Source organism: Lathyrus oleraceus, chromosome 7 (assembly GCF_024323335.1).
Source record: "Lathyrus oleraceus cultivar Zhongwan6 chromosome 7, CAAS_Psat_ZW6_1.0, whole genome shotgun sequence".
Classification (NCBI taxonomy): domain Eukaryota; kingdom Viridiplantae; phylum Streptophyta; class Magnoliopsida; order Fabales; family Fabaceae; genus Lathyrus; species Lathyrus oleraceus.
The window spans coordinates 145177190-145249278 of record NC_066585.1 but is presented as its reverse complement, the minus strand read 5'-3'; the positions used below and the strand labels follow the sequence as shown (position 1 = coordinate 145249278).

The 72089-nt window shown below is 39.4% G+C and overlaps 2 protein-coding genes across 2 annotated transcripts; one reads left to right on the top strand and one right to left on the bottom strand.

Moving 5' to 3' along the window:
- Nucleotides 1–21995: 21995 nt before the first annotated feature.
- Nucleotides 21996–50053, top strand: LOC127102499 (uncharacterized). Its single transcript, XM_051039865.1, has 2 exons — nt 21996–22523; nt 49874–50053. Exons 1-2 carry the CDS (start codon nt 21996–21998, stop codon nt 50051–50053), a joined length of 708 nt encoding a protein of 235 aa, XP_050895822.1.
- Nucleotides 50054–50144: 91 nt separating this feature from the next.
- On the bottom strand, nt 50145–51176 carry LOC127102498 (uncharacterized). The gene has a single exon (XM_051039864.1). The coding sequence runs from the start codon at nt 51174–51176 to the stop codon at nt 50145–50147; it is 1032 nt and encodes a 343-aa protein (XP_050895821.1).
- Nucleotides 51177–72089: the final 20913 nt, after the last annotated feature.

Below are 72089 nucleotides of genomic sequence, written 5' to 3'. Positions count from 1 at the left end.
TTAAACATGTTTAGGCATTTGGCAAGTGGAATTAGTGAAAACAAGTGTTTATGCAAAGTTGATATTTCCACCTCTATGCATGGAGTGCATGCTACAGTACACGAAATTGGGCCTAAATCCAATCAAAACTCTGTTTGTGAGCCAATGGAAATATTGCCAAGTGTAAACAATGCCTTATTTTAAGATTTGAAAATTCCATCCAAAAAATCAAGTGAAAAAACAAATAATTATGTGATGAGATTTGATGAAATGTAATGAATGATTATGATAGAGCATGCTAAAAGGAGATTGTAGCAAAAAACCCCACTCAATTTGGCCAAATGGTGTGAAAGTTATCCCACTTTGAAGTTCAAAATATCTTGACAATGATTTGATCATAACTTCCCAACCACACATGAGAAATTCATGTTCTTGGACTTTTTGGAAATGGGAGAACAAGATCTTCAACTTTCATGTTGGACAAAATTTCATTTGAAGCTTGTATGATAATGTAAATTTGAGGAGAAGACCTTTCCATTTTTGGCAATTTCCAATTACAGGTCACTTACTATTTTTGGAAACTTTTCATTTGACCTCAAATTCTTCAATGTTGATCTTTGACATGTCAAATGAGACTTGTATGGACATGAATGAGGCCTCTCAAACCATCTCCCACCTTCAAATCCTTGATTTCAGGCACAGTTGACCACAGTTGACTTTCTAGGGTTTCAGATGAAATTCAGCTTGACTGTTGAGCTTTGATCATCCAATCCTTGGTCAAACCACTCCAAAATGATCACATAATCATATGAAATTTTTGAATTAACCCTAGGGCTTTGCTTCAATGGGAAATGCACTTGCTTGCTTGCTTGATTCTCCTGATCATCTTGACCTAATCTTGTCTGATGACTTGCACTTGGGCAAAGGACAATGCAATGTTATGCAGTGGGCAATGTGATGTTAATGACCTACTGATGAAAATGTATGTACAAAATGATAGGTGCAAATTTGAGGTGCTACAAAACACATACCTTTTTGCACATCACCCTTGAATTTCTTAGCACATTAGACTTTAAGTTGCAAAAGAAGTGGATCGATGAGACGAGATACTACTATGGTACTCTCAAGTTCCTCTTTAACCAAAACCATGAATTAAGTGTAGAGAATTGGGGCATATCCTCCAAATGCCCATATATCGGTCGGATATATCCTGAAATATTTTGATGCTAAATTTTTTTGGTATTCTATTTTTGGTGACTTCTTTTATACTGACGCGAGGGCTAAGGCCTCCACTATCCAAAACCCATGCTACCGGTATGCGCAAAAGGTGCTTACTTTCACCTTGTTTGAACGAGGTCATAACAATGGTGTGGCTACCCAAATGGAGCTTTTCTTCTTATATTTCATGACCACTAATGGTATTCTTAATGCCGTCGCCTTTGCGGCATTTTATTTGGGTAAGGTTGCTCAAGCACCATATACATTTCAGTGAGGGGTATGATTACTCAAATTGTCGAGTTCTTTGGTTTTGAGTTCAATTTGGCTGAGGACCATGTTGTTGAGGGGAAGAGTATAATTTATATGGATGCCCTTGTGCATCAAGGGATGCTATACATGGACAGAAGCACCTATATAGTGATGATTTGTAACAAGTTCATTCTAGACTTGCATAATCCTTGAAAGGTGAGAATTGATGTTCCTAGTAATTGGATTTACCAAGCGGGTGACCTCTCTCCGGATAACTCATCCGAGGAAGAGGGTGAGCTCGATGATTCTAACCATCCTACATATACTGCAATGGAGGAGGACGTTATTCTTCCATCCACACTTCGCAGCCAATACGAAGCGGGCTCTTCGAAAGCAAATCAAGATTGGTTGGTGTGGGTTTAATCGGAGATTCATGGGATGGAAGTTCAACAAACTAGCCAAGGAGTGGTCTTGGATGAAGTCCAAGTAATGATGCAACAACTCATGTTGCGGTTCCCACCTCTCGAGTGAGGTTCTTGTGAGTTCGCTCCCTCTCGCTTGCGCTAAAATATTGAGGAAAATGTCTGGTTCAAGTTTAGGGGGTACTTATTTTTTTCTTGCAATTTTACTTTCTTGCATTTTTATGTTCATGTTTCTTTCTTGTTTTTAGCTATTTCAATTTTATTTGTTTCAATAAGACCATTTTTTGTAGCTTTTGCCAAACTAGGACCGTACAATTTTTTTTTCATGATAAGCTTTGGTTATGGGAAAAACTAGAAAGCATATAAAGTTTGAGGAATGAAGGATAGGATTAGGGACATTGGGAAAGTTTGACAACTTAGGTATTACCCGAACACCCTAGGTCCCTAGAGTAGGATGCGAGTCCAACGTGTAGATTTGTGCCATAGTACTTGGATTCTGAAAAATACCCCTTGATTAGTTCTAAGTGATAGTCCATCATAATTTAGACTTGAGTTCACGTATGATTGGTTAGAAAATGAATGATTCTGGGCACCAAAATGATTGGAAGACAATAAAAATCCAACTACCTTCTAAGTTGGGTAACCCTAACTCGGTTATTTAGCCTAACGGTGGTTGAACCTCAAAGTCTCGTCCCAAAATGGACTAGTAAATGCACAGAAGTGCGTAAATTCATCAAAAAAAGAACATAATAAATAAAAGGGGCCTAAACAAAAATTCTCGACCGATCTTGAGTATGTGGCAACAAAAATAAATAGATTGCCTTAATATTGATTGTCCGAATGAAAGAGGAAGGGAAATCGAAAAAAGAGACTTAAGCCCAAAGAATAGTTAGAGAGGTGTCTGAAAGGGAGACTTAGGTCCGCGACTCTGTTGTGGTTAGTGTTCTTGCGAATACCTTTGTTGTCAAGTGATTACGAAGAGAACTAGGCCTAGCCGATCGAAATGAAAACTCATGTATGAGTACTGTTGACTTCATTTTTGTATGCTTTCTCATGATGTTAACTACTAGATCCAAAAACATGAAAACATAAGCTTTGTTGCTTGAGGATAATCAACGATCTAAGTTTGGGGGAGTTTAATAAGTGGTTTTTGCATCATATTTCTAGTCATTTTCTCTTAGCATTTTATCGCACTTTCTTCGGTTTACTTCCAATTACCATGTTTTATGATTTGGTTTGTATGTTCTTTCTATTCTTAGGGCTTAATGAACATCCAATACCGAGAGGGATCAAAAACAAGCAAAAGAAGGAGAAAAGACAAAAGACGATTTTCCCCATAGTAAAACTAGGGGGCTGTTAAGGCCACTCGTAGCAGTAGGAGGCCCTGGGCTTTCCCTACTTATATTCTAGTACAAAATACAGAGGTCTGCTACGGCCACCTGTAGCAGCTACTACGGGTCGTAGTAGGAGGGCAATGAAGGTTTCTTTTGTTTCCTTATTTGGATTAATTCTCCTTTATTGTGGGTCTTAAGCATTATTTGATTTGATGCAAATATGATGTAATAGTATTTTAACCAGGTATTTTATGAAATTTATACTTTTTTATATAAAACTCATAACATGTTATTAGTTTAAGGATCTAATTTTTATTCCAGAAAGTTTCTGCGTATTCTTATTTTTCCTTTTCTCTGTACACAAGTTTCCAAGAGACTAAGATTGGATTATAACTTAATCTAAAACCAAGTTTTCTTATTAATTCTTATTAAATTGTTCATCTATTATAATTTTTATATATGAATTTGATGTTGAATACCTATTTGATTTTGTTTGCCCTCACCATGAGTGAGTAGTTCATTAGGGACTAGGGATTATGGGGATTATATTATGACCTCTTGTATGATCTATCACTATCGATTACGTGAATTTTAGTTTAAACTTATTTTATAATATGAGTTCATGCATTCAAACCCCGTTACGAAAGTAAGGTGTTCTCAAGTATTGACCGTAGTCTAAAAGGATATGTGTCAATACCGAAGTGCAGATTTTTAAAGAACCGATTCCAAAACAGCAAAAGCGTTTGGACGAATTTGAGAAAACTATATATCTGATAAAAAGTAACGAATCTTCGACGAATAATCCAACCATGCGAAAACAGATGAATTATTCATCGTCCATAGGGAAATACACTGGCGGAAGTAGGTATTGCTCATATTGATCTATTTTCTATAATTTACGCGAAATTCCTGTGATAGAAGTGGCATGGATCATGTGATTGTTTTAGAGTAATAACTGTAAGCCTAGGTCCTGCTTGCGTCAATTGGGATTTAAGTGTTTTTATAAATAAGTTATTTGTATTTAAGTGATTTTTCATTTAAGTTGTTTTATAAAAAACCATATTTTTTATTTCTCTAGATATACACCGATAGGAAGAAATCAGGTACCTAAGCCATTGGTCTCTATGGTTCGATATCTTTTACTACTTCGCACAATCGTGCACTTATGGCTGCATCACTAATCACTCAATGGGGGAGTTTTAGGAGGAGTCTTTTCATGTGTAATACCATGATGCTTACAATAGGAATCAAATGGTCCACAATACTCTCCACCATTGTCTGAATAAACACATTTCAACTTCTCGTTTGTCTGCGTATCAACCAAAGAATGGAATTCTTTAAACTTTTTGCAACACCTGATCTTTCATCTTCAAGGCATAAACCTATAGTTTCCTAGAGAAGTCACTAATAAAGGTAACAAAATAAAGTACACAACTAAAGGATTTTACCTTTAATGTACCACAAACATCACAGTGTACCAATTGAATCAACTTTGAATTCCTTGAGGGAGGATGTCTCTTTAAAGATACTCTAGTCTGTTTACCAACCATGCAATGAGAACAATTCTCCAAATCTTCATTCTTTAATCCAGAAAGAACAACCTTTTTGACCAAAACATTCATCCATTTTTCACTAATATGACTAAGTCTTCGGTTCCACAAAGACGCTTCCATGTCGATAGCATTCACATTGTCACTAGCAACCAAAGCTTTTGACCAATATAGTTTAGAAATCTTTTCCCCTCTAACCACAATCAAGTTAACTTTGTTGATTTTCCATTTTCAATAACCAAAGTGACTGTCATAACCACAATCATCAAGCATATGCACAAAGGTCAAATTAAAGTGAACATCTAGAGCATGTTTGACACCTCTAAGCAACAATTCCATTCCCATGTTGGTTTGCAAACAAACATCACCAACACCGATTATCTTAGATTAACACCGCCCATAGCCTTGAATCAACACCCCCATAAAACAAATCACCACCCAAACGACTTTACTCATCCTTCAAGTTAAACAACGAACAACAACAACACTACACACAACGATCCTCCTCTGTCAAGCAGTTTCCGGTGAGTAACTCACACCAGTCACTGAAGCACTGCAAAATAACCTCCACCACCGTATTTTTATCCCCCAACCTCAAGCACCACAATGGTTTCCGGAAAAAAACACAACTAGCTTCATCACCATAATGTAGCCACTGTGAGCAACGATTATGTCTCTGCTCTGCACTATATAAACGCAACCTCCACTGCTTTAGATCCACCACCATTGTCACCATCAAAGGTTCTTTTTCTCCTCTTTCCATTTTTGATTTCCAATTCATGCTTTAACCTTGTTTTTTTAATTTGTTTTTTAAAGATAATAGAAAATGATTTACTAATGTTTGTGTTTGATATATGCGGACTCGAGTGAAAGAAATAAATGGAACTTCTCTTTGTGTTTCTGTTGAAATAATCTTGTGTTTCATTGTCTCCAGGAAGGTGAGTTTATGTTTGAAAAGTCCACACAAATTTAATGTGTAGCTCACCTTTGAACTTTAATGCAAAAATATTATGCAAGGTTAACTTTTACAATAACGATGTTTTTGAAATTATAACTAAATGTTATGATATATTGTGACTTTGATTTGTTTCATTTTTATAATAGTAACTACATGAGTTTAGCTTTTTGTCTTGTATATATAACAAAAGTTAATTTTTACTTTAGACTAAAATAACACCACTTACGTATCTTGGTATTGTTTTAATTCATTTTTATTATGCATTAAAGTTTATCTTGTTTTAAGGTATTAGAAATATAGTTAAATAAATAGGTTTCTAACATAAGTGCAGCTAACTCATTTCAATAGAATGTAACTTTCTTTATATTAGATTAGGATTGGTCCAACTAAATAAAACCAAGTTCAAACCAATTTCAAATCAAAATTAACTTCAGACACTTGATTCAACGTTAACTCTTCCCCCTATTTTTAAAAGCTTTTTCACAAAAAAATGGAAGAATCTGATTAGGTTTAGACTTTTTCTTTTTCAAATGTTAGGATACTGCTGTAGAGCTCCATGTTCGAACATTCATCTTCCATAATAAAATACAATAATTACCATAATTACGTCATTTCTCTTACTGAGGAAAAATATTGATTAGGTATCGACCTTCTCTTTCCCGATTATTTGGACACTGTAGTAGATCTCCCTATCTAAGCGTCTTCCGTTAATGAACTTTGACCTAATTCGCCATATATTTTTCATAAGTAAAACTTTTGGATGAAAAGAGAGTGATTGGGCTTAGGCCTCTTCCTTTTCGAGCATTTGAGCACTGTAGTAAAGCTTCCTGTTTGGATGCCTGTCTCCACTTAAAACCAACTCAAACTCATCAAACTTGTTTTTCGCCCTTGTGCGACCCCAAAAATATTTTCAAAAAAGAGTATGTTACATCCATTTCGACACGAAACAAACAAAGACTTCAGCCTCCAAGAGCGAGCAACAGGTAAAGGTTTAATCGCTCAAATGTGATCCAAGCATCACTCTCTTATAAGAAATCAACCTAATAGTTCTCTTTTAACGGAACTACGTAGCCTTGAGTTCTTCATAGCACCTGAAGATACGTAGGAGCATGATTGTGAAATCTTGTCAGACACATTCATATTAAACGGCACTAAGTCTTTTCTTTCTTTCTTTCTCTTTTCTCACTCGATAGGTAGAAGTTCACAAACTAATATAACGCTAACACTCTTGCATGAAACTAACTAAATGGGTCATGTAATATCCTAATTTTCACCCCTAAGATCCATTATCATTTGTATCATTTTAATAACATCAAGGTCATCAAATACTTTTGTGTATATCCTTATGCTTTGCTAACCCCACAAAAATACAAAGAATATATATGTCTTACTTTGCTTTGTTTGCAAGTTAGGGTTTTCACATCAAGAAGTTCAAGGGAAGGATCAATCAAGGCTTAGTGGGATAATAAACATCTCAAGGTGATCTAAAGTCTCCCTCCATCAACAATCAAAGTTTGTACTCACCTCAATTCAAGTTCATCAAGCCATAACTCATCTGGCACACCAAATTAGGGTTTCTTGGTCAAAGTCAACTTAATGTTGACTCTTTGACCAATGCATGATCCTATGGATTAGGGTGGGATCCAAGGTCCTCAAATATGTCCTCATGACCAACTCATACAATTAAAACGGCTCAAGAAGTTAGGTTCATGGACAAATGAAAGTTTTAAACACAATTGATGAAAAGTCAACAGATGCCTAAAGTCAAAGTTTGACTTTTAAGATTTTTGGTTAACTATGGACTTTTCAAGTCAAGGATCATGAAAAATATGATCAATGAAGTTATTTGATCAAGTTCAATCAAGAAAATCAAGGTTACTTGCATTATGGGCAAAGATGAAGAATTTGGAATTTTCACCAAGTCCATAAAAATCATGTCCAAGTACCCAACTTTCCAAGACCATAACTTATGATCCAAGCCACCATGTTTTTTGCTCCAATGATCAAATTAAAGGTTTTGATTCATACTTCAACTTTGTCCTAGGTAATTAAACCCTAACATTTCATGGATGAGGAGATATGGGGCCATGAAGTGGAGGATTTATTTGCTTTTCAAGTGATAAAACACTTGGTGAAATTTTCAGCATGCTGACCAAATCAAATGACTAACTTTATGCCAATATTTCACCAAGATCCCAACTGATTTAAGAAAAATTCTCAACATGAAAGTTGTAGATCAGGATTCCATCTTTCCAATATGTCTAAGAGCAAGAAATTCCAATGCTTGAGCTAAGATAATCGAATTTGGGAAGACAACATCATGAAATGGTTCATAGGTCAATTACAAGCCCAAGTTGCATTGCAAACTCAAGCAAATCTGCAAGATCTCTAAGTACATGTCCTTCTTGCTTCTAAGTATCACTCTAATAAGAAGATTACACAAACTTTTGAGCCATCATCCAAGCAACTAAGCCATTACACATTGAATAATTCCATTTTTGGCATAACGGTCACAGTTCCACTTATGTAAAATGACATTAATCCAACAATTAGTACCATTGAGCTCCCAACTTTCCCTGGTTAAGATACACACCAACTTGAAACCTCAAGTCAACCCCTATGCTTCAGAAAAAGCAATGCAAAACACTCCATGCACTTCACACTTTTGCCATGCTTCACACTAGGTGTTTTGTGCAAAACCCAACCAAGCAAGTAAGCCAGCAAAGGACACGATTATTTTATGATATGTGAGACTTCTCAGACCCTCAAGGATTACTATAAATAGAGGGAAAGGCCTCAGCTATCCACAAACCAAGCTTTCTAAGAAAAACTTCATTCTTGAGAGCTTTTCAACCTTAACCTTCATTCTCTCATTTTGCTCGTGCATTCTGCAAACCAAGGGTTCCAATCATCTTCTGGGAACTCATAAGCATTAGGATAAGCATCAAACTATAGCTGAAAGTAATGTTGAAGAGGCATTGAACCTTTCTCCAATAGGTATATTCTTTATTTCGAAACTCACTATGCATGCATCATTTTCATTTGATTTCTGAAGCAAACATGTAGTATTTATTGTGTTAAGAATGACCATTAGCTTACATGTCATTTATATCTTTGTTTATGTGAGTTTCTGCTTGCACGAAACCTAGGGTTTCAGGTCTAGTTTTTACCTTCGTGCATCCTTATCTTTGAGTATTAGCTGAAACTTATCGTACCATTGTGCTCCTTACATTTTTTTGAGCAACTTTGGTCTTTATTTCGTAAAAAATGATTGAGATAAAATTGATAGAAAATCTGGAAAAAAAATGAAAGAATGAAAGAGAAACGCGAGGTTGATGATGATGTTGAGGTGGCGTTGAAAAGTTAAATGAAACACGTTTTATAATATATTTCATATTTTGTGTTTTAATTCATGGATGTATCACCACCCTAGTGGTAGAAGCGTGCGTTATAGTCATTTGTAACCAAAAGGTCAGGGGTTTGAATCCCCCTTGCCCCAGCCTTTTTGTTTTTATTTTTTACCAAGCAGCGCATGGAACCCCAAGGGTGTGGGTTTGAGCCTCGCCAAGGCAATGTGCATGTTTTTTATCACTTGTTAAATTTTCATTTTTTCTTCACAACTGTAAAAACCCATAACTTTATGATCCCTTAACATTTTTGACCCCTTCCTTTTCCATGTGTTCATGAGAGTGTCTATTTTATGATGATACAAAAAAATGTCAAAAAAAATATTTATTTCACCATTTTTTATTTGATGGAAAACATGTACTTTTAAAGTGTTTTTTAAGGTTCCTAATTGATTCCTTTGGTTTATTTCTTGGTTGTTCTTGATGTTGAAGGCTTGTATGCTCATAGCACACTCTTTTAAGTATTGGTTGTTATCCTTAACATGTTTAAACTTGATTATTTTCATACCATGTCTCAATTGATTCATCTTGAAAACATGTTTGAATGAATGATTAGGAGGTGATTAGGGTTTCCACTTGCTTGTTTCTTATTCATGCCATGATTAGGGTTTAGGTCTAAACTTGTATCTAATATGTTCTTGCCCCTTGTTTTACTTGTATGCGTAGTGATCCACTTAGGCTTTTACTTTATCCATACCATGTTCATATGATCCATGTTTTGAATATCTTTCTTTTGTCACAACTGTGCTTGGTAACTATATATCATGATACTTGTTTTGTGATACTTCATTTATACTCTATCTCAATTGGTGATGTTATATCCATGTTTTGTAATTGTTTATCATTCCATTCAAGTATTTCCTTCATAAAATTCCATAATGTTGAACATGTATCTCATACTTGTTCATGAGCTATCTCTTGTGCTGTGATGTAAACCTTTGTCATGTCTTGTTTATATTCATCATACCTCAAAAACAAGTAAGTATATTGTTCATGTCTTACCAATTTATGTATCTAAATCCAAGGGAAAGGATCTTACGTTGACTTCCTAGTCATGTACTGTTTGTTTATTTGTTGACTTTGTTTGTCCATTCATGCATTTACCTTAAACCAAACCCTACCCATCTTTCAAGCTAAAACACCCACACAAACCTTGACTTAATTTTAGTCAATGGAATTTCAATTACACTTTCAAAAATGCTTTAGTACACATGTGGAATTTCAAACACAAACCTTGACTTACTTTTAGTCAGTAGATTTTTTTAATTACACTTTCAAATGCATTAGTACACATGAAGCATCTCAAACTTAAACTTTGACTTACCTTTAGTCAAGTAACCCTTTTCAAAACACTTTCTACCCCTTTTATTGCCCCATTCAAAAATGAAAACAACTTTTAAACCAAAACATAAATAAATTCAAAAGGTTCCTGTAGAGTACTATATATGCTTAGGGTGCTAATACCTTCCCTTTGCATAATCAACCCCCATACCTTTGATCTATACATACTTTGCTTATAGTTTTACTATTTTTTATGAATGTTTATTTTTGGGTTTATTTTTAATCTTTTCCCCTTCCCTTAGAAAAATAAAAGTTCGGTGGGGATATCAATGTTTTGCGAGTCAAGTTAATCCAATATCTTGGTCTCCGATTCTCTCCGCGACAGAAATGGTGACTCCAGGAATGGTTATCCCCCAAGAGGGTTATACCTATCTTGTTTTTATCTATGTTTTTTTATTGATTTGTTTATATTTTCTTGGGTGATCTTTGTGTTAAGATAAGTCCTAACCCGGACTTGAGTGCATATTGAGATATGAGGGTGGTATAGTCAAGTTGGCTTGGATGGAGTAATCCCGAACAAGCTGACTTGAGAATCCCCCAATCAGTGGAGGCCCCTTTGGAGATAGTATTTGTTGAACAAGCAATCGTGAATACATTTTCTATCTTTGACCTGGGAGCCCTAGAAGCTGATGACTTTAGTGTCTCTTTACCCTACTAAGCCTTGTTAGGACGTAGTGTGGTGACTATGAAGGTGTAAACCCGAGTTAGTTGATACATGATACTACACTCAGATGAGTTTCTCTTGAGAATATTATTGGTTGACAAGTAGTTGTCCAAACCGGTAATATCCAAAAGATGGGATTATGATTCTGGGAACTTTCTTAGAACCTTGGTTCCTATCTTGATGATAAACCCTTAACACTTACCTTGTTGGGATGGTTAGACCCATGGCCTCATGCTCGTGAAGTCGAACCTATGAACCCCATGTATTTGACATCTTGCATATTTTTGTTGATCTTGATGTGTTTGTGCATTCATACATTCATGCATTCATTAAACATCATCATAATTAAAGTCTTCAAGGAACTTAGAAGCATTTGTTGCAAATATCATAGGTATGTTTCACTATGGATTTTGGAATAAGAAGAACTCAAAAGTACACTTTCAAGAGCCCAAAATTGGAGGATTTAATAAAGCTAGGATCTATGGTGGTTAATCCTGAAGACTTCAAAGGAAAATATGGGAGACTTCTACCTCTTTTGAAGACCAACATGGTGGATGGGGTTCTTGCTACATTTGTTCAGTTCTATGATCCATTATACCGGTGCTTTAGCTTTCCAGATTATCAGCTTGTTGCTACCTTGGAGGAGTTTTCTCACCTGATTAGGCTACCCATTCTTAATCAAGTTCCCTTTTCCGGTTTAGAATAAATTCCAAAACATCAAGACATTGCAGAAGCTATTCACTTAAGGATGTCCGAGATCAAAGCTAATATGACTATAGAAGGAGGAATTCTTGGCTTGCCTGCTAAATTCTTGATAGATGAGGCTTGTTATTTTGCTAGAATGAAGAGTATGTACGCTTTTGAGGCTATTATTGCCTTTCTCATCTATGGATTATTCCTCTTCCCTAATGTTGACGACTTTGTTGACATTAATGCTATCAAAATATTCCTAATTAGAAATCCAATTCCTACCTTGATTGCAGATGTTTACCATTCAGTCCACCTCAGGAATTCTCATAAGGGAGGAATAATCATATGTTTTACGACTCTGCTCTACAAGTGGTTTTTTTCGCATTTGCCTCAGTCTACTGCCTTTTGGGACCTCAAGGATGGTTTGCTATGGTAACAAAAGATTATCTCTCTCACCCATTCTGACATTGATTGGTTTGATCGTGCTTACGAGGGGGGGATTATTGATAGTTGTGGTGAGTTTCCTAATGTACCTCTTCTTGGTACAAAGGGTGGCATTAACTACAACCCGATTTTGGCTCACCGTCAACTTGGATACCCAATGAAGGACAAACCCAACACCATCTTCTTAGAGAGTTTCTTCTTCAAAGAAGGAGAAAACAATAAAGCATTCAAAGAAAATATTGTGCATGCCTTGCTCCACGTCTATAAGAAAAGAAGAGAAGCTCTAGGAAAGCTAGATTGCGTCTCTTTGGAGCCTTATCTCCAATGGGTGAAAGCTAGGTCCGTTAGTTTGAAAATGCCTTATCCTCGACAAGAGCCTTTATCTTTAACTGTTAAATAACCTTATCTCATTTTCATGATTGACGCTGAGAAACTCAAGGTTACTTTAACTAGGATGCAACGAGAAAAAGATGCTTGGAAGAACAAGTATCATACCGTCCATGCGGATAATGAAGAGCTTCAAAGACACTTGAAGAAAAGGAATGATTAAGAGCTTGCTAATAAGAAAAGAAAGGTTTAATAGGATTTATTTTCCTCTAGCATTAGGCCAGTTCCAGGTTTAGATAATCCTCCTACTTCAGGCGCTTGGAAGATGATTATCGACAAGCTAGTGGTTGAAAAGACTCAGATGAAAGACCGAATCAAGGAGCTTAATAGGAAGCTACAAAGAGGGATTGGATTTTCTTCTCAGCAACTTCCTTAGGATTCTAGCTATTTTCCTTGTATATTTTGAAAATTTACTTCAAAAATTGTAATCTTTCCAAGATTAATGAAATGAGTTTTTTCTTTGAGACTAACACTTCTCTCCATGATGTTTGCAATAATTATGTTTATTAAAGTTCCTTGAAAATCATTTGCATTGCATATCATGCATCATTCTAAGCATTACATTTTTTGCATTCCCGAGACTTATCCCTGTCTTTCACACCAATAGACAAGCTGTTTCACCGGTACAACGCTCGAGCTAGTCATCAGAAAAAGATGGAACAACTTAAGCAGGAAAACCAGGAACTTAGGGAAGAAGTTGCTTCACTCGAAAGCAGTTTAGAGACACTCAGAACAATGATGGAAACGCTGGTGGCTACTCAGATTCAGCCACCCCTAGAGCCTATTCAAAGAACTGTAATTTCAGAGGTCGTGTCTATGCCCATTTCTGTGGAACCTGTGAACGCTCCTCAGTATCAGATGCACCCCAATTTCCCTTGGGGCATGCCACCAAATTACGTACCAGAAGGTTACCGCCCACAAGTTCCTAAAGCTCCTGTAATGCCTGCTGTCATGTCGGTGCCACCTACGGTGATACACACTACTCCATACCACTTATAGCCCATCTTTCACGCCACTCCAAGTGAGAGTATGGGAGCATATGAGTAAATGGACGAGTTCCAAGATCAATTTGCTGAGATGCAAAGAGAGATTAAATCCCTTAGGGGAAAAGATCTATTTGGGAAGAATGTCCATGATCTCTGCCTTGTGCCAATTGTCAAAATACCTGCCAAATTCAAAGTACCTGACTTTGAAAAGTACAAGGGGGATTCTTGTCCAAGGAGACACTTAACTATGTATACCCGAAAAGTATCAACTCAAATTGACAACCACCAGTTACTAATTCACTATTTTCAAGATCGTCTGACTGGTTCCGTTCTCAAGTGGTACATGAACTTGGATAGTGCACATATCCGCACATTCAATGACCTAGGTGAAGCTTTCATCAGGAAGTACAAGTACAATGTCGACATGGAGCCGGACAGAGATAAACTTCAGGCTATGTCCCAAAGAGACAAGGAAACTTTCACGAAATATGCAAAAAGATGGCGCGAGGTTGCCGCCCAAATCAGTCCTCCTCTCGAAGAAAAAAATGACTAAGATTTACTTGAAGACTCTAAGTTCTTTCTACTATGAACAAATGATAGCGAGTGCACCAAGTGATTTCACTGAGATGGTGAATATGGGGATGCGTCTTGAGGAAGGTGTCTGTGAGGGACGTTTGGTTAAGGAAGGTGGTTTATCTAGCGGCATCAAAGAGTTCGGAGTTAGTTTCCCTAAGAATAAAGAGCAAGATGTCAGTGCGGTGGTACACAAAAGACCAAGGCAGAGATATCAACAACAACATATTGTAGTAATTACTCCAGTTCTCAACTCAGCAGCGGTAGCTCTAGCCTACCAGCCATAGTTCTTACAACATTCTCAACCACAAGTTCAACAACGACAACAACAACCATAATTTACACAACAACAACCTCAATACATTCAGCAGAATATCCCGCAACCGCAACAATGACCTCAGCAACAGGCTCGTCCATAATAAAATAATAATCAAGTTCAAAGAAGGCCGCAACTTGATATGATACCTATGACTTACACAAAAATATTCCCATCTTTGGTCGACAAGAAGCACATTTAAACCAGGCCTCTTCCCCATGTTCTAGAGAAACTTCCATATTGGTACAAAGCTGACAAGTTTTGCGCCTACCACCAAGGGGAACCCAGAAACAACTTAGAAAATTGTTATCGCTTGAAGTCTGATGTCCAAAGATTGATCAGAAGCGTCATTCTATCTTTTCAGAGATGTCAACCCAATTGTACAAGTTAATCCACTACCTCAACATGGAGGAACTTCTATCAACATGGTGGAAGGTTTTCCTGGCACCTTCAGAGTTTACGATGTATGTTATTTAGAAGGAGATCTAGTTGAGATGCACCTTGAATTGGGTGAGCTCATCTGTCGCACCTCGAAAAATGAGAACACGACTTAGTGAAGCGCAATCGCACGCTCGCGTGATGGACTAAACAGAGCCGCCACCGAACTTTATTTATTCCCAAAGAGGAAAAGGGAAAATATTGATAAAACCCCTAAAAGAAAGGATAAGATATGGTCATCGCAACCAATATCAGGGTTCGGGAGTCGATTACGCAAGGGGAAGGTATTAGCACCCTTCACGTCCGTTGTACTCAACGGGAACTGTTTAGTTAGTTTCGATTTGAATGTTAGCTTATGTTAGTTTCTAATCTTCTACTTATTTGGGATAGAAAAAGAGATAAGAGAAATTTTTTTGGACTCTTTATTAATGAGAAATGACCTAAAAATATTTTCATTATTAGGGGGGCAGAAAGGAACTAAACCTAAATTTTTTATTAATGAGCCTGACAAGATTTCGCAATTCTGATCCGACGTATCTCCGGATGCAATAGAGAATTCAAGGCTTACGTAGTTCTGGGTAGAAAATATTTGTTTGTTGGTCGATTTTAGCGAAAGCTATCTTGTATTAATCGAAGAGAAACATTGTTTTACCCAAAATGGACGAGGAGTGGACGTATACATCACATCAAATGGATTTATAAATCAACATTCGGAAAAACATCATTTATCTCAACTTAACAGTTATGGGTGAAGCATTATTTTGCACCATCTTAAGACAAGATGTCTTTCATTTATGAAAAGGTTTTTGAGATCGCACGACGGTGAAAAAATAGGTTGATTGGTTGAATATATTTTATAGGTGAGTGACGAATGCTCGATGAGAACGAGACCTAAGTCTCGATATCAATCAATCGGGGTTCCACCGGAATGCTAGATTCCAATGATCCTTTTTCATTCAAGATTATTTAGAAAATTGTTTGATGAACAACGAACGCTTGATAATAATCAATTGCTCAAAGAGTTACGCCAGAATGCTTGATCCAAACGGTCCTTATTTTGTCCAAGTTAATTTAAGTATTTTAATAACGAAAGGAAAGAATGAACGGTTAACCAAAACGCGTGGCTCGGGACCGATCATTTGAGGGTTCCCACCGAAATGCTAGATTCCATTTGATTTTATAAAAAAAAAAGTCTTAGCATTAGTTAAAATGATGTGTGAAATGGTTGCAAAAGAAATGTGTTTATTTTGAAATGGATTTGAAAATTGATTTTGCAAATATGGTAGAAAGAGTTTGAAATTGAAATTGTTAAGTGAAATCAAATATAATTATTTGCATGTATAAAATGGACCTAGATAGATTTCTCAATTAAAATGATCAAACACAAGAGATCGATTGATTAACTAATCAAATAATTCACTTAATAATTATGAAAAAGTAATTAATTAATTAAATCATAATCAACTACTCAAATAATAAAACTTAATTACTCATTAATTAAATAATTAAAATAAACAACAAGAAAATAGAAACACTAATTACAATAGGTTGCACACTAAAATGGAGTGTAAGCAATAGACACGTAAGTGTAAAACATCAAAGGGGCTTTTAGACCCAAATCTAAAAAAACAGTAAAGAAGGAAAAAGAATAGAAACAAATCAAAATGCTCTCATTCCTCTCTCTCTTCGAAGCTAAACAGGAATAATATAGAGAAAAATCACTTCATCCCTATACACATAACCATCGAAACTCTTTCTTTATCATGGTGAGAAAACCTTCCCTTTCAAAACAAAATCTAACACAAAATAAACCATGCCCTTCTTAGATCCAGAAATCAAGTAAAGGAATGTTATGAAACCATGGAAATAAACATACAAATCATGAAAAGGAATGAAGATGGTACCGACTGGAGTTAATGAAATGACGAAAGAATCTTATACATGATTTACGCAGTTTCTTCACGGTGGTGATGGAGCGGTGTCGTTGTGTTGTGGTTTTTCTTTGTGATTATTTTAACTTTTTATTTTATTCTCTGTACATTAAGTGAGAGAGAGGATATTGAAATATGGGTGTAGTTATTATCTTGAGTGGTAGTTGTGTTGATGTATGAGAGTGAAGTTTATGATGGTGTTGAAGTGAGATGTTCATGGTGATATAGTGAGATGGTTGGTTTGGAAATGATTGGTTTCTGTTAGAAAAGTAAAGAGAAAGTTGGAGTGTATAGTAATAATGATGGTGATGACACTACATGAAGAAAAATAAGGAGATATCATGGCATTGTGAGTTTGGTGGTGTTGTGATTTACTGTCACATGAAGATGGAGGTAAAGTAATAAAAGAAGAAGGAGTATGTTGGATTTATTTTGGTAAAGAGAAGGTTGTTTTATATATGAAAAGAGTGAGTATTTATGGTGTAGTGAAGATGAACTAAAATGAAAGAAGTTGATGTGAGGTTGACGTTACTGCACCTCTTGTTTCATGAAGAAGCTCTTTTTGTTCTACTTTAATTTAAAAAAAACATTGTGAGAGAGTGAGTTGGTTGGATAACGCCGCTTGGTGAGAGTGGATTGGCTTCCTTCTCTTTATTGCACAACATTAGTATATACAGGTGCTACTAGGGTTTCTTTTATTTTTTAAATACCAACAATGTCCTTTGGAGTGTTATTAGTATAAAAATAATTATAAATAAATTAGATTAAATAAAAATAATATTAATTAAAAAAAATTTAATTAAATCGGAACCAAAACATAAAAAAATTTAATTAATTATTATGAATTTTTTGACAAAGAAATAAAAATAAAATAACTCAAGATAAAATTTAGGCACGAAAATGCTCGAAAAATTAAACTGACTACACCAAAATGATCAGCGCGAAATAAACCCCCCAGAAATATACAGCGTTTGAGCCAATTTTGAAATAAAATTTGACCGGTTAAAAGACTCAGATTGACTGAAATGCGACCGAAAAAGTAGTAGAAAAATTAATACGAGTACGCCAGGTTAAACTACGTTTCCAAGATCAATCTTGAAAATTTTCGCCCGGTAATTTTACGTGCATTTGAGGATCGGTTCGATCGGTATGTCTGTAAATTCAAAATTTTATTCTGGTCAATATTTTAGGCATTACGTATAATGAAATGCATGTTATGCTATGCATATGAGGTGAATGTCATGATAAATGTATCGATTTATTGAATGAGGGTCAATATTGGGGTATGACATCATCCGTATGACACTACACAACTATGCGACTTGCAGACTTTTTCGTTCAACTCTTCATGGTTGTCGTATTGTAAGGGAAGATTTGTAAAGAGAAATAGACAATGGGATTATCCGAGTTGATAGGGACCTGAACTTCAATCAAGTCAACATGGTACAAGCTAATCCTTTACCCTAACATGAGGAAGCCCCTATCAATATGGTTGAAGGCTGTCAGGGTAATTACCAAGTCTACAATGTGAGATTCGTGAGAGGATCTTTGGTTAGGATGCACAAAAGTTTATTTCGGCTTGCTTTTGTTCTATCACATGATTATATCGCATGTGAAGTTTGTTCAATAAACTCATGCGCACGTCCCCTTGTACGACGGGATATCTAAAAATTGTTAGACGCAAGAACTATCATTGTTGCCTATCTCAGAAATCTCGAGAACAATGTCAATGTTATAATCCCTCAGTTCAACATTCCCGAACCCTTGGAGATTACATTCGATAGTCGCAACTCTATGATTTTGCCTTTGGTTATCTATTTACCAGGTCCAGCTCCATACCAATTTGACAAAGTCGTACCCTACAAGTACCAAGCTACCATGATCAAAGATGGAAAGGAGGTTCCTCTACTCTCTATGCCTTCCGTCGTTAACATTGCTGATGTATGCGGGGTCACGAGAAGCAGGTGTGTATTCGCTACGGTACCCCCAAGAAATGTTGAAGCTTCAGTTGGGAAGAAAATGCAAGTTCAGGCGCCGATTGTGAATAATAAAACTGATGTTGTGAAAGAGTCTAGTGGGGCTAATACCAGTTCAGAATTTGATGAGGTTTTAACATTGATCAAGAAGAGCGAATATAAAATTGTAGATCAGCTTCTACAAACCCCTTCCAAGATATATGTTTTATCCCTGCTGATGAGTTCTGAGGCTCATAGGGAGGATCTACAAAAGGTCCTTGAGCAAGCTTATGTCGACCATGACATAACGAATGACCAATTTGATAGTATCATCGCCAACATAACTACCTGCAACAATTTGAGTTTCACTAATGAAGAACTCCCAGTAGAAGGCAAGAATCACAACATGGCTTTGCATATTTCCATGAATTGCCTTACTGATGCTCTATCCGGTGTGTTGGTGGATGTAGGTTCTTCACTCAATGTCATGCCAAAATCAACCTTGTCTAAATTGACTTTTCAAGGAGCTCCTATGAGGCCTAGTGGGGTTATTGTTAAAGCTTTTTATGGCTCCAGAAAGACTGTCATCGGCGAGGTGGATCTCCCAATTACCATTGACCCATATATTTTTCAAGTCACCTTTCAAGTGATGGACATCCATGTTTCTTACAATTGTTTGTTGGGTCGCCCGTGGATCCATGAGGCAATGGTTGTCACTTCAACTCTTCACCAAAGGCTCAAGTTTGTAAGGAAGGGGAAGGTGGTCACGGTATGTGGAGAAAAAGCTTTAGTGGTGAGTCACCTATCGTCATTTTCTTTCGTCGATGCCGAAGATGAGGTTGCAACCTAATTTCAGACTCTATCTATGACTGGGAAGAATGTACAAGAGAATGGAGCTTCCATTCGTTCCTTCAATGATGCATGACGGTTAGTCAAAGATGGTTCAGTAGGGGGATGGGGATAAGTTGTGAGTCTCCCTGAAAACAAATTTCGTGAAGGCCTTGGCTTCTCACCTATATCTTCCAAGTTTGATCAATAACACACGGTTCTCCGTCCTATTCAAGAGACTTTTTGAAGTGGAGGATTCATCGACCCTACTCAATCTAAAACAAATGTTGTCATTGAAAAGAATCCCGAAGAGGATGCACAAAGCTTCGTGACGCACAGGATGGTCTGCCAAAATTGGATAGTCATTGATGTTCCTACAATTGGTCATGTTTCAAAGTAATATTTTATTGTTATTCCAATAAAAAATTCTTTCGTTCTGCCCAAGATGAAAGAATATTTTGTTGGGCTTTGTTTCAAGTTCCCATTATCATTAATAAAAATGTCCATTTTGTCTTCCATTTTGTTTTAATTTTTGCCTTTCGAAAAATGGTAACCTAAAATTAAACAAACACAAAAAAATCACTTTCAATATCTGCATGCACATTCCATTTTTTATTTTATCCTAAAAAAATAAGCATAAATCATGTGTGCAGATTAATCAATGTCACACCCATTGAAAGCAATGACCTTATGCCCTCTCCCAACTTTGATTTCCCTATACTTGAGGTCGAAGAAGAAAGTGATGAAGAGATTCCATATGAGATCTTCCGGCTACTTGAGCGAGAAGAAAAGGCCATTCAGCCTCATAAAGAGCCAATAGAAGTGATTAACTTGGGTTCCAAAGAAGATAGAAAGAAGGTCAAGATTGGGGCATCGCTTGTCCAAGATGTCAAGGAGAGAATGATTGATCTCCTCAGAGAATATACAAATGTGTTTGCTTGGTCTTATCAGGACATGTCAGGTCTTGATACTGATATTGTGGAGCATCATTTGTCGTTGAAATTAGAATGCCCACCATTCAAATAGAAATTAAGAAGAACACGCCCAGACATGGCTCTCAAGATCAAAGAAGAGGTTTAGAAGCAGATTGATGTTGGTTTTCTTGTTACATCTGAGTATCCTTAATGGTTGGCCAACATAGTTCCCATTCCAAAGAAAGATGGTAAAGTTCGAATGTATGTCGATTATAGAGATTTGAATAAGGCCAGTCCAAAGGATGATTTACCTTTGCCTCATATTGATATGTTGGTTGACAACACTGCCAAATTCAAGGTCTTCTCTTTCATGAATGGATTCTCTGGCTACAATCAGATCAGAATGACGCCCGAAGTTAGGGAGAAAACATCATTTATTACACCTTGGGGAACATTATGCTACAGAGTGATGCCTTTTGGTTTGAAGAATGCTGGTGCAACCTATCAACGAGCCATGACAACACTCTTTCATGACATGATGCACAAGGAAATTGAGGTCTATGTGGACAACATGATTGCTAAGTCCAAGACTGAAGAAGAGCATGTTGAGTATTTATTAAATTTGTTTCAACATATGAGGAAGTACAAACTACATCTAAATCCCAACAAATGTACTTTCAGTGTCCGTTCAGAAAATCTCTTAGGCTTCATCGTCAGTCAACAAGGTATTGAGGTGGACTCTGATAAAGTTAAATCCATTCAAGAAATGCTCGTACCTAAAGCAAAGAAATAAGTCAGAGGATTCCTCGGACGTTTGAATTACATCTCCCGACTTATATCTCACATGACTGCTTCTTATGGGCCAATTTTTAAGCTTCTTCGCAAAGATCAAGGTTGTGTGTGGACTGAAGACTGTCAAAAAGCTTTTTATAGTATCAAGGAGTACCTACTAGAGCCTCCTATTCTGATTCCTCAAGTGGAAGGAAGACCTTTGATTATGTATTTGACCATATTAGAAGATTCCATGGGTTGTGTGCTCGGTCAACAAGATGAAACTGGAAGAAAGGAGCATGCCATTTACTATTTGAGTAAGAAATTCACAGATTGTGAGTCTCAATACTCTACGCTCGAAAAGACTTATTATGCTTTAGCTTGGGTTGTCCGTCGTCTCTGCCAATATATGCTCAATCATATTACTTGGATGATCTCCAAAATGGATCCAATCAAGTATATCATTGAAAATCTTGCTTTAATTGGAAGAATTGCTCGTTGGAAGATGTTGTTGTCAAAATACGATATTGAGTACCATACCTAGAAGGCAATAAAAGGAAGTATCTTGGCTGACCATTTAGCTCACCATCCAATTGACGACTATCAGTCCATTCAATTTGACTTCCCCGATGAGGATGTAATGTACTTAAAAGCGAAAAATTATGATGAACCGTCGCCAAGTGAAGGGCCTGATCTAGAATCTCGTTGGGGCTTGATATTTGATGGAGATGTTAATGCTTATGTAAATGGAATTGGGGCAGTCATTTCCACTCCTCAAGGTTCTTATATTCCATTTACCGCAAGATTGACATTCACTTGTACAGACAACGTGGCAGTGTATGAAGCATGCATTATGGGTCTTGAAGAGGCTATCGACTTGAGAATCAACATTCTGGATGTATACAAAGATTCAACTTTGGTGATTAATCGGATTAAAGGAGAATGGGAAACTCGTCAGCCTGGTTTGATTCCTTACAAAGATTATGCGAGGAGGCTGTCAACTTTCTTCAACCAAATTGAATTTCATCATATACCTCGTGAGGAGATTCAGATAGAAGATGCTCTGGAAACTTTATCCTTCATGATTGTTATGAACCAGTGGAATGATGTGCCCACAATAAATGTTATGCCCTTTGATAGACCTGCTTATGTGTTTACTGCAGAAGAGGTTATTGATGACAAACCATGGTATCATGATATTAAATGCTTTATTCAAAGACAAGAGTACCCACTTGGGACATCAAACAAAGATAAGAAGACTCTTAGAAGGTTGGTTGCTACCTTCTTTCTGAATGAAGACGTGTTGACAATGTCGCATCCGCGAAAAACAACCGGCGGGCTAAAACAAAACAAACAGAGCCGCCACCGTGCGTTATTCATCCCAAAGAGGGAAAGGAAACGCTCGAAGTAAACCTGGAAAAGACATGGTCTCGCGACCAAAGAGAGATGGGATCGAGAGTCGGTTATGCGAAGGGAAGGTATTAGCACCCCTACGCATCCGTCGTACTCGACGGGATCCACGCTCAAAAGAATAGAAGAAAGGTTGCTAAACACTGCCCAAAAGAATGCACACACACACTGGAAACAACTCAGGTGGAGGAAGAGGGGAACGGGCTCGCTAGGATATCGCATCTTATGCCTACGTATCTCATCTGGAATGAGAATCAGAGCTACCGTAGTTCGGCTCACGCACGCCAAAACAAACACACGCACAGACGCTGAGACGTCAAAACAAACACACAAACAGGCAAACATGGAAACCGAATGCCAATCGCTGGACTTACATCAGACTCCGAACCAAACAAACCCACACTGGAAACCAACTGCCAATCGCTGGACTTACGTCGGACTCCACACAACAAACACCAATAGGATACGGAATGCCAATCGCTGGTCTTATATCCATCTCCTAACACACAAGAAGGATAACACACAAACAAGTTACTAAGGAGTCTGGCACTCGAGCCTAGTAACTGTCAAGCAAACACACACAAAAAGAAAAAGGGTGCCCGGAGAGATCTCGTACGATCTCCTGCCTACGTACCTCATCTGGTATGAGGATCAGGGCAACGTAGTTCCCCTACGCAGGGACAAAGGACTAGCCTAACCAGATGCAAAGGGAGACACAAACTACTAGGGAGACTACGACTCGAGCCTAGAAGTTATCATGCATACGATCCCTATGTTAAGGTTTCTAGCTAACTTGCACAGGGAGCAAGCTATCCTAAACAGCACAGGAAAAACAAAGCAAACAATCACAAATAGCACACACTATATACAAACAAAGTGGGCTCACACAAGGTTAGGCTTTAGTCAAGGGGTCATGTCAACCTCGACAAACAAGCCACTGTAACAGGGTGATGTTAGCTCTTAACCCTAACATTGAGAGTTAGGGTGAAGCAGATGAAATGGGAAGTGAGGGTAAGACCCCACAGCTCTTATCCCTGGCCTGGGAGAGCTTCAGACAAATGAAAGTGTGGGAGTTCAGAAAGTTGGAACTCTTCTCCACATATGACTGACTCAACAAAGATCTTGTGTTAATATCCACAATGCATCAACATGTAATGTGAGCAGAGGGATGACTCAACTGAATAGCAGGAGATGGATTGCACATCTCTTTTATCTGCCAATTGCCTCATAGAGATCTTTTCCTGCTTGGCACAAAGATAAACAAACACAAGCATTGCCTCTTAAGGAGGACTTCAGACAGGTGCCTGCCCAAGTAACAGGACAGGTCTTCCAGACTACATGAAGTCATAGAGATTATACCTCAATGCTTATGCAACCAAGCAAAGCAAAATCAAGTTCAAAATGAACTTAAGCAACTAATGTACCTGAAAACAATCCAACTCAATCAGTACACGACTCAACAGTCAAACAGACAACTAATAGTCAACAGTCAACAGACATAGTCAAACAAGCAACAAGGTGCAATGCACAAGCTCAAATCAAATGAGCTAAGAGCCACCTACAAAACAAATCATCATTAGTCAATCATTAACCAAATAATCCAACTCAAGCAATGTGAATTAATTCCTTCAAGGCCATATGCTTCTTATCCTAAAAACAAAGCTCAAACATAAGCACAAACCACTAGGACAAGGCCTATGGTCAAAGGTGGAGAAAAAATCCAAAACAGAACATGAAAATTTACATGAATCAATCTCAATCAATTAAGAACACAATCCAAAAGGTCTCATGTCAATAGCATCAACCAAATTCATTTCACAAAGAAATCATGGCAAAGCATGCAAGTTGGAACCACATTGAGGCAACAGAATGAACAAATCCATATTAATTCCAAAATGGTTCAATTAATTCCAAGAAAAATCATGGCTAAACAGCACACATTACATTATCAACACACCAAAAATCAAGGAATTTGGACAAGTATAAGCATGGTAATCAAATTCCATAAGGCAAGGTAAGCACAAACAAGCTCAATTGAGACACAATTTGGTTACATCAACTTAACACAAGCCTAAAACAGAATTGACAAATGATAAAGACCTCAAACCAAAGCCACAATAAACTTCAAAGTGTCTAGAAACAATGTGCAAAATTTCAAATCCATATGATACACAACCAGCATTTCACAAATCATTGAAGTTCAACACTCTTCAAAAGTTCAAACATGACTAACCAGCAAGGAAAATCTCAAACAAATCAGAAATGAATCCAAAATTTCCACAAACCTTCATGATCAATCCTAACATCCAGAAGAAGCATCATGCAAAAAATCAAATCATTTGGCATTTATTTGGCATGGCAAAGAAATTCATCAAGTTGAGCAAGCAATGGTGTGACACACATTGTCACACCTACATTAACATGAGCATATCTCAACAACCACAAATGCTAAAAATGCAAACTCAACACCAAAATGTCCAGCAAGATGTCTAGTTTAAGCATACCAAATTTCAAAAGCATTGGATGAAAACTCATCATTTCACAAGAGATATGGCAATCAAGGTTCAAAAAGCACATGCACACACAAACCCTAGGCCAAATTAAATTCCATCCAAGCACAATTTCTGGAAAAATAGTCAAAAAATACTAGACATGAAGAGTAACAATATGCAAAAAACCACACATCATTTGGATGATTATTCATTGACTTATGAATTTTTGAAGTGAATGAAAAATAAAAAAAAAACATGAAAGCAAGGTATGAACATGGATGGAGAAAATAAGATAAAATGGAATGGCATAATTGAAACTTTCCCTGGCCAGAATCGAAGGGAGTGCGCATTTGAACAGGGCGCGCTAGTTAAGTGAAACGCACCGTTTCACTTAACTGACATGGCAATGCGAATCAACGATAGCCAACCAATCTGCCATGTAACTACCACGTGGACCAACGCATAGACCTAAACACAAAAATGCATGCAAACCAACGCCAGGCAAGATCAAAAGCATTCTGGAAACATAAACCCTAGGATATTCATACGCCTTCAACGTGTTCTTGAGGCTCAAGAACAAAAGTGTCCAGAAATTCATAAAAGTCATATCATTGGATAGATCTTCCAACATACATCATGGATCAAGGCTTGGTTTGTTCTAATTCATCCTATGTTCAAAGATTCGAGCAAGAGAAGTTTCATGTGTCAAACTTAGATCTAACATATCTCACTCATTTCTCCATGAAAATCAATGATCTAAAGTTCAGAGTAATCACCAATGAAAGATCTACAACATGCATATAATAATTTCATGAATTGAGGAACTCGAATTCTAACCTTCAAGAAGATGCAGAAGTGGAATCCATGGATTTAGGTCTTGAAAAGCAGAAACAGATGATCCTTAGCTCTTATATGATGGAATGGAGGAAGGTTTGATGCTCAATCGTGCTTGATCTTGCTTGAATCTCCAACTGCCATTGATGGATGTAAACTTCAACAGCTTCGAATTTGCGTGAAATCCTCTGAATTTTGCTTCCAAAGTGCTCAATTATACTTGTGGATGATGAACCAATCAAGAACAAAGCAATGTTTATGAAGAATTTTGAAGAAAAAATGAGAGAACCAAGTGAAGAAAATTTTCAGATCTGAGAATTATGATGTGTTAACCCTGTTTTCTGTTATGCTTAGCCTTATATATGCTTTGCTAATGATGTTTGTTAATCACAATTAAGCAATGCAAGTGCAATTAGTGAAAACCAAGTGTTTATGAAAATTTGCCAATGCACCTCATGCATGAGAATCCAATGGAACAGTGCACGATTCTGGTTTGAATTTCACTTGAAATGTTGTTTGGAACCAAATGCAAATGCTAGAATGTGAAACCAATGCACCATTTTCAAATTTGAAATTTCCCTCCAAAATTCAAATGAAAAGTCAAATATTTTTTTGATCAAAATGCATGGCTTATGATGCATGAATTGGATAGTGCATGTCAAGATAGAAATGTTGCAAAAAGAACCATTCCATTTGGCCTTATGGTTTGAAAGTTATGCCTTCTTGAAGTTCAAATTCACTTGGCAATGATTGATCTATATCTTCTCAACCATACATGAGAAATTCATGATCTTGGACTTTTTGGAAATTGGAGAACAAGATCTACAACTTCCATGTTGGACAAAATTTCATTTGAAGCATTTTTGATGATGTAATCTTGAGGAGAAAACCTTTCCATTTTTGGCAATTTTGAATTACAAGTCACTTTCTATTTTTGGAAAGTTTTGTCCTGACTTTATTTTTTTCAATGTTGATGTTTGAAATGTCAAATGAGACTTGTTTGAACATGAATGAAGTATTTCTAACCACTTCCCGCCTCCAAATCCAACAGTTGACTTTTGGTTGACTTTTTTAGTTGATAGATGACTTGGTCATGCACAGATGAATTTGAGCCTCAATCTCCTGATGAAATGGCTCCAAAATGAAACCCTAGCTTTCACAAGCTCAATAAAACCATAAGATGATCCCCATCTCCACAAAGCCCCCATCTCCTTGCAAAACCCTGATTGGCATAATTCAACTGATTAGGGTTGACCAGAGGTCAAAACCCTAATCCCAAGGAACTGATCAGGCACAATGAACCTCTTGGTGATGATAAGACCATGATGATGGTGATGTACCATTTTAACCAAGATAATACCCAATCTCCTTGAGGAACCAAGAAATCCTAATTGAAGCACAAACCCTCAGATGGCTAGTAATCAATTCATGAGACCCTCAAGCTTGAATCTTTTAACCTCTTTATCTTCTGAGCAAGACTTAGGAGGATGACTTGCTTATTGTTTCCACATGATATGCCAAGATGCATTGACTAATGTCCTAAAAGATGAAATGCAATATGTTAAGCTAGTCCCAAGAGAGGAGGGCAAATTTTGAGTTGTTACAGCTGCCCCTATTCAATCCACTATGAACCTGTCGATATGAACAACCTCGGCTTTCAGATGATCAGGGTGAAGAGTGATTGAATACCAAGAACAGACGAACAATTTGCACTCTGATGGGAAATAATTAACAAGGCCTGTTAGAAATGGCAAATAGGCAATCTTGAAAAGAAGAATCCGTTTGGTACGGAGAATAGTCGGCCTGAATACCGTACAAAAATATTGACCTGTATACCAAAATAAATGGCAACACAGGAATAACCATGACCTGAACGCCGCTCATCAGTCTGAATACTGAACATCATAATATGAGAGTATTGATATCGGTCTGAACACCGGGAGATTGGCCTGAATGCTCAAAAACTAGCCTGAACGCCACTTTGGTCTGGATACCATTTCGGTCTGGATACCGTAAGATTGGCCTGAATGCCACAAGTACGTCGACCTGATCGTCGGAAACTTCTTCGATCTGAAAATCGGAATTTTTGGTCTGAATACCCACCTCAGTCTGGATACCGAAGACTTGGCCTGAGTGCCACAAGTACTTCAACCTGATTGTTGGAAACTTCTTCGATCTGAAAATCGGAAGCTGGCCTGAGTGCCACAAGCTTTTCGACCTGATCGTCGAAAACTTCTTCGATCTGAAAATCGGAATTTTTGGTCTGAATACCCACCTCGGTCTGATCACCGGAAAACTGGCCTGAGTGCCACACCTCGGCCTGAACACCGGAAACTGGTCTGAATACCCACCTCAGTCTGATCATCGGAAAACTGGCCTGAGTGCCACATCTCGGCCTGAACACCGGAAACTCTTCATGCCTATCAATATCGGCACAAAAGAAATAGTGATACATGAGACGACACGCGTGCCAACAACCCATGCTGGGGATAATAAGCCACGAACCGGCTATTCTCTATTCAACCCTAGCCAACGAACACTTTGCGTTTAGCTGGGGATTATCTCTTTCTCTTATTTACTTTTCTCTTTTTGAACCCCGAAAATTCTTGGATTATCATTTCCATCTCCGCCTGACAGAAACTTTTCCTCCAATATCGCACTACTGAGGAATACCTTTGATTCAAAATCACGATACCAAACTCCTCAGAGTAACATCTTCACCTTCTGGCGAAACCACCTTTCAAACAATAACCACGGTCTGAGACTAACTTATGCTTGAAATGCTGATGCATGATATATTTTTTGGCGTAATGCTCCATAATCATGGAAATGCTACGCGATTTATGCAATATGCTATGCTTATCTACATGATGAATGGATAAAAAGTATCCCCCTCAAGGGACTCTTCTGGGGAGCTCGAGGCACTCTGCTTGAGGAACTCGACAACACTCCGATCTCCACCCTGCTGGGGAATAACACTGCTGTTGGGAAATAGGCCACCCCTACCAGGAATAACCTCCTCTGCACCCAATCCGCTTGGGGACTTCGCTGGGGTAAGAACCACCAACGCCCTCTGTGGGGAAAACAACAGTCTCTGACTTGCTGAGGTATATAACAATCCCGACTCTGCTTGGAGAAACCCTTACCAATAGATACCTCTACTGGGCAATAACAACCTTCAGGCCTGGCTGCTAAGGAAATACCGATCTCAAACACGCTGGGGAGATAACCATCCCGACCCTGTTAGGGAAAACATAGACCTTGAATCTGCTGAGGAGGTAACAATCCCAACCCTGCTTGGGGAAACATAGACCTTGAATCTGCTGAGGAGGTAACAATCCCAACCCTGCTTGGGGAAACCGGGAAAGTCTGGTACTGAACACTCGTCGACTCGTCGAACCATGTCATCCAACGTCCAAATCCAGTGTCAGCTTTCCAATTTTGAGAACCCCCAGACTCGTCTGGACTTTTCTGATTCATCACCTTGTACTCCCGACTTCGCCGTACTCTACGAAGAGCGAACTCCTTAGATTTATACAGACTTTTCAATCTCAAACTTTGAAGAGTCTTCTTGATTAATATCCAAGATCGTCGTACGTCTATCGCCGTCTTTTCACCATTCTTCTTATTCATTCGTCCCTGATTGGACTCCACGGGGATTCTTTCGTCAAAAGCTTCCACATCACAACCTGCAAGTGAGTGAAAATATCTAACAGTACCTGCAAAAGAGATCGTTAGATAACACCGTGCCCCAGGCGTGTCAAGATTTCAACACTTGGGTCACTCAACCTTCCGAATAAGATTTCAATGCATTGGAAGGGACCTGTATGTCTTAAAATGCCAGATTCTTTATCACAAACAATTGGATGTTTTTGCAATCAAAGCGGTAATGAAAACAAAAACAAAATTATTTGACTGAATATGCATTTTATTGATTGAAAAAAGTGTGGCTCAAATTGAGCAATACAAAGGAAGCAATTCCTGAAAAGAGGTAATTGCACACAAAAGGAAAAATCTATCCTAATGGTAATGTGAACCCGTGATCTCATCGAGTTCCAACTCGGTTACACCCCATATGTCCTCAGACTTTCCTTGCTTTCTGCCTTCTGAACAAGACGATTCCGACTGATCCCTACCGAGGATTATCCATGTCATATCCAAAGTACAAACGATCATGCCAGACGCAGTTGTTCGTTTCAATCCCTCTTTTGCCTAGACCGCCCTTCCGGGTTTTCAGTCCACCGGGATACCCTTTTTTGCCCAAGTCGCCTTTTCAGGTTTTCGACTTGCCGGGTGTACAATTTTTCCTTTTATCCCTAATTTTTGCCCGAACCTTTTCTTTCTGTTTTTTGGTTCGCCGGGATGCCCATTTTTGCCTGGACTATTTTATTCTTTTCGTCCAGCGGGTCTCTTTATACGAAGTATTTTTTAACTGCGTCCGCATTCACAGGGGATGGAAAATCCTCGCCATCCATGGTCGTTAACAACAAGGCTCCGCCAGAGAAAACCTTCTTGACCACGAATGGACCTTCATAATTGGGTGTCCATTTGCCCCTTCGATCGTTCTGAGGAGGAAGGATCCTTTTCAGCACCATATCACCTACATGATACACACGAGGTCGTACCTTTCGGTCGAAAGCACGCTTCATCCTTTGCTGGTACAACTGCCCATGAAAAATGGCCGTCAGCCTCTTTTCCTCAATCAGGCTCAACTCTTCATACCGGGTCCTTACCCATTCAGCCTCTTGCAACTTCACGTCCATCAGGACTCTCAACGAAGGAATCTGAACCTCAACCGGTAGCACAACTTCCATTCCATATACCAACGAGAAAGGTGTTGCCCCAGTAGATGTACGCACCGAAGTTCGATACCCATGCAATGCAAACGGCAACATCTCATGCCAGTCTTTATAGGTCACCACCATCTTTTGCACAATCTTCTTTATATTCTTATTGGCTGCCTCAACCGCCCCATTCATCTTCGGACGATAAGGAGAAGAATTGTGATGCTCAATCTTGAATTCTCGGCACAGTTCTGCCATCATCTTATTGTTTAAATTAGAACCATTATCAGTAATGATTCTTTCGGGAACCCCATATCTGCAGATGATGTCTCTCTTCAAAAACCTGGCAACGACCTGCTTTGTCACGTTCGTATAAGAGGCTGCTTCCACCCACTTGGTGAAGTAATCAATAGCCACTAATACGAACCGGTGCCCATTCGAAGCTGTAGGCTCAATCTTCCTAATCATATCAATGCCCCATATAGCGAACGACCATGGAGACGACATCAAACTCAACGGATTTGGAGGCACGTGCACCTTGTCAGCATAAATCTGGCATTTATGACATTTCCGCACGAAATTGAAACATTGGGCCTCCATTGTCATCCAATAATAACCTGCCCTCAACAGCTTTTTCACCATTGCATTCCCATTGGCATGGGTACCGAACGATCCTTCGTGAACCTCTTTCATCAATTGGCTTGCTTCTTTATCATCAACACATCTGAGCAAGACCCAATCAAAATTCCTCTTGTACAAAACCCCATCCTTATTCAGATAGAACACCATGGCCAACCTCCGCAGAGTCTTTCGGTCTTTCTTGGATACTCCCTCAGGATACTCTTGGGTCTCCAGATAGCGCTTGATATCGAAATACCACGGCTTCTCATCATCAGGCGCTGTATCAACAGCAAACACATATGTCGGTCTATCCAGACGTCCCACCTCAACACTGGGGAACTGATTCCACCACTGCACCTTAATCAAGGCAGCCAGAGTAGCCAAAGCGTCTGCCAAAGGATTCTCTTCTCTAGGCACATGATGCATTTTCACCTTGGTGAAAAACGTCAACAATCTCCTCGTATAGTCCCGGTATGGAACTAAATGAGATTGATGCGTATACCATTTTCCGTTAACCTGATTCACAACCAAAGCTGAAATTCCATATATGACAAGGTTCTTGATCCTCAAATCAATCGCCTCTTCAATCCCCAGGATACAAGCTTCGTATTCAGCCACGTTGTTGGTGCACTCAAATGTTAGCCGGGCAGCAAAAGGAATGTGGGATCCTTTCGGCGTAACCAAAACAGCACCAACTCCGCTACCGTTCACGTTAACGGCCCCATCAAACATCAGAATCCATTCGGATTCAGGGTCAGGCCCCTCCTCCGGGATCGGTTCCTCATAATCTTTCGATTTGAGAAACATGATGTCCTCATCAGGGAACTCAAACTTCATCGGTTGATAATCCTCAATAGGTTGCTGGGCGAGGTAATCAGATAATACACTCCCCTTGATTGCCTTCTGAGAGGTATACTGTATATCATATTCAGTCAAAATCATTTGCCATCTCGCAACCCGTCCGGTCAATGCTGGCTTCTCAAAAATGTACTTGATTGGATCCATCTTGGAAATCAATAAAGTGGTATGAACCAACATATACTGCCTCAGTCGGCGAGCAGCCCAGACCAAAGCACAGCAAGTTTTCTCGAGCAGTGAATATCTTGTTTCACAGTCGGTAAACTTTTTGCTAAGGTAGTATATGGCATGCTCTTTTCGACCAGACTCGTCATGCTGCCCCAATATACACCCCATAGACCCCTCGAGGACCGTCAAGTACAGGATTAACGGTCGTCCCTCCACAGGAGCCATCAGAATCGGAGGCTCCTGCAAATACTCTTTTATTTTTTCAAATGCCACTTGGCAATCATTATTCCACCTGACCGTTTGATCTTTTCTCAACAATTTGAAAATCGGTTCACACGTGGCTGTTAGATGAGATATGAACCGTGAAATGTAGTTCAATCTACCTAAGAAACCACGAACCTCTTTCTCCGTTCTCGGTTCAGGCATTTCTCTTATTGCTTTTACTTTAGCAGGGTCAACCTCAATTCCGTTTTCGCTTACAATGAACCCCAACAATTTACCGGACCGCACTCCGAAAGTGCACTTATTCGGATTCAACCTCAGTCTGAACTGTCTCAGCCGGTCAAACAACTTGGCCAGATCTACCAAATGCCCCTCTTCTGTTTGGGACTTTGCTATCATGTCATCAACATAGCATTCGATTTCATGATGAATCATATCATGAAACAAAGTCACCATAGCTCTCTGATAAGTAGCACCGGCGTACTTGAGACCAAATGGCATCACCTTGTAACAAAAAGTGCCCCACGGTGTGATGAACATTGTTTTCTCCATATCATCTGGCGACATTTTGATTTGATTATAGCCAGAGAAGCCATCCATGAAGGAAAACACCGAGAATTGAGTTGTATTATCTACCAACACATCGATGTGAGGTAGTGGGAAATCATCTTTCGGGCTAGCTCTGTTCAGATCCCGGTAGTCCACACACATTCTCACCTTCCCATCCTTCTTCGGGACTGGCACAATGTTCGCGACCCAAGGCGGATAATTAGTGACAGCAAGGAAACCAGCATCCCACTGCTTCTGAACCTCCTCCTTAATTTTCATGGCCATCTCAGGTCGAGTTCTGCGCAACTTCTGCTTCACTGGAGGACAATCTGCTCTCAACGGTAGCTTGTGCACAACGATATCGGTATCCAACCCTGGCATATCCTGATAAGACCAGGCAAAGATGTCGACATACTCTTTCAATAATGCTACCATTCTGCTCTTGACACTCTCCTCCAAAGCAGCCCCAACTTTCACTTCCTTCCTGACCTCGTCGGTACCCAGATTCACAACCTCCACTTGCTCTTCATGCGGCTGAATCACCTTCTCCTCTTGTTTCAACAACCTGGCTAATTCCTCCGACAGTTCACAATCTTCTTCGCCTTATTCTTCGGCATGATAGATCGGATTGTCGAAGTCATATGAGGGTGTAACAGGATTGTTATCGATGAGATCCGGCGAGAAATCGCATCTGCATGAATGTTGATTCATGCATTGCTTTAGAACCGGAGCGAGACAAATTGAAAAGAAAAATGAAAACATTGCCATTTTTATTTTTGTTTAAACTGCAAAAATAAATGAAAAGCAGGGAACACCGCTTTTAACTGAAAAACATCCTTTTATTTATGATGCGAATTTTGCAAAATGAAACATGAGGTGGCCCTTACAATGAACCATTACGTTTCGGGCAAAACGTATGGCTTTCATGCAAACAAACTTGAAAACAGAAATTATTACTCTTCCAGTAGAGTGACAGTGATGATCTTTTCAGCCTACCAGTTCTGGACTTCCATCCCTGGTGCGCACGGCTTTATCCACTGATCCATCTCGCAGTCACTGTCGACTTCTTCACCCACCATACAGATGTGATCTGGATCCAACATTCCAGCACTGGTGAAAGTGAACGACGGACGACGTCCTCTACCTTGTCCTGACGAGCCTCGGCCCGGCTGATAACCCACTCCGAAACGGTCTTTCTTGGCGGAGATGTCCATCATCTTCCCCCAACCTGGAGCTTCTCCATTCTTCACCACCTCGGCGGCCTGCTTATACGAAGAAATGGACGGTTTCTCTTCTTCCTTGGCAAAAAGAGCATTCTCCACCTTGACAGTTTCGAACGCTTGACTCGGCGTTTCCCATATCTCACCGTCCATTCCACGTATTTGAACGATGACAAGTGGCTGACGAAGATATCCTCTTCCCCACAGACTGTGACGACCTGCCCGTCCCAGATATATTTCAGTTTTTGGTGCAAAGTCGAAGTCACTGCCCCAGCAGCATGAATCCATGGTCGACCCAACAGGCAACTGTATGCCGGCTGAATATCCATGACATAGAATACTGACTTAAACACCTCGGGTCCGATCTTCACCGGGAGCTCTACCTCTCCAAACACCGCCCGTTTCGAACCGTCGAACACCCTCACTATCAGGTCAGTGGGCGTCAAGATCAACCCTTCACAGTTCAGCTTTGCCAAGGCTTTCTTAGGCAACACATTCAAAGATGAGCTGGTATCAACCAACACGTGCGAAAGCACGGCCCCTTTACATTCCATTGCGATGTGCAAAGCCCGATTATGATTCCTCCCATCCACAGTCAGATCTAAATCGGTGAAACCCAGCCCATGACTGGCATTGACGTTTGACACCACCGTCTCTAACTGATTAATGGTGATCTCTTGAGGAACATAGGCTCTCTTCAGAATTTTCAATAAAGCCTCTTTATGCCCCTCAGAGCTTAGCAACAATGACAAGATCGAAATCTTAGACGGCGTCTGCTGCAGATGGTCAACAAGTTTGTACTCCTACTTCTTGATGATTCTAAGGAATTCTTCCGCTTCATCATCAAATTCTTTCTCCGACCCACCAGGCGCCGGTGTCACCACAGGAGTACCTTCATTCACTACTTGTTTTCCTCTTGCCCTGGCTAAAGCCTCGGCCTTTTCTTTCTTTTCTTTCTCTCCCTCTCCACCCCTCAAAGCATCTGGTGCAAACAGCCTTCCACTGCGAGTGACACCACTAGGTCCGGCATTATCCACCTTTGAAACGGTGGTTTCACTTGCAGTTTGGTCCTCCAGCTTCTCCCTGTTACAATACACCTCCCCACCATAATGCCACGGCACGACATCATCTTTGTCATAAGGAATTGGCCCAGGTACCGTGATAGTAACTAGAGCCGCATCGGCCAACGTTGACAAATCAACCGGGTCGAAGTAGATAGTTATGGTGGAGACATCTTCCTTCCCCATATCCACCTTCTCAAACCTGAGACTTCCCTCGTCCATCAGCCTCTGGACAGCCTCCCTCAACAATATACACCCATTCGGAGTAACAGTGCACGCAGCACAACCATTACCACAGCCCGGGAAGACCCCATTCCTCAACAATTGTCGCTTGACCTCAGCCAAAGGAGTCTTCAACTGATCAACATTTAACAGCCCGATTCTGCTTTCCTCAGAGATTGCATTCACCCCCATTTGACCATGCGCAGGCATGGGATTAGCATTAACGTTTGGAGATGGAGCAAAGTTGATAGCTTTGGAATCCACCAAGTCCTGGACCACATGCTTAAAAGCTTTGCAGTTTTCTATATTATGTCCAGGTGCACCCGAGTGAAATTCACACTTGGCATTTTCATCGAAACTGGCTGGCCTCTGATCAGGTCTCAAAGGTGCCAAAGTTCTCAATTGTACCAACCCCAAATCCTTCAGCTTTTTCAACAAGAAAGAATAAGTCACAGGCGGCCTATCGAATTGACGATCATTCATTCTCCCGCGCACCTGATACCCAGCCCTCTGCGGTCTCTGCTGAAACGGCTGGCGTTGCTGTTGCGATTGTTGTTGTTGTTGTTGTGCAGGCTGATTATCAGCAGGAATAGTTACCGCAGCAGTGTGCTGATAGTAACGATCCCTACTCGGTCCTCTTTGGGTATATACAGCACTGGTATCACCCTCTTTCTTCCTCTGGCCATTTCCGAAGGTCTTCTTCGATCCAGATGACGAAGCATTACCACCCTGGATTTTTCCCAACTTCAACCAACTGTCTATTCTCTCTCCAGCTACCACAATGTCAGCGAAATTGGTAACCGGGCATCCCACCATCCTTTCAGCAAACGTCCCCTGCAGGGTACCCATGAACAAATCCGACATTTCCCTATCCACCAATGGAGGTTGAACTCTGGCAGCCAACTCCCTCCACCTTTGCGCATACTCTTTAAACCCCTCACTAGGCTTTTGAGACATACCCTGCAGCTGGGTACGACTAGGAGCCATGTCAGCGTTGAATTGATACTGTTTAAAGAATGCATCGCCAAGATCCTGCCAGCTTTTAATGTCAGAAGACTTCAGCTTGGTGTACCATTCCAGGGATCCTCCGGACAGGCTGTCCTGGAAGAAGTACATCCAAAGCTTTTGATTTATCGTATACGTAGAAATCTTGCGGACAAAGGCCTGAAGGTGAGTTTTCGGGCAGGAACTCCCATTGTACTTATCAAATACAGGCGCCTTGAACTTCTGTGGGATCACAATCCCCTCGACCAGCCCCATATTTGACATGTTCACAACCCCTGGAGTGGCATAGCTTTCGAGAGCCCTGATCTTCTCTGCCAGCAACTGAATTTCTTTGTTTGGTGGCTGGACACCGTATTGACCAAACAGCTCATTATGCATGGAGAATTGATCATCTTCTCTGTCTTCCTCCCTATCATCCTTAGCCCCGAAGAAAGGAGGAAACAAACTATCGTTCATATTATTACCCATCTGACCGGGTCCACCACTTGCGGCAACACCAAAACCACCAGCATTGTTATTCACTACGCCCACAGTTGTCCTCTTTCCACCGTCCCTAGAACCACCCAGGCCATGGTTAGAGACACCATCCAGATTGACCCCACTGTTGGTAGCTGAAGCTCGCTCAAGCTTCTCGACTTTATCAGCCAGTGCTTTCTGGCCCACAGCAAACCCCTGCATGATGTTAATCAACTCATTCATCTTATCCGTCAGCTCGAGAACATCTGTATTGGGTAGATCCATCAGCCTAGGTGTATTGTGTCTGGTGAAGTATCTGTGCGGACGTGTTGAGTGCAAAGGTACAACTCTACGAGCACGAGCAATGATTCCTGAAACAATCAAGCACGTTAGAACTGATACCTGCAAAATAGAAAACAAGTTATTATGATCATGCATGAATGCAATATCTATCCACATGAGGAACACTCTGTCTTTCGATCCTGGCTTCATCGAGACAGATAATAATCCGGCAACAATATTCTGACATTCATCATTTGGGTTTATCATACAGATCAGAGATATATGATTTAGCAAAGTATCACCCAACCATGTGTGTGCCATGTGAGAGCATACAGGAAAGCAAATAAAGCTTGAAGATCAATCACTGAACGAAAACAACCACTGTATATCAAAAGTGCACAATAAGTGCAATAGTCATACATCAAACTGATACAAGTCAAATACAATCTTCCAGAATCATAAAGAGCATACAAGCAAATGAATTCCGTCAACAGGCCTGACGGTAATCCAACACAGAAGAAAGGTCTAATCTGATGAAGGTCCCACAGAAGGCCCTACATCATCAACCATCCTGGTAAACTCCCCGGCGAACCTAAGCTCAGTGTTCTCCTGCTGCAATCTCCCCACCTCTTTCTGGTGAATCTTCATCTGTCTGAAGTAATGATCCCTCTCAGCCTAATAATGATCTCTCTCAACAATGATCTTCGCTTTCTCGGCTTCCCATTCTGTGGCGAGGACTTTGGCTCTGGCATCTCTCTGGGTCTTCACAAGGATCTGCCTCCTCTTCTCATCTTCAATGACCTTCAAGGCTCTTGCCAATCTATCCTTGGTGATGTTGTGCTCCTTTGTAGACGACTCCAACGCTTGGCTGACCTTGCGGTAATAGGCAGTGTCGATCTCAAATCGCTTCACTTCAAGAGCATGTCTCTTATCCTGATCTTCCATCCTCACTCTGATCTCCTGATTAGCCATCTGAATCCGAGCAACACTCATCTCCAATTCAGTCTTCTCTGCTTGCAACTGATCTCTGGCCCTCTTCATCTCAAGAAACTCCTCCATGCTGACAGAAGAACATGGACCCTCAATCATAGGACACCAAAAATCACCTCCAGGAAATGGTAGATATGTGAGCTCAATCCTCCTCCTAAGCCAATCATCAAATGGAGGAAAAGACCTGCTGTTAACCTTGCCAAAAGGAACCTTGCCCTTTCTCTGAATATCACGCCACTCATCCAACACTTGCCTCAACTTGGCCTGATTACCCTCAATCGGGAAGTAGAAAGACTCCTGAATCTCTCGTCCAAGAGGAGGACCCTCCACAGCAAACCCCATTTGTCTCCTAAGAAGAATCGAGTTGTAATTAATGCAACCTTGAACTCCTATGAGAGGTACATTGGGAAGACTCCCACAACTGCAAATGAAATCTCGTCCAGCCATACCATTGTGAGTCCAAGCTATGTCCTTGGCCCGCAAACCCATCAGCCTGAATGACCACTTGACAGTAGGATCAAGAAAGGCAAAGGCACCTCTGGAAGGCAAGTACCCCATGAACCACTTATGCAACAACTGAGCACAACATCTGATCAGTCCCCCACGCCGCTTCTCGTTCCGATTATGGACTGAGTAATAGACATCTCCAACCAGCGTAGGAATAGGATTCCTCTGCATGAACAACCTGATAGCATTAAGGTCCACAAAGCTCTTCTGATTAGGAAACAGGACAGTCCCATAAATGCTCACAGCAATCAAGGCACAGACAGTCTTCCAATTACCCACATCAGCATGTTCCTTGGCTTTAGCCTCCAAGAAACTCAGATGAAAGCCGGGTAACTTTCCCTTCTCCTTCAAACCCTCCTTGGTCACCTCCGGGCTCAAATAAAGAGTACGAGAAATCTCAGCAATATCAGGCTCCCCCTTAGTCGCAAAGAAAGGAATCTGATCTCGGATCTGAATACCCAGGATGCTAGCATAGTCCTCCATCAAAGGTCCCAACAAGTAATCCGGGAAGACGAAACATCTCAAACCAGGGTCGTAAAACTTGAGAAGAGTATAGATGGCGCTCCTATCACTGTCTGTGAGCCTGAAAACCAACTTCAGAATACCACTGTATGCCTCTCGAAACATCCCCACATGGTCAGGTGTAATCAATGCTATCATATCTCTCAGCACACCAATCTCTGGGTCGAAGAAACTGTAGACAACATCATCTTTCAAACCGGTCCTCATGTCTGGAACAAAGAAGTCTCTCAACCAGGATCTCAATCAAGAATGTCCCTGCATATGGATAAACATGAGTTAGATGCAGATAAATGCAAAATGCTAATGATGTTGATGTATGAATGCAATGCATTGTGCCATCCTCCAAGTCATTTGATCATTTGTTGCACTGAGTTACAGCCTCTGAATTGATCACAACCATTTGAAGGAATATGTAACCACAAATCCAACTCAGGGTTCCGAAATAAACAGAACTGAAAGATACATCACCATCATCACCAGAGATTCATTTATCTGATAACCACAAAATCATCTGAACCAGCCCAGGGAATCCTGAAATAAACGGATCCCCATTGATAAATACCATGGACGGAACTCCGGCGTCTCGGAAATAAATGTCCATAAATCCGACTTATAAATAGGACTCTGCTCAACGGAACCATTAGTCACCATCAAAGTCACCATCAGAACATGCATCTGTAAGAATCAACCCTCCCCTCACAGGTGAATTCTAATCAGGTCATCCTAAGGCGGATAGTGGTCTTGACAATCGGGCAAAGATACTCAACGGGTTTGCCCTTTCGGGTGTGCCGTTGCAGCTCTCTTAAGCTCATCTAAACCAAAGATCCGGGAAAGATCGGTTACCGAAGTCAATAGCTCAAATGAGGTAACCCAACCAAAGTGGAATACCCCACAAAGGAAGAGCACTCTCAAATGAACCTCGTCCGGCTTGTGGTATGTCACGTCGCCCAAAACATGTTGACCTAACATGAAAGGCAACATGAGACCATGCTAATCCTAAGTGTATACTCGGGCCTGGGTTTTAGCCCCACTCAGAACACCCACCCCAAACTCAGAGAAACCACCTGTACAGAAGACAGCACAATGATAGTATGATGCATGCAAACATTTATGCAAATATATACACAACATAATACTCATAAATGCAATAAATAGAGCAACACAAGCAACCTAACTATCCTAGAGAACGCTAGGAGAGACTCGCTTAGGGAAGATGGACCAGCAAGAGGTCAACTTCTATGTCCCCAGCAGAGTCGCCAACTGTCGCATCCGCGAAAAACAACCGGCGAGCTAAAACAAAACAAATAGAGCCGCCACCGTGCGTTATTCATCCCAAAGAGGGAAAGGAAACGCTCGAAGTAAACCTGGAAAAGACATGGTCTCGCGACCAAAGAGATATGGGATCGGGAGTCGGTTATGCGAAGGGAAGGTATTAGCACCCCTACGCATCCGTCGTACTCGACGAGATCCACGCTCAAAAGAATAGAAGAAAGGTTGTTAAACACTGCCCAAAAGAATGCACACACACACTGGAAACAACTCAGGTGGAGGAAGAGGGGAACGGGCTCGCTAGGATATCGCATCTTATGCCTACGTATCTCATCTGGAATGAGAATCAGAGCTATCGTAGTTCGGCTCACGCACGCCAAAACAAACACACGCACAGACGCTGAGACGTCAAAACAAACACACAAACAAGCAAACATGGAAACCGAATGCCAATCGCTGGACTTACATCAGACTCCGAACCAAACAAACCCACACTGGAAACCAACTGCCAATCGCTGGACTTACGTCGGACTCCACACAACAAACACCAATAGGATACGGAATGCCAATCGCTGGTCTTATATCCATCTCCTAACACACAAGAAGGATAACACACAAACAAGTTACTAAGGAGTCTGGCACTCGAGCCTAGTAACTGTCAAGCAAACACACACAAAAAGAAAAAGGGTGCCCGGAGAGATCTCGTACGATCTCCTGCCTACGTACCTCATCTGGTATGAGGATCAGGGCAACGTAGTTCCCCTACGCAGGGACAAAGGACTAGCCTAACCAGATGCAAAGGGAGACACAAACTACTAGGGAGACTACGACTCGAGCCTAGAAGTTATCATGCATACGATCCCTATGTTAAGGTTTCTAGCTAACTTGCACAGGGAGCAAGCTATCCTAAACAGCACAGGCAAAACAAAGCAAACAATCACAAATAGCATACACTATATACAAACAAAGTGGGCTCACACAAGGTTAGGCTTTAGTCAAGGGGTCATGTCAACCTCGACAAACAAGCCACTGCAACAGGGTGATGTTAGCTCTTAACCCTAACATTGAGAGTTAGGGTGAAGCAGATGAAATGGGAAGTGAGGGTAAGACCCCACAACTCTTATCCCTGGCCTGGGAGAGCTTCAGACAAATGAAAGTGTGGGAGTTCAGAAAGTTGGAACTCTTCTCCACATATGACTGACTCAACAAAGATCTTGGGTTAATATCCACAATGCATCAACATGTAATGTGAGCAGAGGGATGACTCAACTGAATAGCAGGAGATGGATTGCACATCTCTTTTATCTGCCAATTGCCTCATAGAGATCTTTTCCTGCTTGGCACAAAGATAAACAAACACAAGCATTGCCTCTTAAGGAGGACTTCAGACAGGTGCCTGCCCAAGTAACAGGACAGGTCTTCCAGACTACATGAAGTCATAGAGATTATACCTCAATGCTTATGCAACCAAGCAAAGCAAAATCAAGTTCAAAATGAACATAAGCAACTAATGTACCTGAAAACAATCCAACTCAATCAGTACACGACTCAACAGTCAAACAGACAACTAATAGTCAACAGTCAACAGACATAGTCAAACAAGCAACAAGGTGCAATGCACAAGCTCAAATCAAATGAGCTAAGAGCCACCTACAAAACAAATCATCATTAGTCAATCATTAACCAAATAATCCAAATCAAGCAATGTGAATTAATTCCTTCAAGGCCATATGCTTCTTATCCTGAAAACAAAGCTCAAACATAAGCACAAACCACTAGGACAAGGCCTATGGTCAAAGGTGGAGAAAAAAATCCAAAACAGAACATGAAAATTTACATGAATCAAGCTCAATCAATTAAGAACACAATCCAAAAGGTCTCATGTCAATAGCATCAACCAAATTCATTTCACAAAGCAATCATTGCAAGGCATGCAAGTTGGAACCACATTGAGGCAACAGAATGAACAAATCCATATTAATTCCAAAATGGTTCAATTAATTCCAAGAAAAATCATGGATAAACAGCACACATTACATTATCAACACACCAAAAATCAAGGCATTTGGACAAGTATAAGCATGGTAATCAAATTCCATAAGGAAAGGTAAGCACAAACAAGCTCAATTGAGACACAATTTGGTTACATCAACTTAACACAAGCCTAAAACAGAATTTACAAATGATAAAGACCTCAAACCAAAGCCACAATAAACTTCAAAGTGTCTAGAAACAATGTGCAAAATTTCAAATCCATATGATACACAACCAGCATTTCACAAATCATTGAAGTTCAACACTCTTCAAAAGTTCAAACATGACTAACCAGCAAGGAAAATCTCAAACAAATCAGAAATGAATCCAAAATTTCCACAAAACTTCATGATCAATCCTAACATCCAGAATAAGCATCATGCAAAAAATCAAATCATTTGGCATTTATTTGGCATGGCAAAGAAATTCATCAAGTTGAGCAAGCAATGGTGTGACACACATTGTCACACCTACATTAACATGAGCATATCTCAACAACCACAAATGTTAAAAATGCAAACTCAACACCAAAATGTCCAGCAAGATGTCTAGTTTAAGCATACCAAATTTCAAAAGCATTGGATGAAAACTCATCATTTCACAAGAGATATGGCAATCAAGGTTCAAAAAGCACATGCACACACAAACCCTAGGCCAAATTAAATTCCATCCAAGCACAATTTCTGGAAAAATAGTCAAAAAATACTAGACATGAAGAGGAACAATATGCAAAAAACCACACATCATTTGGATGATTATTCATTGACTTATGAATTTTTGAAGTGAATGAAAAATAAAAAAAAAAACATGAAAGCAAGGTATGAACATGGATGGAGAAAATAAGATAAAATGGAATGGCATAATTGAAACTTTCCTTGGCCAGAATCGAAGGGAGTGCGCATTTGAACAGGGCGCGCTAGTTAAGTGAAACGCACCGTTTCACTTAACTGACATGGCAATGCGAATCAACGATAGCCAACCAATCTGCCATGTAACTACCACGTGGACCAACGCATGGACCTAAACACAAAAATGCATGCAAACCAACGCCAGGCAAGATCAAAAGCATTCTGGAAACATAAACCCTAGGATATTCATACGCCTTCAACGTGTTCTTGAGGCTCAAGAACAAAAGTGTCCAGAAATTCATAAAAGTCATATCATTGGATAGATCTTCCAACATACATCATGGATCAAGGCTTGGTTTGTTCTAATTCATCCTATGTTCAAAGATTCGAGCAAGAGAAGTTTCATATGTCAAACTTAGATCTAACATATCTCACTCATTTCTCCATGAAAATCAATGATCTAAAGTTCAGAGTAATCACCAATGAAAGATCTACAACATGCATATAATAATTTCATGAATTGAGGAACTCGAATTCTAACCTTCAAGAAGATGCAGAAGTGGAATCCATGGATTTAGGTCTTGAAAAGCAGAAACAGATGATCCTTAGCTCTTATATGATGGAATGGAGGAAGGTTTGATGCTCAATCGTGCTTGATCTTGCTTGAATCTCCAACTGCCATTGATGGATGTAAACTTCAACAGCTTCGAATTTGCGTGAAATCCTCTGAATTTTGCTTCCAAAGTGCTCAATTATACTTGTGGATGATGAACCAATCAAGAACAAAGCAATGTTTATGAAGAATTTTGAAGAAAAAATGAGAGAACCAAGTGAAGAAAATTTTCAGATCTGAGAATTATGATGTGTTAACCCTGTTTTCTGTTATGCTTAGCCTTATATATGCTCTGCTAATGATGTTTGTTAATCACAATTAAGCAATGCAAGTGCAATTAGTGAAAACCAAGTGTTTATGCAAATTTGCCAATGCACCTCATGCATGAGAATCCAATGGAACAGTGCACGATTCTGGTTTGAATTTCACTTGAAATGTTGTTTGGAACCAAATGCAAATGCTAGAATGTGAAACCAATGCACCATTTTCAAATTTGGAATTTCCCTCCAAAATTCAAATGAAAAGTCAAATATTTTTGTGATCAAAATGCATGGCTTATGATGCATGAATTGGATAGTGCATGTCAAGAGAGAAATGTTGCAAAAAGAACCATTCCATTTGGCCTTATGGTTTGAAAGTTATGCCTTCTTGAAGTTCAAATTCACTTGGCAATGATTGACCCATATCTTCTCAACCATACATGAGAAATTCATGATCTTGGACTTTTTGGAAATGGGAGAACAAGATCTACAACTTCCATGTTGGACAAAATTTCATTTGAAGCATTTTTGATGATGTAATCTTGAGGAGAAAACCTTTCCATTTTTGGCAATTTTGAATTACAAGTCACTTTCTATTTTTGGAAAGTTTTGTCCTGACTTTATTTTCTTTAATGTTGATGTTTGAAATGTCAAATGAGACTTGTTTGAACGTGAATGAAGTATTTCTAACCACTTCCCGCCTCCAAATCCAACAGTTGACTTTTGGTTGACTTTTTTAGTTGATAGATGACTTGGTCATGCACAGATGAATTTGAGCCTCAATCTCCTGATGAAATGGATCCAAAATGAAACCCTAGCTTTCACAAGCTCAATAAAACCATAAGATGATCCCCATCTCCACAAAGCCCCCATCTCCTTGCAAAACCCTGATTGGCATGATTCAACTGATTAGGGTTGACCAGAGGTCAAAACCCTAATCCCAAGGAACTGATCAGGCACAATGAACCTCTTGGTGATGATAAGACCATGATGATGGTGATGTACCATTTTAACCAAGATAATACCCAATCTCCTTGAGGAACCAAGAAACCCTAATTGAAGCACAAACCCTCAAATGGCTAGTAATCAATTTATGAGACCCTCAAGCTTGAATCTTTTAACCTCTTTATCTTCTGAGCAAGACTTAGGAGGATGACTTGCTTATTGTTTCCACATGATATGCCAAGATGCAATGACTAATGTCCTAAAAGATGAAATGCAATATGTTAAGCTAGTCCCAAGAGAGGAGGGCAAATTTTGAGGTGTTACAGACAAGAGAAACTTTGACATGGTCTTGCTTAGATGCGGGGATAGACACGAAGCAGGCATGCTGATGAAGGAAATTTATGAAGGATCCTTTGGTACCCATGCCAATGGACATGCAGTGGCTAAAAGGATGTTAAGAGCAGGTTACTATTGGCTAACAATGGAATCTGACTACTGTAAATATGTGAAGAAGTGCCATAAATGTCAAATTTATGCTGATAGGATTCATGTGCCTCCAACTCTTCTCAACGTTATCTCATCTCCTTGGCCTTTCTCTATGTGGGGAATTGACATGATTGGTATGATAGAACATAAAGCTTTGAACGAACATCTTTTCATTCTAGTGGCCATTGATTATTTTACCAAGTGGGTTGAAGCTGCATCGTACGCTAATGTAACCAAGCAAGTGGTGGTCCAATTTATCAAGAATCAACTAATCTGCCATTATGGTGTTCTAAGTAAGATCATTACAGATAATGGATAAAACTTGAACAACAAGATGATGAAAGAAATGTGTGCAAAATTCAAGATTGAACACCATAACTCATCTCCTTACAGACCCAAGATGAATGGGACCATTGAAGCTACGAATAAAAATATAAAAAAGATCATCCAAAAAATGGTTGTGGCTTACAAGGACTGGCATGAGATGCTCCCTTTTTTCTCTACATGGGTATCATACATCTATCCGCACTTCAGCTGAGGCAACCCCTTTCTCTCTTGTATATGGCATGGAAGCAATGCTCCCCGTGGAGGTTGAGATCTCGTAAATGAGAGTCCTGATTGAAGCAGAATTGTCTGAGGTTGAATGGTGTCAGAGTAAATTTGATTAATTGAATTTAATTGAAGAAAAGAGATGATGTCTTTATGCCATGGTCAGTTGTATCAATAAAGGATGAAGAAAGCTTTTGATAAGAAGGTTCGACCTCGTGTGTTCAGGGAAGGAGACCTCGTACTCAAGAAGATATTGTATTTCATTACTGGTTCTAGGGGCAAGTGGACTTCTAATTATGAAGGACAATTTTTTGTTAAGAGGGCCTTCTCGGGCGGTGCTTTAATCCTTACGACCATGGATGACGAGGAGCTTATTAGTCTTGTAAACTCCGATGTAGTCAAGAAATAGTTTGCCTAAGAAATATAAAAGAACAACTCGCTAAGTTGAAAACCCGAAAGGAAAGCTTAGGAAAAAAAGAGCGTCTCGGTGGGCCTAAAACCCGAAAGGGCGATCCAGGCAAAAGTTGGAGACATAAACAGAAAATGATTATCCTGGTAGATTGACACCCGCAAGGGGCAATCTAGGAAAAAGTTAGGGATTATGGAAAGCAACTGCATCAGGCCAGACTTGATCAACTTAAAGCGACCTCTCCCATCAAAGTTTTCTCAATTAAATTACTCTCTCCAGAAGCTCGGACACAATGGATTTCAAAGTTGATAGGGAGAATAGTAGCCATTGTATTTTAATGTAGCCTTTTATTGTATTTACCATTTTTCATCTTTTTAAATTATCTATGGAGTCCCGCCATTTGCGGACTACCATTGCTTCAATAAAATTTGAGATTTTATCAATTTGTTTACAACTTTGTTGTTTGAATGGATGAACCCATTGCCTACGTATCATCACAAAGGAGGATCAAAATCTCGTAGTTCATGGTAAAAGTTTCAAAGATTGGTGAATTGATTTTAATCAAAAGCCTTGAGGTCTTTTGTTATCAAAGGGGGAAAACTCAACCTAAACCAACAATCCACCATGTGAGGAAGGCTTCAACATGCTAGTGAGGGGGTAACCCTATAATAAGCATGGAAGGCTTATAATCAAACACTAAGGACGAGGTGAGATTTACATCAACCACTATGATAACTCAAACCTATGACTAATGTTTTTGAAAAGAGCTTAACAAGTGGCCATTGGAACCACAAAACAACTTGAAATGGGTTATATTTACAAGTTAAATTTATTTACAAAATGAGGTCAAAGTTGGATTAAAGTTTATTTACAATGAGTATTTATGAAAATGGTTTTGAAAAGTCAAAGGCATAAGGCCTAGGTTTCTAATTTGAAATAAAGTCAAAGTTTTGAAAATGATTTTTGGCTTGGTTAGAGGGGGGAGAGGAGAGAAAGGCTATTCCTAAAGCATACAAAGATAAAAGGGGAGAGATAACCCTTGGAGTTCATTTTCTTGGAGTCATAGAGATGACTCAAGATGATCATTTCCTTTGGATTTAGCACACAAATCAAGCAATCAATAACTTGAACTCAAGCCCCTAGGATCTCCATTTGGCTTGGCTCTTAACTTGGCTACTCATGGAAATGGTCCTCTTTTCCCAATCTTAAGATGAGATTCCTATTGAAGGTGAGAAAAACAAGAAAGGGGGGTTTGAATTGTTTTAGAAATTAAAAGCTTTTTGAAAAATAAGAACAAACAGAATTTTATAATGGTTCGCTTATAACACAAAGCTACTCCAGTCCACCCGACCAAGGTGATTTGCCTTCAAAAAGGACTTAATCCACTAATCTTGAAAGATTAATACAACTAAACGTCTAAGAGAATGATCTCTTAGTCCTCTCAAGTATACAGACTACGCAGAGTCACTTGAGGAACAAAAGCAGTTTAAGCAAAATAATTTTTTAATAGAAGGTGCTTCTAAGAGTAAGCAAGTATTACAGCAGAATATTTAAGCAAGAGTGTTCACGTATGAGCAACACCTCGTGAAAAACTAAGAGAGAATGTGAATGATTTTTCTGTGCGTTGTTGTGTGTCTCTCAATGAGGTAGGTTGTCCTTTATATAGAAGTGAGAAGGACCGTTGGAGTGATGACAAAATATTGGTCTTTGATAAGCATTCAATGTCATTACTTCTGTGTTTCTTGCCATAACCAATTTGTCTCCCTGAATAACTTCTTTCTTAAAATACTTCATTTCCATATTGAGAATTTCTTTTCATTACTCTTCCTGTATTTGGTGAATCTTCATCAGAGTTTTTGTTGTCTCGGAGTCATACGTCAGAAGGAGATTATGTTGAAGTTACATCAGAGCTTCTCAGAGTACTAGTCTTCTAGATCATCAGAACTAAGACCAGTGGATGTTTAGAGCTTCTGGTTCTTTATATTGTCTTGATTTGCTCAGATTCAGAACTTCTTGGGCGCAATTCTTCCTCAGATGCGTCTGATCTTCTAGTACCTTGTATCTGATCAAAGTTTGTATCTGATAAAATGATCAGAGTCCTGCACACTTAGAAAAATTTCGTTAGGGTTCCTTTTTTTGTTTCATCCTTTGTTATCATCAAAATCCTGGAATTCTATTGTAGAGCTAATTTTGTTCTTACAATCTCCCCCTTTTTGATGATGACAAAACAATCTTAATTTAGAGATGAAACATTTTTAGATGAGAGTTTTAGATCAGAGAGAAGTGAGCTCCCCCTGAGATAAGTCTGGGAGTTCAGAAGTTCTTACCGGAGCTTCCATGATATGATGTTTCTAGATGCTCTTCTGCAAATATCTAAGTTAAAAGGATTAGAAACAATGTTTGCAGAGTACTGATAGGAGTTAGATATGTTTTCATCAGAGTTGTATTTAGTTCTCCCCCTTTTTGTCAGAATAAAAAAGACTTAGTAAAATGAAAGGAAAATATATATATATATATATATATATATATATATAATATATATATATATATATATATATATATATATATATATATATTCACAGATGCTAGAAACACAGACAACAAACATCAGCTAGAGAACATAAAGCAAAAAAGAACAGATAAAACAGAAAGCAACAAGCAAATCAGAGCAAAAGAACACATAAACAAGTCCTAGGTGCCTAAGGGTTTGGAGGTGGAGGCATCCTCTGGAGCAGCTGGGTCAGCAGATTCTGAATGTTGACATTAACTGAATCCTGTTGATCCAATCTGGCTCGGACTTCCTTCTGCTCTTTCTGAAGATCTTCAAGTGTCTTTAGAACCAGAGGGACAAAGGTGGAGGACTCCCCATGAGTCAGAGCATCCGGTTCTACCCTTGTGGCAGACTCTTCAGCAAGGCGGGCTTCAGCTTCAGCGGCAGCTTTGGCTTCTGCTTCAGCAGCAGCAGCTAGAGTTTTGGCTTCAGCTTCCTTTATCCTTTGCAGTTCTTCTTGCCTGGCTTTCTCTTCTGCTTCCTTCCGGGCTCGCTCCTCAGCTTCTCTGGCTAGGCGCTCCTGTAATCTGATCTCAGCGTCTCTGATGAAGTCGTTGCTGACTTGCTCAGAGAGGCCCTTCAGCTTGAAGGCTTCAGCGGTCATCCAACCAATCACTCTGTTCTAGTGTGTCCTTATAGCTGAAGGATCATCATTGATGCCAGAGTTGATGGTCAGAGACTTGACCTTGTTAACTGAGGCTTCTGCAAACACCATTATTGCTTCCTCAAGGGTTGGAAGGGTGTTTTCAGGTTCAGAGGCTAGGGGTGGAGAAGTGGGAGGGCTTGGGTTGAGTGTGGGAGTTTGTGGTTCAGCGGATGTAGTTGGTGGGGGTATGTCAGAGTTGGATGGTTGTGGTTCAGCGTGGATTGTTTCAGATGATGGAGGGTCAGAGGTGGTTGTGTTTGGTTCTTCTGTGGGTGATGAAGTGACCTTTGGTTCAGGTGTGGGTTGTGTTGGCTGTTGTGAGGCCAGAGCACGAGTTTGGAGCTGGGCCAGAGTTGGAGAGGGAGGGTCAGATGGTTCAGTATCTGTGGAAATGTTGTAGTAAGGGGGTGATTCTGGAGAAGAAGATGAAGAGGGTGAAGTGGTTTTGTTCAGCATTTCTGCTTCTGAAACAGGCAAGGTTGTGGTGGCAAGGTTGAATTTCTGAGATGGATGGTTAGATGGTCTAGTGGTTGAGGGAGAAGTTTCTGAACTTGTATAGATGGGGGTTGGTTGAGGGATAGAGGAAGCAATATGATGAAGTTGTACAGAAGGAGCAAGAGAAATAGACTTACCAGAAGATCCAGTCAGAGGTACTGGAGGTCTTGATCCGGAGGATTCTCCTAGCTTTGCTTTCTTCGTTTGCTTTGCCTTCTCAGAGGGTCCTCGTGGTCGCTTCATGAAGTTTGGAGGCTCATCTGGAAGCTGGCTTATGTTGAAGCCTGAGATATCTACCCCTTGTTTTCGCAGATCATCTAAGTAGTACAGGATTTCCTTTGCAGGGTCGATCTTTGAGAACAGATAAAGTCCATGTGGGATCTTCCTCTGATCTTTGAGAGCATCCCAGGAGGTTTCCAGAGTGGGTTTGACTTTTACTTGATCCAGAATCCCCATGCTCTTCAGATTGCGGGCTTTCAGAGCTCTTCCAGTGTCGATCATCACGTCGTCCATGAGTCTGAAGGTAATCAGATGATCTACAAGACCGCTTTCAATCAGAACGTCAGATACCAGTCTCCCCAGAGGGATGTAGTTTCTGGGCTTCATGTTGTTTCTTGTATCTCGTACAGAGTCTCTGAGGTACTTGAAGAGGAGTGCTGGAAGGCAGAGCTTCAGACCCTTGTGGATGCAGTATATGATGCACTTTTGGTCTGTATTGATATAGTCTGAGGAGTTTGAAATTGGGCGATGATGGATGGTGCCCAAAATGATCTTCAGCCAGACCCGGAGGTTCTGATGTAGCTCCTTTTTCTTGGAGTGGTTGCCTTCAGCGTTCTGTTTGAAGATAGTTGGATTAATCTCATGGGACATATATTTTGCCCTAGGATTAATGTTGTAGATCCTTCTTCCTCCATCTTTCTCCATGCTCAGAAGAGCAGCAATGGACTTCTCAGTGATCACCATTTTGACTCCCAGAACATAGGAGACGATGTAGTGATCGTCAGCGTCAGCGAATCTCCAGAATTCCTTAACAAGGTTTGTGTAAACTGGACCATATAGACGTTGGAAGTTGTTTCCCCAACCTTGATTCTTCAGTTCTTCAGTGAGGTCAATACCATTTCTTTGCATATTTTCAAAGTCCACCAAAGATTCACATAAGACTTCCAGTTTCTCAAACGGTGTTGCAAGGTTGATATGTGGCTCGCGATCAAGAATGTAAGGCTCTTTGTAGATGGGGGTTGAGACGACACCGGTAACTGCTGGGTTTTGGTTGCTTGAACTTGGAGTTTGTTCGTTAGAATCCATCTGTTGAGAGAAGTTGTATACTGATTGTTGTTAGGAATCCATGAATGTTGTTGAAAGTTGAGTTGAAGGTTGAAGAACTTGAGATTCTGCAGGAATGCCTTGAGGGAGAAAAGAACTTGCAGAGGGTTAAAAGTTTTTGTGAGAGTGAAAAGTGTGCAATGTGTGAAGAGAAGAGTTTAAATACCCAAATTAGGGCGCATGCAAAACGACACACAAAATAGAGTTTAGCACAAAAACCAAGTATGCACGTTAGAGGGAAAATGATTACAGCTCATAAATGATGTCTAATCCCAACAGTCAGTACACTGCTCGAGGAGATCTCAAGAGACTGTTCCTTGATTACTGCTAGACAGCTGTCTAGAAGTTCCAAGGTCAGACGCAAAGTACTCCACGTGTTTGCTCTATCTGATCTTCAGGAATACCAAAGGATTGGTTCCTGGAGATTTCTAACTCAGACGACTTCTAACTTGGTAGGAGTATCAGAGTCAGAGGCAGAATCCATTTTGTTTACATCAGAATCTTATTTTACAAACTCAGAGGCACATTTTATTCAGGGCAATTTTGAATGTTCAGATTCTTTAAGATAAAAAGAAATCTATCTTCAACTAGGGGTTTGGTAAAGATGTCAGCCCATTGATGGTCTGTATCAATGAATTTCAACATTACTATCCCTTTCTGAACATAGTCTCTAATGAAATGGTGTTTTATTTCTATGTGCTTAGCTCTGGAGTGTAAAACAGGATTCTTGCTTAAACATATGGCTACAGTATTGTCACAGAAGATAGGAATGTTACTCTCAAAGATTTGAAGATCCTCTAATTGATTCTTCATCCAGAGCATCTGGGTAGAGCACAGTGATGCTTAAATGTATTCCGCTTCTGCAATGGACAAGGCTATGGTAGATTGTCTTTTGTTGGCCCATGATATCAGATTCTTTCCCAAGAGCTGACAGTTTCCAGATGTACTTTTTCGTTCCATTCTGTCTCCTGCGTAGTCTGCATCACAAAAACCAGAAAGTCTATACTCTGATGTTTTCTCATACATCAGGCCCAGGTTAAGAGTTCCTTTCAGATATCTGAGAATTTTCTTAACTGCTGTTAAATGAGATTCTCTAGGATCTGATTGGAATCTGGCACAGAGACAAACACTAAATAGAATATCAGGACGAGTAGCAGTCAGATAGAGAAGGGAGCCTATCATACCACGATAGAGCTTCTGACAAACCTTTTTACTGACTTCTTCTTTTTCAAGAATGCAAGTTGGATGCATGGGTGTCTTTGCAGGTTTGCATTCAGCCATTTCAAATTTCTTCAGAATGTCTTTTATGTATTTACTTTGATGAACGTAGGTGACTTATGAAGCTTGATTAATCTGAATTCCTAGAAAGAACTTTAGTTCTTGCATTAAGCTCATTTCGAATTCTGCCTGCATTAGCTCAGAGAATTCTTGACATACAGAGGCGTTAGCTGAACCAAAAATGATATCATCAACGTATATCTGGCATATCATGAGGTCATTATTAATGTTTTTACAGAAGAGTGTAGAGTCAACTTTTCCTCTAATAAAATCATGTTCCAGAAAAAAATTACTTAATCTTTCATACCAATCTCTGGGAGCTTGTTTTAGTCCATATAAAGATTTCTTAAGTTTAAAAACATGTTCTGGACAATTAGAGTTTTCAAAACCTGGAGGTTGGTTGACATACACTTCTTTTGATATATAACCATTAAGGAATGCGCTCTTGACATCCATTTGATACAGTTTGATAGAATGATTTATAGCGAATGAGACAAGTAAGCGAATAGATTCTAACCTGGCGACTGGGGCAAAGGTTTCATTGTAGTTAATGCCTTCTTGTTGACTGTAACCTTGAGCCACCAGTCGAGCTTTGTTTCTGACAACTTCTCCTTTCTCATTCAGCTTGTTTCTGAACACCCATCTGGTTCCGATAATGTGAGTGCCTTTAGGTTTAGGAACAAGATCCCAGACATCGTTCTTTGTGAATTGATCTAGCTCTTCTTGCATGGCTAGAACCCAGTCGCTATCTTGAAGTGCCTCATCACAGGAAGTAGGCTCAATCAGAGATAGTAGTCCCAGAGGAGTTTCTTCAGGTGTCTTGAAGGTAGACCTATTTCGGATATGTTCATCCTTGTTTCCCAGAATCAACTCTTCAGATATGTTGAGGCGACTTTTAGCTTTCTTTGGGATTGTTGGGGATTTAGTTCCTTCTGAGGTTTGAGTGGCAGTTGCTTCAATAGCTTTAATCTTCTCGTCAGAACCTGCAAGAATAATCTCCAGATATGCAAGTTTCTCAACTAGCTTTGACTTTTCAGGGTCAAGCTTATCATCAAATCTGACATGAATTGATTCTTCCACAATTTTGGTTTCTGTATGGTATACTCTGTAGCCTTTAGAGCGTTCTGAGTATCCTAACATAATACCTTTTTGTTCTTTGGAATCAAACTTGTTCAGATGTTCTTTAGTATTTAGAATAAAACAGGAACATCCAAAAGGATGAAAATAAGAAATGTTGGGTTTTCTTCCTTTACACAGTTCATAGGGAGTCTTCTCCAGAATAGGTCTTATGGAGATTTTATTCTGAATATAACACGTTATATTTACAGCTTCAGCCCAAAAGTGCTTAGCCACATTTGTTTCATTGATCATGGTTCTGGCCATCTCTTGGAGTGTCCTATTCTTCCTTTCTACAACTCCATTTTGTTGTGGAGTTCTAGGGCAGGAGAAATCATGGGATATTCCAATAGAGTCAAATAATTCCTCAAAAAATTTATTTTCAAATTCCGCACCATGATCACTTTTGACTCTGATGATTTTAGAGTCAAATTCGTTTTGCACTTTGGAACAGAAGTTAGTGAATACAGAGTGAGACTCACTCTTGTGCTTTAAGAATTTTACCCATGTCCAGCGACTAAAATCATCAACAATGACTAGTCCATATTTCTTTCCATTGACTGATGCTATTTTCACAGGACCAAATAAATGAATGTGAAGAAGTTCCAGAGGCTTAGAGGTAGAAACAATGTTTTTCTTTTTAAAAGATGATTTTGAAAATTTTCCTTTCTGACATGCTTCACATAGAGCATCTGAAGAAAACTTCAGTTTAGGTAGACCTCTGACTAACTCCAGTTTATTTAGCTGAGATAACTTTCTCATGCTAATGTGGCCCAAGCGTCTATGCCATACCCATTTCTCTTCGTGAACAGACATCAAACATTTTACATTTTGTTCTTTTAAATCCGAAAGATTTATTTTATAAATATTGTTTTTCCTCTTGCCAGTGAATAGGACAGAACCATTGTTTTGATTTATGGCTTTACATGTTTTTTGATTACCGTTATCACTTAATTGACTTATTGATAACAGATTATTCATTAATCCTTCTACATATAAAACATCAGATATAGAGGGAAGAGTACCATTACCAATAGTTCCGGAGCCTCTGATCCTTCCTTACTGATCTCCTCTGAAACCTACGAATCCAGCGTCTTTAAGTTCCAGGTTTTGGAACATATACTTTCTTCCCGTCATGTGTCGCGAGCATCCAGAGTCCAGGTACCATGACTGGTGTTTTAACTCTGCTGCATAAGATATCTACAACATAAACAATCTTATCCTTTGGTACCCAGAATCTTTTGGGTCCTTTGTGATTAGTTTTCCCAGAGTTTCTTAACACTTTGGGTTTTCTAGCATTATTAAATTGTTGTGCTTGTGTATGTGTATAGTGATAGGAAAATGGAGATTTAGGTTGGTCATTAGTAGAAGTTTTATCTTCACTAGGATCATACCCAATTCCTCTTCTATTTGTTCTGACTGACCCCATAAATCATGGATGCCATTCTGCTCCTCTCTATCCCATTTTTTCAGAAACTTTTGAAAAGATTTTTCATATTCATAAATTATTGTGTTTGAAGTTTGTGGAGCTTGAGATAATGCTTCTTTAAGTTTTGAACAATTTTTCTTTGTTGAATCTCTTTCTAATATCAAGGTTCTGTTTTCATCTTTAAGTTCTAAAATTGTTATCTCAAGTTTTCCACATTCTTCTAGTGTTTCTTCAAGCACACCTTTTACAGCTTTAAATTTTCGTTTGAGTTTCTGATATGAGTTTAGAGTTTCAGATAGGCATGATTCTAGGTCAGATCGAGAAAGTTCAGAAAATACCTCTTCAGATTCAGATTCTTCATCTGAAGTATTCTTGGATGTGGTAGCCATGAGTGCCATATTTGCCTGTTCATCAGAGTCTGATTCTGATGAGTCAGATTCACTGTCGTCCCAGGTAGCCATCAGTCCCTTTTTGGTTTTGAAGGAATTTTTCTTGAAGTTCTCTTTTCTGGAAAGGTCTTTCTTCAACTTGGGACATTCGTTTCTGTAGTGACCTGTTTCCTTACATTCATAACACGTAACATCTTTGTTAGATTTACCTTTTGAGGTTGATTCTGATCGATCTGCTTTGGATCTTGGTTTTCTGAAGTTATTATTCCTTTTTCTCCAGAGTTGTTTTACTCTTCTGGTTAGAAGGGATAATTCTTCCTCATCGTCAGAATCTTCCTTTTCAGAGTCATCAACGTCTTCTTCTTCGGCCTGGAAGGCTTTGTTTCTATCAGACTTGCGCCTTTTAGATCTGGACTTTAGTGCTACAGACTTGATCTTCTTCTGAGGCTCATCTTCCTCCAGTTTTATCTCATGACTTCTGAGTGAACTGACAAGTTCTTCAAGGTTGATGTTGTTCAGATCCTTTGATAGCTTTAAAGCTGTGACCATGGGTCTCCACTTCTTTGGCAAGCTTCTGACTATCTTTTTGACATGGTCCGCAGTTGTGTATCCTTTATCTAGCACCTTGAGAACTGTAATTAGAGTTTGAAATCTAGAAAACATTACCTCTACAACTTCATCATCCTCTATTTTGAAGGCTTCATATTTCTGGATTAGAGCCAGAGCCTTTGTTTCTTTGACCTGAGAGTTTCCTTCATGAGTCATCCTCAGGGAGTCGAGTATTTCTTTAGCTGTTTCCCTGTTGGTGATTTTTTCATACTCATTGTAGGATATGGCATTGAGAAGTATCATTCTGGCTTTGTGATGATTCTTGAATTCGCGCTTCTGATCATCTGTCATTTTGCTTCTGGGAATAACAACTGCAACATCTGTTACAGGAGGTATGTATCCAACTATGACAATGTCCCAGAGATCAGCGTTGTAGCCCAGAAAGAAACTTTCAATTCTATCTTTCCAGTAATCAAATTTCTCTCCATCAAAGACTGGAGGCATAGCGTTGTAACTATCTCTTTCATTGGTGTTGGCCATAGTTTTTCTCGTTCTGGATCTCTCTACACTGTTAAGTGTTTGATTAGAAAATCAATAACAGAGCCGAAGCTCTGATACCAACTGAAGGTGAGAAAAACAAGAAATGGGGGGTTTGAATTGTTTTAGAAATTAAAAGCTTTTTCAAAAATAAGAACACACAGAATTTTATACTGGTTCGCTTATAACACAAAGCTACTCCAGTCCACCCGACCAAGGTGATTTCTCCTTCAAAAAGGACTTAATCCACTAATCTTGAAAGATTAATACAACCAAACGTCTAAGAGAATGATCTCTTAGTCCTCTCAAGTATACAGACTACGCAGAGTCACTTGAGGAACAAAAGCAGTTTAAGCAAAATAAATTTGTAATAGAAGGTGCTTCTAAGAGTAAGCAAGTATTGCAACAGAATATTTAAGCAAGAGTTTTCACGTATGAGCAGCAGCTCGTGAAAAACTGAGAGAGAATGTGAATGATTTTTCTGTGTGTTGTTGTGTGTCTCTCAATGAGGTAGGTTGTCCTTTATATAGAAGTGAGAAGGACCGTTGGAGTGATGACAGAATATTAGTCTTTGATGAGCATTCAATGTCATTACTTCTGTGTTTCTTGCCATAACCAATTTGTCTCCCTGAATAACTTCTTTCTTAAAATACTTCATTTCCATATTGAGAATTTCTTTACGTTACTCTTTCTGTATTTGGTGAATCTTCATCAGAGTTTTTGTTGTCTCGGAGTCATACGTCAGAAGGAGATTATGTTGAAGTTACATCAGAGCTTCTCAGAGTACTAGTCTTCTAGATCATTGGAACTAAGACCAGTGGATGTTTAGAGTTTCTGGTTCTTTCTACTGTCTTGCTTTGCTCAGATTCAGAACTTCTTGGGCGCACTTCTTCCTCAAATGCGTCTGATCTTCTAGTACCTTGTATCTGATCAAAGTTTGTATCTGATAAAATGATCAGAGTCCTTTGTTTCTGTTCAGAGTCCTGCACACTTAGAAAATTTTTGTTAGGGTGCCATTTTTGGTTTCATCCTTTGTTATCATCAAAATCCTGGAATTCTATTGTAGAGCTAATTTTGTTCTTACACCTATCACACAAAAGCACACATTAACAAGCTCACAACATAATAAAGGGAATGGACAAAGAATAAGTTTGAGGAGAAGTCCTTTGAGGTCAACTTTGAATTTTAGCATTCTAAAGGCATGAGACCTAGTTGCTCTTCAGCACATTTTGCATTCTAAAGGCATGAGGCCTAGTTGCTCTTGAACTCCTTTAAGCATGGGTGAATCCTAATTCTAAGTCCTTTCTCCTTTTGTATTTTTGTTCACATCAAAACAAACACAAAAACAACACAAAATAGCAATATATTTATATACAATAATGAGCTCAAATGAGCAAAAGAAAAATGACATAAGCATAAAATATGTGCTCAAGTGAGCAAAAATGAAAATCAAGATGAATAATGAGCAAGAAATAAATGACATCAAAAGTAAATAATAAGAATTTAAAAGCTCAAAGTAAACTTAATAGTTAGTAGAGTTATGTTAGCTTGTCATAAGACAATGTAGCACTATGTTAAGCAATCGTAATTGGACTAATATAGTAGCCACACCTATCTGAGGTCGGTCAATAAGAATGTAGGCAAAGAACACAAGTTAGAGGTCATGACTAGTAAGCCAAGCTCCATAAACTTGCCATGCAAAACAAAAGGGGAAGGCCCTTGTATTGACTTTTGGTTATTTGCTTGACCAAGAAGTAACCTATCTTTGACACAAAATAACTCACTTGATCATGAATCAAGTTGAGTTTGGTTGGGATCAAAGAAGGTTAAACTTCTCTTTGTCAAGACCAACCTCAACACTTTAACTCATTGGCCATTGAGGGAAAGAAAAGGATGAAGATGAAAGGGAGGGGGTAAGAAGACAACAACCAATCCCAATTGATCAAGGGATAACTCATCCTTGATCAAATTCATTCATTTCTCTAGGTGATGATCCTTAAGGATTCTCAAACCACAAGATCAAATGAATTTGATCAAAGTTGAGTCAATTCAACCTTGATCAACACCAAACATAAGAGAAATGAATATAACAAGTCAAGAAGTCAATAATATTTTTTTGGTAATTTTTGAATTAAAAGAAAATACAAATAAAAAACAAACAAGTTGAACCTCAAATTCAAGTCAAAGCAATTTCAATAAGTCTAATTAAATTTTCATAGGTTCAACATAGTCAAACAAACTTTGACTAATTTTCTCTCAAATTTTTAAAACCAGAAAGCAATTAAAATCAATTAAAATCAACCAAAAATAGCATATTATGAATTAAAATCTCAAATAATCTCAAAACAATCAAGAAATTGTTGAGACTATTTTTCATTGAGTTATCATGATACGTGGATGCTATGAAAATATTTTTGTATTTTTCTAAAGTCAGAAAGCATTTTAAAATGAATTAAAATCATTAAAAACCAAATAATTCATCAAAAATATCAAATGAGGTCACAAAAATAATTAAAAATCATAATATGAAACTAGATTTTTCAAGAAAATTTTTGAAGTTGGTCTCATATTTTTCTGACCTCATATGAATTTTTTATGAATTATTGAAAATAGAATGAATTAAAAGAAAATAAATATAAAAATGAAATAAGCGAAAAACGCTGAGCCACCAGATCCATTTCATTAATTGACGTGGCATGTTACAAGGCCTGGATCTACGGATGCATGGTGTACTCAAGTCAACAGCGAAACACAATGAATTAAAAAAAGTAATTGGAATAGATGCACGAGATTAGATCGCGAGGGAGAGATCCAATGGGTGGGATCAACACACGTGGTGGTGGTGGTGGAAACCACCATCTTCTCCGATCAACCAAAAGAGAATCCGGCCAGAATTGCAGGAAAATGAATCTCATCAAAAATGAAAAACAAGGGCATGGAAATGAAGCTCATGTGATGTAGATCATCATTGTACCATTATATTCCTCTCATTCTTCCTATATTAAGAGAAAGATGAAGGAGAAAATTATGGTGTCCACACGGATTGATCTTGAAATGGAAAATTGAATGCACCAAAAGCTTGCCTCAAGTATGAGGACTTCAGAGAACCACAAAAACACAAGAATACTACATTGAATCGTGAGTTTCAGATCCAAACAGTTTGAGCTTATACCTTCAAAATGGTGAGTTTTTGGCCACAAATTCTATAAGTTTTTTGCTCCTTTTTGATCTTTGAATATAGGGAAGATGATTGGCTAAGGAATGTAGCTTTGAAACTCAACTAATGTTGCTGAATTTCAAGCTCGAAAATATTGAAAAATGGGGAATGATTCCTTTGGTTAGGGTTGTGGTTTCAGTTCAGCAGCATGTGGGATCTCCAAAAGGTTATGAAATGAAGGAGAGGAAGCCCTTATTTATAGGTAAATGCATCCGATCATCACACTTTGCTCATGTGAATGGGAATTACAAATTTGAATGCATGGGCCTTTGTGGACGTGTGAGAGGCCCATGAATGGTTGAAGGGACATGCTGAGCTCATATGGAAAGCATGTGGTCATGCACATGGAATGGAAAAGGCTTGCATCTCAAGTTTTAACATAAAATGTCAAAAATACACATAAATGAAGAAAAAATCGAATGTCTCAAGTGGTAGATCCAAATGACCATTGTGAGTAATGGTTGGAAAGCTCTTGAAATAAGGAATAAAAGTCATGTTGGGCAAAAAACCATTTGACATGTAAAAATTGATCAAAACTGGCTTGGAAAGTTCAAGTTTAAAACATGTTCAAATCACTTTGAAAAAAATCAACCAAAAGTAAGCTTGGTTAAACCCCTCTGTCCTCATGATACAAGATACAAATGAACAAATCTCCAACATCAAAGTTGTATATCTTTTCAGGATAGTCAATTTGGACTCAAAGTTTGCATCATTTGGATTTTCTATGACAGAGTTATGGGCATTTAAAGTTAGGTACTTTTTCAAATTCAATGAATTAGGTTAAAGATGACCTATAATGTTTTGCAATGGAACATGTATTTTATTAAATATTATTAAATTTTGTCCAACGTAAAATTTGAAGTAGACATCTCAAGCTTTCCAATGCCTTTTGTCCCACCTCAAAATCATACAAATTGAGAAAGTTATGCCTTTGGGAAGTTGACCCAAAATTAGGGTTTCAACCAAAATGACCTATAATGTTTTGAAATGAATGATGATCTTCCAAGCTTCAAATGGATTTTTTATGAACATGAAACTTTTTCATATGGTTCTTAGGAACATTTTTCATTTTGGGATCATCTTCATTTGACAAACATATCAAACGTTATAGCTCATTGAACCTCAGCTTAGTCAGATGACTTGACTGGTCAACTTTTCAAAGTCAAACTTCCAATCTTGATGAACAAATGATTGAGGGGCCTCAAATAGGCTCATATACTCATAAAACTATAAATTAAATAATTTCCCTTGATTAAATTTGATCAGAGGTTGAGATTGCTTCATGGGCAAGGCACAGTCAAAGCATAATGAAATTAGGGTTTCACTGGGAAACAATATTCAAGTCCTTTGGGTTATCTTGATAAAATTGGAAAATTGAGATACTTCAGAGACATGTATGATGATTAGGAACTTTGTGGACCATTTTCATGCTTTTTCTCATCTTCCATCTAGCCATTGCATTGGGCTTAGGAGCCTCCTAGGGCATTGTGGAGCACATGATCACTTGAGCTTCAAAACAAAAAGAATTAGTGACATATTTTTGTGCCTTTGGTTAGTAATCAAATAAGAAAAGCAATAGCATACAATACAAGCATGCTTGGTGATCTCAAATCACTCAAACAAGTCCCAACCCTAGGGTTAAGGAGCCAAACATGCTATGATCCTTGAGGCAATGCACTTGTGCAATAACATGATGCCATGAGGGATCTTAGGGTCAAAATTAGGGTCTTACAAATGCCCCTATTTAAGGTCATTCTAGTCGGAGATATGAAAGTTAAAATCTTCGTCTCGACGAGATAGAATAAGCTTAAATAATAGCAAAGAGACCAATTTTGGTCCCTAAGAGACCTCATGATGCAAATGTATGCATGCAAAATGAAATCTTCATGGTGAATAATTGCCACAAAGGAAAAGAACTCGGGAGGAACTGAAGATCCATAGGAGTAATACACTCACTAGGGAGACAGAGACTCTGGGGGAAATAAGGTAAAAATGCGCGAGCAGGTCACGACTTGAAAACTTGCTGGGAGACACGCAGGGATTCCATGAAAATAAATCGATGGAAAGACTCGAGTTGACGCAAAGATGCATGTATTGGGGGATATGCCAATACAGCAAAACTATCCATAAAGGATACATTGGATAAAAAATTCGGACTCAGACGGGGATGTCCATAAAGGACTCAGCTGAGAAAGAAACAACGAGATATTACTGGTTACTGGGTAATAAACTCAAAGAGAGACATGTTATCAAAACACCGGTTACTGGGTGAGAGAATAACACGCTCAGGGAGAAGAATATCTAAGACCGATATAAGGGTGAAAGATATCAATCGTCCGAAGCATCTGAGGAGGACCCAAAAGGTACATCTCAACTCAGGAAAATCTGACTCCATAGGGGACAAAAAGTCATAATAGGGAGCAGAAGGAAGGAACACCTGTGATACCGGTTACTGGGTATATAATAGGTGACCAACCAGGTGTGAATTGGGAACATATTCAAGACACTCGTCATCCGAAAGGAGGGTTGAAAAAGCAAACTCGACTTACAGGATGGACATTCGATTCCACAAGGAAATACGAATCTTACTCGACTGGGGAAGAAAAAGAATTTGACTGAAGAGCACATGAGATATATTATCTACTACCGTTATATGGGTAAAAATGTAGATAACATACTCACATGGAAGATTATCCGCAACCGGTTACTGGGTTAATAAAGGATAAATCGACCGAAAAGAAAGGACATCGGGATACCGGTTACTGGGTATAAAATGATGGCCAATCATCACCAAACAAGGGTAAATGAAAAAAGACTCGCTAGGGATAAATTCCCTGACAAAAGCAATTATCCAAGAGATATATCACCGGTTACTGGGTGGTATACTAAAAAACGAAGAAATATCAATACCGATTACCGGGTAAAGATAACCAACAAAGAGGGGATTACATCTACTGGTTACTGGGTAGAAAACCACAAAAATAGGACTTACAACTACTAGTTACTGGATAGAAGGCCACAAAATCCGTTGGGGAAAGGATGAACAATTACTGGTTACTAAGCAATTGAACAACTGAACCACAGGGAACTGCAGGGGATAACAAGAAAGGAATCAATCTAGGAACAAACTAGAAAGACACAATCAAACAAGACTCAACCCGATGAGGATATAACTCAGGGGAGTAATTCCATCCAGATACACAACTAGGGAGGAAACTGAAACAATAATCATCCACGAGGACATAACTCAGTGGGGAAGAAGAAGAAAAGATATACACTTTCTACCTATGGGGCTGACTCTATATGGAGAGATCAGACACAAACATCTGCTTGGGGAAGAACATTTCACCAATAGCAGGAGATAACAAGCAAAGATATATGGAAAAGAATGCATCATGAATATCTGAATGCTATGATTATGCATGTATATGCATGATTTGTGTATAATTAATGCTGACAAACAGACATATCTAACACACACAAGTCCAAGAATCACGAACAGACACTCGGCAAACGTTTCGACTAGAAGGGCGAAGCCTACTGGAGACCTCAGCTTGGGAATAACCCGAGAAGGATGAAAATAAATCACCGGGGATATCAAACCCTATCCCAAAGCTACACTCGCTGAGGATACAAAGAAGATGTATTCAGGAGCAGCGAAAGAAGATAATCAAACAAAGAACTCAACTATGATGGGGATTATCTCTGGAATAAGAGTAGACAAGGAAAGACTTTAACCATAACTGAGGATAGGCAAAGTCAAAGCTTCCAACTGCAGGAGATAACACTCTGCACAGGAGAAGTCTTCCAGGAGCAAGCAATCCTGACATAAGGAAGATGCAATAAATTTGTCGGGGAGTTTCCATCAACTCTCTTGGGAACAGGTGGTTTAATAACAATAAGATCCGCTGGAGAAGAAAGCTCTACTGGGGAAGCTTATTAAAGAATGATGTGAAACTCCGTAGGGAACAACCATCAATCAGATGTACATCAATCAAAACACTCCCTTTTATCTGCCAGAGAGGAAACTCTGCAAAGGGGAAAAATAGCATTTTGCTCCACAGGGGAAGGAAATAAACATTTTCACCACCAACTCTTAATGCTAGAAGAAATCTTCAGACTCGAAGGAGATACAAAATTCAAACTCTGATCTGGAAACCTTACTGGGGACAAGTTGTAAATGCTCTTTAGGAAACTACCCTTGCTGGAGAAATTGGAAATGAATCCTTCATCAACAAGCGACATACCGGTGATACCTCTTTTCAAAATAAATGAAATGGGAAATAAGCCCTTCATCAATTGCATTAGGCAACTTCTTGCTGAGGAGACAATTATCTGGAAAGGTAGCTCTACAGGGAACAGATGCCTACTCCGTTGGAGATTCTTACTCATGCTGGGGAAAGACAACCTTCCTCGTGAGTAGATAGTCAGGATAATGAGACAAGGAATATTCTCAACTTAAAGCATATCAACTTTTATCAATCTATAAGGGATTTTAGGTCAGTCCACACAAGGGATGACAACCATACAAATGATAAAACACAAATGCTAGTGCCTGATATAGAGGGATATACATCTCTAAAATATCGAGGCAAAAGGATAAATCGACCGAAAAGAAAGGACATCGGGATACCGGTTACTGGGTATAAAATGATGGCCAATCATCACCAAACAAGGGTAAATGAAAAAAGACTCGCTAGGGATAAATTCCCTGACAAAAGCAATTATCCAAGAGATATATCACCGTTACTGGGTGTATACTAAAAAACGAAGAAATATCAATACCGATTACGCGGTAAAGATAACCAACAAAGAGGGGATTACATCTACTGGTTACTGGGTAGAAAACCACAAAAATAGGACTTACAACTACTAGTTACTGGATAGAAGGCCACAAAATCCGTTGGGGAAAGGATGAACAATTACTGGTTACTAAGCAATTGAACAACTGAACCACAGGGAACTGCAGGGGATAACAAGAAAGGAATCAATCTAGGAACAAACTAGAAAGACACAATCAAACAAGACTCAACCCGATGAGGATATAACTCAGGGGAGTAATTCCATCCAGATACACAACTAGGGAGGAAACTGAAACAATAATCATCCACGAGGACATAACTCAGTGGGGAAGAAGAAGAAAAGATATACACTTTCTACCTATGGGGCTGACTCTATATGGAGAGATCAGACACAAACATCTGCTTGGGGAAGAACATTTCACCAATAGCAGGAGATAACAAGCAAAGATATATGGAAAAGAATGCATCATGAATATCTGAATGCTATGATTATGCATGTATATGCATGATTTGTGTATAATTAATGCTGACAAACAGACATATCTAACACACACAAGTCCAAGAATCACGAACAGACACTCGGCAAACGTTTCGACTAGAAGGGCGAAGCCTACTGGAGACCTCAGCTTGGGAATAACCCGAGAAGGCTGAAAATAAATCACCGGGGATATCAAACCCTATCCCAAAGCTACACTCGCTGAGGATACAAAGAAGATGTATTCAGGAGCAGCGAAAGAAGATAATCAAACAAAGAACTCAACTATGATGGGGATTATCTCTGGAATAAGAGTAGACAAGGAAAGACTTTAACCATAACTGAGGATAGGCAAAGTCAAAGCTTCCAACTGCAGGAGATAACACTCTGCACAGGAGAAGTCTTCCAGGAGCAAGCAATCCTGACATAAGGAAGATGCAATAAATTTGTCGGGGAGTTTCCATCAACTCTCTTGGGAACAGGTGGTTTAATAACAATAAGATCCGCTGGAGAAGAAGCTCTACTGGGGAAGCTTATTAAAGAATGATGTGAAACTCCGTAGGGAACAACCATCAATCAGATGTACATCAATCAAAACACTCCCTTTTATCTGCCAGAGAGGAAACTCTGCAAAGGGGAAAAATAGCATTTTGCTCCACAGGGGAAGGAAATAAACATTTTCACCACCAACTCTTAATGCTAGAAGAAATCTTCAGACTCGAAGGAGATACAAAATTCAAACTCTGATCTGGAAACCTTACTGGGGACAAGTTGTAAATGCTCTTTAGGAAACTACCCTTGCTGGAGAAATTGGAAATGAATCCTTCATCAACAAGCGACATACCGGTGATACCTCTTTTCAAAATAAATGAAATGGGAAATAAGCCCTTCATCAATTGCATTAGGCAACTTCTTGCTGAGGAGACAATTATCTGGAAAGGTAGCTCTACAGGGAACAGATGCCTACTCCGTTGGAGATTCTTACTCATGCTGGGGAAAGACAACCTTCCTCGTGAGTAGATAGTCAGGATAATGAGACAAGGAATATTCTCAACTTAAAGCATATCAACTTTTATCAATCTATAAGGGATTTTAGGTCAGTCCACACAAGGGATGACAACCATACAAATGATAAAACACAAATGCTAGTGCCTGATATAGAGGGATATACATCTCTAAAATATCGAGGCAAAAAAAATTGGAAAAGAAAGGATCATTCACAGATCAACCATATACCAATCATGGATTGCTAAAACTCCGCGGGAGAAACAAGTATGTATACACAAAAAAACTACCGGGAATGTATTGGATGAACATCAAAAAATCCTACTAGGGGAAAGCAAACCATAAGACAGATCAATCCACTGCCATCAAGGAGAATTTCTCATACCAGACTCTCTAGGAAGCTGATGATGTATTATTCTTTCTGCGCTCGGCTGAGGAGACAACTTGAAAGCTGATGAAGAGGATATAAGGAGCAAGAACGCCAGAATATGAACAAATGTCTTACCCTTTGGTGATCATATTATCCTTGGGAAAGCACTTAGGACATTCCACTTATCCTTTCCATCATTGTGAATGTTCACTTTGTTTAAAACAGTTTATTCATGAAAACTTTATTTGTTTAAAACACTGATATTCATTAATTAAAACATGCAAACATTTGTTAAACAGAAACAAATAAGAGTGCAAAGAATTGGATAAAGGCTCAATTATTTAAGAGAATGGTGGTCCGCAAATGGAGAGACTCCATGGATCTTTACAAATTTGAAATTGGTAATATATATGGAAAAGGGATACATTGAACATAATGACCGTTTCTCCACCAACTCTGAATCCACTGTATTCGAAACTTCAGTTGATGATGACTGAGCGAGAATCTTTGACAGATGACAGTTGTAGAACAAAGTCTTGTCAGGATGCAATTACTTGCCAAATCCCTATTTTTTTCCTAGATTGCCCCAGGGTGAGGTACTCAATCTAGCGGGATATATATTCATTTTTTATGTCTCTAACTTTTTCCTGGATCGCCCTTTCGAGTTTTCAATCCACCGAGACGCTCATTTTTGCCTAAGCCGCCCTTTCGGGTTTTCAACTTAGCGAGGTATTGTGTTTTTATTTTTAGGCGAAGTATTTCTTGACTGCATCTGAATTCACAGGACGAGTGAAATCCTCCCCATCCATAGTTGTGAGCAACAAAGCACCGCCTGAAAAGGATCTCTTAACAACGTATGAACCTTCATAGTTTGGAGTCCACTTGCCCCTGGAATAGGGCGCGAAAGACAAGACTTTCTTGAGCACGAGGTCACCTTCTCGGAACACACGAGGCTTGACCTTCTTATCAAAGGCTTTCTTCATCCTTTATTGATATAACTGACCATGGCACATGGAAGTTAATCTTTTCTCTTCAATCAAATTCAGTTGGTCATAACGACTCTGAACCCATTCAACCTCAGTCAACTTGGCTTCCATCAAGACTCTCATTGATGGGATCTCGACCTCTACGGGGAGCACAACCTCCATGCCATATACAAGGGAGAAAGGGGTTGCCCCTGTTGAAGTGCGGACGGATGTACGATAGCCATGCAAAGCAAATGGCAGCATCTCATGCCAATCTTTGTACGTAACAACCATCTTTTGAATAATCTTCTTGATGTTCTTGTTAGCAACTTCAACAGCCCCATTCATCTTGGGTATATATGGAGAAGAATTATGATGTGCAATCTTGAACTCGCTACACAGCTCTTTCATCATCTTATTATTCAAGTTAGATCCATTATTAGTAATGATCTTGTCTGGAACACCATATCGGCATATGAGTTGGTTCTTGATAAACCTCACAACCACTTGCCTGGTCACATTTGCATATGATGCCGCTTCAACCCACTTAGTGAAGTAATCAATGGCTACGAGAATAAAACGGTGACCGTTTGACGCCTTAGGCTCAATCATGCCAATCATGTCAATTCCCCACATGGAGAAAGGCCATGGTGAAGAAATAACATTCAGAAGTGTCGGGGGAACATGAATCTTGTCCATATAAATTTGACACTTGTGACATTTCTTTACGTATTTGCAGCAGTCAGACTCCATTGTCAGCCAATAGTAGCCTGCTCTCAACATCCTTTTTGCCATGGCATGTCCATTGGAATGAGTACCAAATGAACCCTCATGGACTTCAGTCATCAACAGGTTTACTTTGTGTCTATCCACGCATCTGAGCAGAACCATGTCAACATTTCTCTTGTAAAGCACATCACCATTAAGGTAGAAACTGCCAGATAATTTCATCAAAGTCTTCTTATCTTTAACAGATGCCCCAGGCGGGTAAGTCTGACTTTGGAGAAAGCACTTGATATCATAATACCATGGCTTATCATCTTTCACCTCCTCAACTGCAAACACGTGAGCTGGTCTATCCAAGCGCATCACAGTAATCTTTGGGACTTCATTCCAATAATTGACAGCAGTCATTGAAGCAAGCATAGCGAGAGCGTCCGCCATCCGATTCTCATCCCGAGGAATATGATGGAAGTCAACTTTAGTAAAGAAAGTTGAAATCCTCCTCGCATAATCTCTATATAGGATGAGGCCAGGTTGATTCGTCTCCCATTCACCCTTAATCTGATTAATAACAAGGGCCGAATCGCCATAAACATCAAGATGTTTGATCCTAAGATCAACACATTCTTCCAAACCCATAATACAAGCCTCATACTCCGCCATATTATTCGTGCATTTGAAAGTTAGCCTTGCTGTAAAAGGAAAATGTGTGCCTTGAGGAGTAATAATCACTTCTCCAATACCATTTCCATACTGATTGACAGCGCCATCGAACATCATACCCCATCGGGAACCAGGCCCTGGCCCTTCATCGAGCGTAGGCTCATCATGATCTTTCATTTCAAGTACAGAATCTCCTCATCAGGGAAGTCGTATTGCACAGACTGATAATCTTCAATTGGTTGATGCACCAAATGGTCAGCCAAGATACTACCTTTAATAGCTTTTTGAGCTCGATACTCAATATTATGCTCAGATAACAGCATCTGCCAACGGGCAATTCTTCCAGTTAAAGCAGGCTTCTCAAAGATATACTTGATCGGATCCATTTTGGATATCAACCAAGTTATATGATTCAACATATACTGGCGTAAACGCTTAACAGCCCAAGCCAAAGCACATCATGTCTTCTCAAGCATTGAGTACCGAGACTCACAGTCGGTGAACTTCTTACTCAAGTAGTATATTGCATATTCTTTCTTTCCTGATTCATCTTGCTGACCAAGGACACAACCCATGGAATCATCAAGCACAGTCAAGTACATAATCAATGGTCTCCCTTCAACAGGCGGAGACAGAAACGGAGGCTCGGACAGATACTCTTTGATACTGTCAAAGGCCTTTTGGCAATCCTCGGTCCAATCATGACGCTGATCTTTCCGGAGGAGCTTGAATATAGGCGCACATGTGGAAGTCATGTGGGATATAAATCTTGAAATGTAATTCAAGCGACCAAGAAAACCTCGGACTTGCTTCTTAGTTTTGGGCGCAGGCATCTCTTATATTGCTTTGACCTTGGCAGGATCAACTTCAATACCTCTCTCGCTGACAATAAAGCCCAATAACTTGCCGGAATGGACTCAAATGTACACTTGTTTGGGTTCAAGCGGAGTTTGTATTTCCTCAAACGCTGGAAAAGCTTCAACAAGTGTTCTACATGTTGAACTTCCGTTTTTGACTTTGCAATCATATCGTCGACATACACCTCGATCTCCTTGTGCATCATGTCATGAAACAAGGTAGTCATAGCACGTTGATACGTGGCTCCAACGTTCTTCAAACCGAAGGGCATCACTCGATAACAGAATCCCAAGGTGTGATGAATGTTGTCTTCTCCATATCCTCGGGTGCCATTTTAATCTGGTTATAACCGGAAAATCCGTCCATAAATGAAAAGACATTGAATTTAGCCGTATTGTCTACCAACATATCAATGTGTGGTAGAGGGAAATCATCTTTTGGGCTAGCTTTATTCAAGTCACAGTAATCCATGCACATTCGGACTTTTCCGTCTTTTTTAGGTACAGGCACAATATTGGCCACCCATTGAGGATATGTAGAAGTCACCAGAAACCCCACATCAATTTGCTTATGAACTTCTTCTTTAATCTTCACTGCCATATCAGGATGAGTTCTTCTAAGCTTTTGCTTCACAGGCACACACTCAGGCTTCAAAGACAAGAAATGTTGCACGACATCAGCATCTAGACCAGGCATGTCTTCATACGACCAGGAAAAGATGTCGACATATTCTCGCAGCAACTCGATCAACCCCTTCTTAATAGACTCTTCCAGGAGTGCCCCAATCTTCACTTCACGAATGCAGTCTTCACACCCCAAGTTGACTGTTTCCAGATTCTCAAGATGTGGCTGAATGATCTTCTCCTCGTACTCAAGTAGACGAGTAATCTCATCAGGAATCTCTTCAACATCATCTTCTTCTGCCTCAAATACAGGGAACTCAAAGTTGGGAGATGGTGTTAGATCATTATGTTCAATGGGTTTGGTCAACCTGCATAATGATTTTGAGTATAAGAGAGATTTCAGAATTCAAACAAGGCAAATCATTATGCAGATGAAAAAAATTGATTTTATTCTCTTTTTTAGGGTTTTATGGTGATTACCAATTTCATGCGAAAAGCAAAAAATGAAAAATAATTTGGAAAACAAATATTTAACATGCGATTATTGAATGAATATCATTGTATTAACAAATTATGCCAATAATGTTTTCACTTCTCCCTTTGGCATGGGAGAAGGGTTTTTAAATAGGAATGAACATATTACGTTGACTTATGGATAACTGTTGGAACATCAACAACGACCCAATTATTGCAGATCTCGCTAGGTATGACAAAGTTGTCGAGGTCTTCCTCTTCGTCTTCTTCAATGATGGCAGCAGCTTCGTGATCTCCATCAGTGTGGATGAAACCTCCACTCTGAAACAACCCAAGATTATTAGAAGCACCAGAAGAATACGCTATACCATCCCGGGATTTATTATCTTCCATCTTTATCATTTTCCCCAAACCATTAGTTGCACCACACTCGATGGCCAACTTCGCATCATTATAGGAGACAAATGAAGAATGTCCTTTCCTAGAAGGCTCAACAATAGATAAGGCTTGGAATGGAGTTCCAACCTCATTCTCAGCATCGATATAGGAAAAGGAAGATAAATGGCTGACCAAGAGAGCCTTCTCTCCCCCTATCACCACCAACTTCTTGTTCTTGACGAACTTTAACTT

Bases quoted from the DNA above. Each gene is read 5' to 3' on its own strand.
- LOC127102498 (XM_051039864.1), bottom strand. From the start codon at position 51,176: ATGGACGACGTGATGATCGACACTGGAAGAGCTCTGAAAGCCCGCAAT.
- LOC127102499 (XM_051039865.1), top strand. From the start codon at position 21,996: ATGTACTTAAAAGCGAAAAATTATGATGAACCGTCGCCAAGTGAAGGG. The intron at 22,524-49,873 runs GTTATTGATGAC...CCCTTGTGGCAG, and splicing joins ATGTGTTTACTGCAGAAGAG to ACTCTTCAGCAAGGCGGGCT.